The 72,089-nt window shown below is 46.4% G+C and overlaps 2 protein-coding genes across 4 annotated transcripts in view; both read left to right on the forward strand.

Annotated features, from left to right (window-relative positions):
- Positions 1-2,708: 2,708 nt before the first annotated feature.
- Positions 2,709-37,267, forward strand: GOLPH3 (golgi phosphoprotein 3). Its single transcript, XM_068251258.1, has 4 exons — positions 2,709-3,059; positions 30,632-30,763; positions 32,234-32,348; positions 34,617-37,267. The coding sequence occupies exons 1-4, from the start codon at positions 2,859-2,861 to the stop codon at positions 35,039-35,041; spliced, it is 873 nt and encodes a 290-aa protein (XP_068107359.1). The 5' UTR covers positions 2,709-2,858; the 3' UTR covers positions 35,042-37,267.
- A 31,411-nt stretch (positions 37,268-68,678) lies between these two features.
- The window catches only part of PDZD2 (PDZ domain containing 2), a 467,120-nt gene continuing 463,709 nt past the window's right edge, over positions 68,679-72,089 (forward strand). For all 3 annotated transcript variants that reach the window (XM_068251259.1, XM_068251260.1, XM_068251261.1), the window contains exon 1: positions 68,679-68,801. The gene's annotated coding sequence lies outside the window, so the exon portion shown is untranslated. The remainder of the gene's footprint in view (positions 68,802-72,089) is intronic.

A 72,089-nucleotide genomic window follows, 5' to 3' on the forward strand; every position in this document is an offset into this window, starting at 1 on the left:
CTGATACTGACAGCACTATATAGGTACAGTGTATACAGACACTGGCAGCACTATATTGGTATAGTATACACAGACACTGGCAGCACTATATTGGTATAGTATACGCAGACACTGGCAGCATAATATACGTATACTATGCATAGACACTGGCAGCACAATATTGGTATAGTATACGCAGACACTGGCAGCATTATATAGGTATACTATGCATAGACACTGGCAGCACTATATTGGTATAGTATACGCAGACACTGACAGCACTATATTGGTATAGTATACGCAGACACTGGCAGCATTATATACGTATACTATGCATAGACACTGGCAGCACTATATTGGTATAGTATACACAGACACTGGCAGCATTATATAGGTATAGTATACACAGACACTGGCAGCACTATATTGGTATAGTATACAGAGACACTGGCAGCACTATATTGGTATAGTATACTAAGATACTGGCAACACAATATTGGTATAGTATACACACTGGCAGCACTATATTTGTATAGTATACAGAGACTGGCAGCACTATATTGGTATAGTATACACAGATACTGGCAGCACTATATTGGTATAGTATACTCAGATACTGACAGCATTATATAGGTATAGTATACACAGACACTGGCAGCACTATATTGGTATAGTATACACAGATACTGGCAGCACTATATTGGTATAGTATACACAGATACTGGCAGCACTATATTGGTATAGTATACACAGATACTGGCAGCACTATATTGGTATAGTATACACAGATACTGGTAACACTATATTAGTATAGTATACAGACACTGGCAGCACTATATTGGTATAGTATACACAGATACTGGCAACACTATATTGGTATAGTATACACAGATACTGGCAACACTATATTGGTATAGTATACAGACACTGGCAACACTATATTGGTATAGTATACAGACACTGGCAGCACTATATTGGTATAGTATACACAGACACTGGCAGCACTATATAGGTATCGTATACACAGACACTAGCAGCACTATATCGGTATAGTATATACAGACACTGGCAGCACTATATTGGTATAGTATACACAGATACTGGCAGCACTATATTGGTATAGTATACGCAGATACTGGCAACACTATATTGGTAAAGTATACAGACACTGGCAGCACTATATTGGTATAGTATACACAGATACTGGCAGCACTATATTGGTATAGTATACACAGATACTGGACGCTCTATATTGGTATAGTATACACAGACACTGGCAGCACTATATTGGTATAGTATACAGACACTGGCAGCACTATATTGGTATAGTATACACAGATAATGGCAACACTATATTGGTATAGTATACACAGATACCGGCAACACTATGATATAGTATACACAGACACTGGCAGCACTATATTGGTATAGTATACACAGATACTGGCAGCACTATATTGGTATAGTATACACAGATACTGGCAGCACTATATTGGTATAGTATACACAGATACTGGCAGCACTATATTGGTATAGTATACACAGACACTGGCAGCATTATATTGGTATACTATACACAGATACTGGCAGCACTATATTGGTATAGTATACACAGACACTGCCAGCATTATATTGGTATACTATACACAGATACTGGCAACACTATATTGGTATAGTATACACTGGCAGCATTATATTGGTATAGTATATACACACACTGGCAGCACTATATTGGTATAGTATACACAGATACTGACAACACTATATTGGTATAGTATACGCAGACACTGGCAGCACTATATAGGTATAGTATACACAGACACTGGCAGCATTATATTGGTATACTATACACAGATACTGGCAGCACTATATTGGTATAGTATACAGAAACACTGACAGCATTATATTGGTATACTATACACAGATACTGGCAACACTATATTGGTATAGTATACACTGGCAGCATTATATTGGTATAGTATATACACACACTGGCAGCACTATATTGGTATAGTATACACAGACACAGCAGCACTATATTGGTATAGTATACACAGACACTGGCAGCATTATATTGGTATAGTACATACCTCCCAACTTTTTGAGATGAGAAAGAGGGACATGTAAGCCACACCCCTGTCACACCCCTAACCACGCCTCTGGCACACCCCTAGTCACGCATACCATAAAGATTTCATAAGAAAAATATGTTGTTTTATAATTTAAACCACACTGGTCCTTTCTATCCTGGTTCACTTTCCTTCATATTAACATTTTAAAATTAGTAATATGTCAATTTAAAGGATGGGAATAAAGTTTAGAGTCAATCAAACACATTTTTTAGTAGAGAAATATATATATATATATATATTTACATAGAAAGAGGGACAAAGTCCTGAAAAGGGACAAATGAGGAGGAAAGAGGGACAGAGGGATTGGGCTCCCAAAGAGGGACTGTCCCTCCAAAAGAGGGACAGTTGGGAGCTATGATAGTATACAGACACTGGCAGCACTATATTGGTATAGGATACACAGACACTGGCATCACTATGTAGTGGAGGAGATACATATGAAATAGTCCATGTACTTGTAAGCTGAACTGCAAATAAAAAGGAACAGAAGTAACTGGTGGTCTCTGACACAAGACAAGCTGTGGAGGAGGGCGGGTGACTGATCAGTGTGCACCTCTGGCGTGACGTCACTTCCCCTCCCCGCGCGGTGTCGGTGCCACATCCTCCGGTGACGTCACCGGGAGTCGCCATCTTGGCGGAGCAGCAGCTGGAGTGATAGCGGAGTCTCCCGGGTACACGGAGCCGGCGGAGGGGCCTGATGTGCGGAGCCCGGGCCTGCAGATAGCGCTCCTCGCCCGCCCAGCAACCATGAGCAGCACCGCCGTCACCACCAACCTGACCCAGCGCAACTCCAGCCTGGTGCAGCGCCGCACTGAGGCCTCCCGCAGCGACCGGCAGCCGGAGGAGCAGCTGCGGGACGAGCAGGAGGATGAGGAGCGGCCCGGAGACAAGGAGGCCCGGCTCACCCTCATGGAGGAGGTGCTGCTGCTCGGCCTCAAGGACAGGGAGGTGAGGGGCTGCCTCTGTGTGTATCTATAGGACAGGGAGGTGAGGGGCTGCCTCTGTGTGTCTCTATAGGACAGGGAGGTGAGGGGCCGCCTCTGTGTATCTATAGGACAGGGAGGTGAGGGGCTGCCTCTGTGTGTCTCTATAGGACAGGGAGGTGAGGGGCTGCCTCTGTGTGTCTCTATAGGACAGGGAGGTGAGGGGCTGCCTCTGTGTATCTATAGGACAGGGAGGTGAGGGGCTGCCTCTGTGTGTCTCTATAGGACAGGGAGGTGAGGGGCTGCCTCTGTGTGTCTCTATAGGACAGGGAGGTGAGGGGCTGCCTCTGTGTGTCTCTATAGGACAGGGAGGTGAGGGGCTGCCTCTGTGTGTATCTATAGGACAGGGAGGTGAGGGGCTGCCTCTGTGTGTCTCTATAGGACAGGGAGGTGAGGGGCTGCCTCTGTGTATCTATAGGACAGGGAGGTGAGGGGCTGCCTCTGTGTGTCTCTATAGGACAGGGAGGTGAGGGGCTGCCTCTGTGTGTCTCTATAGGTGAGGGGCCGCCTCTGTGTGTCTCTATAGGACAGGGAGGTGAGGGGCTGCCTCTGTGTGTATCTATAGGACAGGGAGGTGAGGGGCTGCCTCTGTGTGTCTCTATAGGACAGGGAGGTGAGGGGCTGCCTCTGTGTATCTATAGGACAGGGAGGTGAGGGGCTGCCTCTGTGTGTCTCTATAGGACAGGGAGGTGAGGGGCTGCCTCTGTGTGTCTCTATAGGTGAGGGGCCGCCTCTGTGTGTCTCTATAGGACAGGGAGGTGAGGGGCTGCCTCTGTGTGTATCTATAGGACAGGGAGGTGAGGGGCTGCCTCTGTGTGTATCTATAGGACAGGGAGTCGAGGGGCCGCCTCTGTGTGTATCTATAGGACAGGGAGGTGAGGGGCTGCCTCTGTGTCTCTATAGGACAGGGAGGTGAGGGGCTGCCTCTGTGTGTCTCTATAGGACAGGGAGGTGAGGGGCTGCCTCTGTGTATCTATAGGACAGGGAGGTGAGGGGCTGCCTCTGTGTGTCTCTATAGGACAGGGAGGTGAGGGGCTGCCTCTGTGTGTCTCTATAGGTGAGGGGCCGCCTCTGTGTGTCTCTATAGGACAGGGAGGTGAGGGGCTGCCTCTGTGTGTATCTATAGGACAGGGAGGTGAGGGGCTGCCTCTGTGTGTATCTATAGGACAGGGAGTCGAGGGGCCGCCTCTGTGTGTATCTATAGGACAGGGAGGTGAGGGGCTGCCTCTGTGTATCTATAGGACAGGGAGGTGAGGGGCTGCCTCTGTGTATCTATAGGACAGGGAGGTGAGGGGCTGCCTCTGTGTGTATCTATAGGACAGGGAGGTGAGGGGCTGCCTCTGTGTATCTATAGGACAGGGAGGTGAGGGGCCGCCTCTGTGTGTCTCTATAGGACAGGGAGGTGAGGGGCCGCCTCTGTGTGTCTCTATAGGACAGGGAGGTGAGGGGCCGCCTCTGTGTGTCTCTATAGGACAGGGAGGTGAGGGGCCGCCTCTGTGTGTCTCTATAGGACAGGGAGGTGAGGGGCCGCCTCTGTGTGTATCTATAGGACAGGGAGGTGAGGGGCAGCCTATGTGTATCTATAGGACAGGGAGGTGAGGGGCAGCCTATGTGTATCTATAGGACAGGGAGGTGAGGGGCAGCCTATGTGTATCTATAGGACAGGGAGGTGAGGGGCAGCCTATGTGTATCTATAGGACAGGGAGGTGAGGGGCTGCCTCTGTGTGTATCTATAGGACAGGGAGGTGAGGGGCTGCCTCTGTGTACCTATAGGACAGGGAGGTGAGGGGCTGCCTCTGTGTGTATCTATAGGACAGGGAGGTGAGGGGCTGCCTCTGTGTGTATCTATAGGACAGGGAGGTGAGGGGCTGCCTCTGTGTGTATCTATAGGACAGGGAGGTGAGGGGCTGCCTCTGTGTGTATCTATAGGACAGGGAGGTGAGGGGCTGCCTCTGTGTGTATCTATAGGACAGGGAGGTGAGGGGCTGCCTCTGTGTGTATCTATAGGACAGGGAGGTGAGGGGCTGCCTCTGTGTGTATCTAAAGGACAGGGAGGTGAGGGGCTGCCTCTGTGTGTATCTAAAGGACAGGGAGGTGAGGGGCTGCCTCTATGTATCTATAGGACAGGGAGGTGAGGGGCTGCCTCTGTGTATCTATAGGACAGGGAGGTGAGGGGCTGCCTCTGTGTATCTATAGGACAGGGAGGTGAGGGGCTGCCTCTGTATCTATAGGACAGGGAGGTGAGGGGCTGCCTCTGTATCTATAGGACAGGGAGGTGAGGGGCTGCCTCTGTATCTATAGGACAGGGAGGTGAGGGGCTGCCTCTGTATCTATAGGACAGGGAGGTGAGGGGCTGCCTCTGTGTGTATCTATAGGACAGGGAGGTGAGGGGCTGCCTCTGTGTGTATCTATAGGACAGAGAGGTGAGGGGCTGCCTCTGTGTATCTATAGGACAGGGAGGTGAGGGGCTGCCTCTGTATCTATAGGACAGGGAGGTGAGGGGCTGCCTCTGTGTGTATCTATTGGACAGGGAGGTGAGGGGCTGTCTCTGTGTGTATCTATAGGACAGGGAGGTGAGGGGCTACCTCTGTGTGTATCTATAGGACAGGGAGGTGAGGGGCTACCTCTGTGTGTATCTATTGGACAGGGAGGTGAGGGGCTGTCTCTGTGTGTATCTATAGGACAGGGAGGTGAGGGGCTGCCTCTGTGTGTATCTATAGGACAGGGAGGTGAGGGGCTGCCTCTGTGTGTATCTATAGGACAGGGAGGTGAGGGGCTGCCTCTGTGTATCTATAGGACAGGGAGGTGAGGGGCTGCCTCTGTGTGTATCTATAGGACAGGGAGGTGAGGGGCTGCCTCTGTGTGTATCTATAGGACAGGGAGGTGAGGGGCTGCCTCTGTGTATCTATAGGACAGGGAGGTGAGGGGCTGCCTCTGTGTATCTATAGGACAGGGAGTTGAGGGGCTGCCTCTGTGTGTATCTATAGGACAGGGAGGCGAGGGGCTGCCTCTGTGTGTATCTATAGGACAGGGAGGTGAAGGGCTGCCTCTGTGTGTATCTATAGGACAGGGAGGTGAGGGGCTGCCTCTGTGTATCTATAGGACAGGGAGGTGAGGGGCTGCCTCTGTGTGTATCTATAGGACAGGGAGGTGAGGGGCTGCCTCTGTGTGTATCTATAGGACAGGGAGGTGAGGGGCTGCCTCTGTGTATCTATAGGACAGGGAGGTGAGGGGCTGCCTCTGTATCTATAGGACAGGGAGGTGAGGGGCTGCCTCTGTGTATCTATAGGACAGGGAGGTGAGGGGCTGCCTCTGTGTATCTATAGGACAGGGAGGTGAGGGGCTGCCTCTGTGTATCTATAGGACAGGGAGGTGAGGGGCTGCCTCTGTGTATCTATAGGACAGGGAGGTGAGGGGCTGCCTCTGTGTATCTATAGGACAGGGAGGTGAGGGGCTGCCTCTGTATCTATAGGACAGGGAGGTGAGGGGCTGCCTCTGTGTATCTATAGGACAGGGAGGTGAGGGGCTGCCTCTGTGTATCTATAGGACAGGGAGGTGAGGGGCTGCCTCTGTGTGTATCTATAGGACAGGGAGGTGAGGGGCTGCCTCTGTGTGTATCTATAGGACAGGGAGGTGAGGGGCTGCCTCTGTGTGTATCTATAGGACAGGGAGGTGAGGGGCTGCCTCTGTGTATCTATAGGACAGGGAGGTGAGGGGCTGCCTCTGTGTATCTATAGGACAGGGAGTTGAGGGGCTGCCTCTGTGTGTATCTATAGGACAGGGAGGCGAGGGGCTGCCTCTGTGTGTATCTATAGGACAGGGAGGTGAAGGGCTGCCTCTGTGTGTATCTATAGGACAGGGAGGTGAGGGGCTGCCTCTGTGTATCTATAGGACAGGGAGGTGAGGGGCTGCCTCTGTGTGTATCTATAGGACAGGGAGGTGAGGGGCTGCCTCTGTGTGTATCTATAGGACAGGGAGGTGAGGGGCTGCCTCTGTGTATCTATAGGACAGGGAGGTGAGGGGCTGCCTCTGTATCTATAGGACAGGGAGGTGAGGGGCTGCCTCTGTGTATCTATAGGACAGGGAGGTGAGGGGCTGCCTCTGTGTGTATCTATAGGACAGGGAGGTGAGGGGCTGCCTCTGTGTATCTATAGGACAGGGAGGTGAGGGGCTGCCTCTGTATCTATAGGACAGGGAGGTGAGGGGCTGCCTCTGTGTGTATCTATAGGACAGGGAGGTGAGGGGCTGCCTCTGTGTGTATCTATAGGACAGGGAGGTGAGGGGCTGCCTCTGTGTGTATCTATAGGACAGGGAGGTGAGGGGCTGCCTCTGTGTGTATCTATAGGACAGGGAGGTGAGGGGCTGCCTCTGTGTGTATCTATAGGACAGGGAGGTGAGGGGCTGCCTCTGTGTGTATCTATAGGACAGGGAGGCGAGGGGCTGCCTCTGTGTGTATCTATAGGACAGGGAGGTGAAGGGCTGCCTCTGTGTGTATCTATAGGACAGGGAGGTGAGGGGCTGCCTCTGTGTATCTATAGGACAGGGAGGTGAGGGGCTGCCTCTGTGTGTATCTATAGGACAGGGAGGTGAGGGGCTGCCTCTGTGTGTATCTATAGGACAGGGAGGTGAGGGGCTGCCTCTGTGTGTATCTATAGGACAGGGAGGTGAGGGGCTGCCTCTGTGTGTATCTATAGGACAGGGAGGTGAGGGGCTGCCTCTGTGTGTATCTATAGGACAGGGAGGTGAGGGGCTGCCTCTGTGTGTATCTATAGGACAGGGAGGTGAGGGGCTGCCTCTGTGTGTATCTATAGGACAGGGAGGTGAGGGGCTGCCTCTGTGTGTATCTATAGGACAGGGAGGTGAGGGGCTGCCTCTGTGTGTATCTATAGGACAGGGAGGTGAGGGGCTGCCTCTGTGTGTATCTATAGGACAGGGAGGTGAGGGGCTGCCTCTGTGTGTATCTATAGGACAGGGAGGTGAGGGGCTGCCTCTGTGTATCTATAGGACAGGGAGGTGAGGGGCTGCCTCTGTGTGTATCTATAGGACAGGGAGGTGAGGGGCTGCCTCTGTGTGTATCTATAGGACAGAGAGGTGAGGGGCTGCCTCTGTGTATCTATAGGACAGGGAGGTGAGGGGCTGCCTCTGTGTATCTATAGGACAGAGAGGTGAGGGGCTGCCTCTGTGTATCTATAGGACAGGGAGGTGAGGGGCTGACTGTACTATATGTATATCTATAGGATGGGGGTGAGGGGCTGACTGTGTACTATATGTATACCTATAGGACAGGGAGGCGAGGGGCTGACTGTACTATATGTATATCTATAGGACAAGAGGGTGAGGGGCTGACTGTGTGTACTATATGTATATCTATAGGACATGGAAATGAGGGACTTGCTATGTGTACTATATGTATATCTATAGGACAGGGAGGTGAGGAGCTGCCATGCTACATGTATATCTATAGGATTGTGCGATGAGGCAGCTGTCATATACCTTAATGTACTAAGATAGGGAGGTGAGGTCTATATTATATATCATACTGTACCAATTTGAGGTGTTAACAGTGCAGGTGGCGCATATTATTTAATGCATTGAATGTGAAGCAATGCACGGTTAACATGTGGCGCCTCTGTCCAGATCTATTGTGCTGCGTCCCGGCTGTTACAGGCAGGGCTGTGGAGTTGGAACAGGAATCATCCAACTCCTCAGTTTATGTAACTTCTGACTCCAGGTACCCAAAATGACTCCGACTCCTTAGGCCCTGCACACTGCAAATCCAGTTTGTGATCCCTATTCTCCCTGGATGCTATCAGAACTCAAAGAAAGATGAAGAGAAAACACACCATGCAGTACCGATAAAAAATTGGAATCGCATAAAAAATAGCGTCAATCGCAAATCGGAATCGCATGTAGTGTGCAAGAGGCCGCAGGGTTTTTTTCCACTATAAAATGCGATTGCGATCACAATTGCGATCAATTTCCACCATGCGATTGAGCTACTATACTCAATATAGTGGAGCTCAAGGGCATCCAAAATGCAGCAGGACTATTGCGCTTGGGCCAAAATCGCATTGCACTAATGGAATTTGCTGCTGCCGTTTCCGTTAGTTTAATGTACCTTGCGTTTTGCGATTGGAATCAAATTGCAGGGTAGTAGAAAAGGCCCTCAGTCTGAGTTCTACCAAGGCTATGGATTTGGTACAGAAATCATCTGACGCCTCAGTTTACTGAAACCTCCGACTCTGACTCCAAGTACCCAAAATTGCTCCGACATTGACTCCACAGCCCTGGTTGCAGGGAACGCAATGCAACGGCCACTGTGAATGCAGCCTAAACCAAGCATACTGTTCCTCTATTTGTCTATGACCCAGACAGCTGAGTTATACACACAAGACTTGTATGTCTCTAAACAATAGTTTGATGGCTTCGGGTTAAAGTCTGTTGTCCTCTGATGACAGTGCCCCCCTCTCCCCTCCTCCAAGTGATCATCCGAGTTGGGTACGTTTTGGCCTGTTGCTACATAGGTCCAGTTGTGAACGGGCGCCTCCTGCTGCTCCTCCTCTTCATGGTACAGATTGTGCTTCTCAGCAGAGAGATATATACAGGTAGGACATCTGTACACTGGCCAGGGTTAAAGTGGACCTGAACTCTTGCACAGGAAAGAAGAGGGAAATGCCCCCTGTATGTATTTAGAGAGTTTAGCCTTTCTAATGCCCCCTCATTTGTGACTAATCACAAATGTAATTAGGTCTGTCAGCTGGCTGTGTCAGCAGAACAGCTAATTTGTAAACGCAGGATGTTAACCCTATGTCTGCGTTCGTGAAAGCGGGAAATACTGTAGACACACTGCGGATTTATTGCAGGTTTTATATCAGCTGTAATAAAGAAATGATTTTCATTATTATGCTATTGCTTATCTTTTAGATCAGAGAGGTAATTCTGAGTTCAGGAGGTTCTGAGTTGAGGTTCAGGCCATCCAAAGTGATCACAAAAGATAATTTCTGATGGTATGTAATTCAGGTGTGTAGGTAGGTTAGGGGATATGTTGCAGCTGATTGGTCAGAGGGATGTGGAGGAATGGTTTGCAATGGCACAACTCTATCTGATTAAAGTGTATGTCCCGTTGCAGAAATAAGCAGGGCTGTGGAGTTGGTACAAAACGACTCCTCAATTTTATGAAACCGCCGACTCCAGCTACCCAAAATTACTCCGACTTCCCAGCCCTGGAAATGAGGCCGTGTTTATGCAGGTGGGCTGAAATCCAGTTGCTTGTTTTAGAATATATAGTTTGTCCTGAAATGTTGATGCATACATGCCCTCTCTTCTGTTACCTGCCAATAGTTTCTCCTTTTTAGTAAAGGATTAGAGCAATGCATATGCATTCTATGTAAATCCTTTTTTTTATATCTCATCACCTGTGACTAATAAAGCCTTGGATTAGTTTTGCGTATGATTGGCATGTGATTGTGAATTGAACTTTGTCAGCAGCCAAATGAGTAAGAATCCTAGGGTGCCAACAAGACTGTACCCATTGACATTATAATTGGGTTGCCACCATCTTGTGACAAATGAGTAAACCGGTCACTGATCGTTTTTGTAGTCAGGATCAGGCAGACATCACTGTAATCATGGCAACCAGATGTCTTGCCCATTCTGCTGCTTCTGCATTCTGCTGGCTGAAATTTGTCATCTTCCTCACCTGAGGAAGGGCTCGGCCCAAACGTTGTGTGTGTGTCCTTTACTCCAATACACCTTGTTGCTGTTCACAGCCCTCTGAGTGCTGTGTCTTTTGCTCATACTGTGGCCATTGATTGAACAGGATTGGTGTACCTGTTGGACACAGAGCGCCGGCTGGCCAGTTTCTTTACCGGTGAACCTGAGTTTGGGAAACTGTTCTACTTTTAACGACTCTGTTTATGTTCCCTCCGACTCCAGGTACCCCAAAATTGCTCTCGCTCCCCAGCCCTGGATATACCCACGTCCTCTATATCCATTATGGCAATATTTTACTGATTATCAGATGCAGTCTCTCATGTAATTCTGTTTACATTTACTAATATTGTAAGTAATGGGGCAACAGTGTACTTTTTTCTACAGTTTGGTTTGATTGCATGTATACAAGCTTTTCTGTAAAAACGTTAAATATAAAGAAAATCCTGGAAGCTTACATGTTGTAGTGTAAAGTATAAGTATTACTTACATATTTGGCTGTACATGTCACTGACCAGTGTTTTTTGCAGGCTCTTTTAGCTAGGTTTTCCACCCAGCTGTCATCGGCTCACCTCTTCCTATGACCCCCCCCGCAATATTCTGGCTTCCTGTCAGAAAGTGAGGGCTTGCAATTTCACTTCCTGTACATTTTAAGTCTACAAACTACTGCACTACCAAATCTAGATGAGATTGGTGCTAAACTATGCGGCTAAAGACACCAGAGGGGAAACCACTTCCATGCCACAACCTTGTCAGCGCTCTTTGCTGCCACCTTCAATCACATGTTCTACCATATGGGTGTGAAATGTATTTGGCCCTCCGTTCTTTCTACTTTGGGAGTCACATCGTCGCTCCTGACCTGTCTAGCAGTCAAATCTACTGAGTGCAGGAAGCTAGCTGTAGTGCATTGGCAAGTACGTTTTACTCATGGAAAATGTATTCTGTCTTGTACTTTGTAGTCTATAAACTTTATATCATTATAATTACATTAGTTTCCCATGTATTGGGTGTAGTTCGGTCCTGAACTCAGAACTTCCTCTCTGCTCTGAAAAATAAGCAACAGCATAACCACCTTTAAAGAGAAACATTTTTGTTACAGATGATACAAATCCTGCAATAAATCTGCAGTGTGTATACTTCCTGCTTTCATGAAAGCAGACTTGGGGTTAACATCCTGTGCTTACAAATTAGCTGCTCTGCCAGGGCGGACAGCTGACAGTTGTGATTAGTCACAGATGAAGGGGAATTAGACAGGCTAAACTCTCTAAATACATACAGGGTGCATTTCTCTGTTTTCCTTCTGTCCTTTGCAAGAGTTTCAGGTCCACTTTAAGCTTTTCTAATGACTAAATACAGTACTGTAATAGTGTAATTCAAGGACTCTGGGACTCCCACCCAGATCACACATTAGAATGTGGATGTTGTACAGGAATGATTTTCCAGCTATTTGACTTGTTTGTAGTCCTTTTCCTCTGTAGCTCCTCTGGAATTCAGGCTGTTGGAGATGCAGCCAGGCTCTGGTTTATGCTGCAGTGTTTGCTTAGTGTACAGCTTGGCAGATGCATCAGGTGGGATTATAGCTGGCATGTATCAGTGCTAGCAGCAAGCAGGCGTGCATAGATGCTGCATTATGTATAAAGCGTGTAGCCCTGACAGGCTCCTCTTTGTAAGTGGAAGCTGTAGAGGTGTCAGATACACACTTGAACCTGATCGCTGAATGTAACCTGTCTCTGCTGAATACTGAAAGCTGTGCCTTGTGGCACAGTGAGTTCAGCCATCAGCCTCGCTACAGCCTGCATTGCACATCGCTTGCTGGTCATAATAGTACACCGACTTCAATATTTGTGAGGAATTCTAATAGGCACGGGGCTAGTCTACACCAGTGTTTCTCAACATTAAAAAAGGAAGATGGAGGCGCGCTCCATAATGTATTAAAACCTTTAATTATAAAACACGCCGTGATGAAGAACACTTAAGGTGGCCATACACTTATAGATTTGCAGCAGATTTGACCATCAGATTTCTGTCAGATGCCTGTCAGGCAGGGCTGTGGAGTCGGAGTCGAGGAGCCGGAGCAATTTTGGGTACCTGGACTTGGAGTCGGAATCGTGATTTCATAAACTAAGGAGTCGGATGATTTTGGACAAAATCCACAGCCCTGGTAAGTAATAGACTAAGGAGTCGGAGTCGAGGAGTCAGTCGGAGGCATTTTGGGTACCTGGAGTCGGAAATTTATTAAATTGAGGAGTTGGAGTCGAAGATTTTTGTACCAACTCCACAGCCCTGCAGGTCCAATCTGACAGGAATCTATCTGATGTGCGCCACACACTAGGAACAGATTTCCTATTGGAAATCTATCTAAATGCATTATTGGACAATTAGATCCTATGCAACTCTATGGGCCATCGATCTGCTGCCAGCAGCAGATCGACCTAGATTTTCCATCTTGTCAGATCAAATCGAAATCGACCGCAAATCGATCGGCTGATTTGTTAGAATCGATTTCTAATCGTTTCTATAGAATTGATCGATCAATGGCTGAAATCGACCAGTGTATGGGCCTCTTTACTCTCGACAATGCTGTAAAACAGGCTTATCTTGGTTAAAACCCACCTAAACAACCTTAGGTGACAACCTGTTCCTCCTCTGTGGCCGGCAGTGATAGATGTCCTGGATAGTGATGGACAAGTAGTCACCTAAGGTCATTTGGTTGGGTTTTACCAAAGATAAGCCTGTTTTAGAGCATTGGCGAGTAGAGTTGGGCCGAACCTCCGATTTTAGGTTCGCGAACCGGGTTCGCGAACTTCCACGGAAGGTTCGGTTCGCGTTAAAGTTCGCGAACCGAAATAGACTTCAATGGGGATGCGAACTTTGAAAAAAAAAATTATGCTGGCCACAAAAGTGATGGAAAAGATGTTTCAAGGGGTCTAACACCTGGAGGGGGGCATGGCGGAGTGGGATACACGCCAAAAGTCCCCGGGAAAAATCTGGATTTGACGCAAAGCTGCGTTTTAAGGGCAGAAATCACATTGAATGCTAAATGACAGGCCTAAAGTGCTTTAAAACATCTTGCATGTGTATACATCAGGTAGTGTAATTAAGGTACTGCTTCACACTGACACACCAAACTCACCGTGTAACGCACCGCAAACAGCTGTTTGTGTAGTGACGGCCGTGCTGGACTGGTGCGCACCATGGCGAGAGTGCAGGTTTTGGTAGCTTTACAGCCCATATGGTCGCCTGGCTGATGTAGCTGAATGACAGAACAGTGACTGTCCAGCTGATCAAATTTGGTCTGACCACAATGAGCCAACGACCTTATTATCGTGGGTGTGCCCCCCGAGACACTTATCTAGGCGCCGGTCATTGCTTCATTGTGATACGCAACCCCCTTCACCACGGCAAGGTAATGATCACGAAGGGGAATGGGCGCATGTACATGCCTTTTCTTTTGTTGTTGCAGCTGCCCGCAGTGCAGCCAGAAAAATTAGGCAGTCATGTACACGCACCAGAAAAATTATTACAGCGGCCGCTGGTAGCAGCGGCCTAAAAAATTCAGCAATCCGCCTGGAGTCCCGGACCCTGTTGGTGGTGGCGGAGAAGGTAGTCAAGCAGCCTGCAGGCAGACATGCTGTGTGGAGGGACTGGGAGCGACTTAGTCTTCTTGGGGCAGGCCAGGCAGCCAGTCACACGGCGTGCAGGCAGAGATGCTGTGTGTGCAGGGACTGACTTAGTCTTGGGGCGGGCAGCAGCCCTCCGGGATCCATGCCTCATTCATTTTGATAAAGGTGAGGTACTTAACACTTTTGTGACTTAGCCGACTTCTCTTCTCCGAGGGTCTAGTAGTGTGGCCACCCAGTACAGCTCATTCCCCTTGAGGTTTTTTTATACGGGGGTCCCTCAACAGGCAGGAGAGCATAAAAGACATCTGCACAAAGTCGGATCCAGTACCCTCCATCTCCTCTTGCTCTTCCTCAGTGACGTCACGTAAGTCAACCTCCTCCCCCCAGCCGCGAACAATACCACGGGAAGGTTGAGCAGCACAAGCCCCCTGCGACGCCTGCTGCGGGTGTTCTCCTGCCGCCGTTCCCTCCTTCTCCCCCAAAGAAACACCTTGCTCATCATCCTCTGAGTCTGACTCGTCTTCTGCACACGACTTCTCTTCTTCCTCCTCCTCCCCCCTCTGTGCTGCCGCAGGTGTTGAGGAAACAGCTGGGTCTGATGAAAATTGGTCCCATGCCTGTTCCTGCCGTAACGGTTCCTGGTCACGCTCATTCGCAGCTTCATCCGCCACTCTACGCACAGCACGCTCCAAGAAGTAAGCGTAGGGAATTAAGTCGCTGATGGTGCCCTCACTGCGGCTCACCAGGTTGGTCACCTCCTGAAACGGCCGCATGAGCCTGCATGCATTTTTCATCAGTGTCCAGTTGTCGGGCCAGATCATCCCCATCTTCCCAGACTGTTTCATTCTACTGTAGTTGTAGAGGTACTGGGTGACGGCTTTCTTCTGTTCTAGCAGGCGGGAGAGCATGAGCAGGGTCGAATTCCAGCGAGTCGGGCTATCGCAAATGAGGCGTCTCACCGGCATGTTGCGTGCCATGGCTGTGTAAGACCGCCTCAAATGCCCACAGAACTTCCTGGCCTGCTTCAGGACATCCGCTAAGCCAGGGTACTTTGCCACAAATCTTTGAACAACTAGATTCATGACATGTGCCATGCAGGGTATGTGTGTCAGCTTCCCCATATGCAAAGCGGCAAGCAGATTGCTGCCGTTGTCGCACACCACGTTGCCTATCTCCAGGTGGTGCGGGGTCAGCCACTCATCCACCTGTTTCTTAAGAGCAGCCAGGAGAGCTGCTCCAGTGTGACTCTCCGCTTTGAGACAAGACATGTCTAAGATGGCGTGACACTGCCGTACCTGGCATGCAGCATAGGCCCTGCGGAGCTGGGGCTGTGTAGCTGGAGAGGAGAACTGCCACTCAGCCAAGGAGGAGGAGGACAGCGAAAAGCATGTAGCAGGAGGAGAGGAGGTGGCAGGAGGCCTGCCTGCAAGCCGTGGAGGTGTCACAATTTGGTCCGCTGCGCCCTGCTTGCCATCGTTCACCACCAGGTTGACCCAATGGGCTGTGTACGTAATGTAGCGGCCCTGCCCGTGCTTGGCAGACCAGGCATCCGTGGTCAGGTGTACCCTTGACCCAACGCTCTTTGCAAGAGATGACACCACTTGCCTCTCAACTTCACGGTGCAGTTGGGGTATGGCCTTTCTCGAAAAAATAAGTGCGGCCTGGCATCTTCCACTGCAGTGTTCCGATGGCCACAAATTTACGGAAGGCCTCAGAGTCCACCAGTCGGTATGGTAACAGCTGGCGAGCTAACAGTTCAGCCACGCCAGCTGTCAGACGCCGGGCAAGGGGGTGACTGGCCGAAATTGGCTTCTTCCGCTCAAACATTTCCTTCACGGACACCTGACTGCTGCTGTGGGCAGAGGAGCAGGAAGTGCTCAAGGGCAGAGGTGGAGTGGAGGAGGGTGCCTGTGAAGGTGGAAGGGAGAAAGCGGCAGAAGCAGATGATGCACCTGAAGGAGGAAGAGGAGAAGGAGGGTGACTTTTCTTTTGTGTGCTGCTGCTGCTTTTGCTCAGGTGGCCATCCCATTGCTGTTTGTGCCTTTTCTCCAGGTGCTTTCGTAAGGCACTTGTCCCTACGTGAGTGTTGGCCTTTCCACGGCTCAATTTTTGTTGGCAGAGCGAACAGATGGCTTTGGTCCGATCTGAGGCACACACATTAAAACATTTCCACACCGCTGAGCCACCCTGGGATGTGGGCACTATGGGGACCTCAGCAGCTGATGCTGAAGGGCAAGTTGGCTGGCTGTACATAGGTGGCGATACATGGTGCCGGACACTGCCACCAGCTGTTTCTGACGAAGAGCTGCCCCAGCTTCTTTCAGCAACTTCTCTCCTCCTACTACTCTCTGACTCCCCCTCTGAACTGTCCCCCTCTTCATCTCCTCTATTGGGAACATACAGAGGATCCCTATCATCGTCATCATCGTAATCATCCTGCCCAGCTTCGCTTGCCTCAGACAAATCCAAACATGCACCATCATCAGTAGGTCCTTTATCCTCCTTACACGTTACATCCATAGTGTTGCCGCGTAACTCAGACATATGAGCTGGTGAAAATTCATCTGGCTGTAACAACAATGGCTGTGCATTAGTGATTTTACCACTAAATAATTCTTGCGAAGTGTCAAATGCAGCGGAAGTGATGCTAGTAGTAGCGCTGGTGGCTGAGCAAGATGAGATGTTCTGTGTCGCTAAATACTCAACCACGTCCTGACAATCTTGGGAGGTGATGGGACGTGCCTTCTTCCGAGCACTGTACTGTGAGCCAGGTCCACACGAAATTACATTTACACGACCTCGCGCAGACCTGCCGGGTGGCCTTCCTCTGGCTCTGGCACTACCTCTTCCTCTACCTGTTTTGTCCATATCGGGTATGCACGGAGTGGTATATCACACTGCGTGCACTCACGTGGGTAGGTGGGTTCACTTAACTGCACAGGTATGCGCACTGATGCGGTGGGTTCACTGAACAGAACAGGTATACAGTGGCGGGTTCACTGAACAGGTATGCAGTGGCAGGTTCACTGAACACAACAGGTATACAGTGGCGGGTTCACTGAACACAACAGGTATACAGTGGCGGGTTCACTGAACACAACAGGTATGCAGTGGCGGGTTCACTGAACAGGTATACAGTGACGGGTTCACTGAACAGAACAGGTATACAGTGACGGGTTCACTGAACACAACAGGTATACAGTGGCGGGTTCACTGAACAGAACAGGTATACAGTGGCGGGTTCACTGAACACAACAGGTATACAGTGGCGGGTTCACTGAACACAACAGGTATGCAGTGGCGGGTTCACTGAACACAACAGGTATACAGTGGCGGGTTCACTGAACACAACAGGTATGCAGTGGCGGGTTCACTGAACAGGTATACAGTGACGGGTGCACTGAACACAACAGGTATACAGTGGCGGGTTCACTGAACAGAACAGGTATACAGTGGCGGGTTCACTGAACAGAACAGGTATGCAGTGGCGGGTTCACTGAACAGAACAGGTATGCAGTGGCGGGTTCACTGAACAGAACAGGTATGCAGTGGCGGGTTCACTGAACAGAACAGGTATACAGTGGCGGGTTCACTGAACACAACAGGTATGCAGTGGCGGGTTCACTGAACAGGTATACAGTGGCGGGTTCACTGAACAGAACAGGTATACAGTGGCGGGTCCACTGAACAGAACAGGTATGCAGTGGCAGGTTCACTGAACAGGTATGCAGTGGCAGGTTCACTGAACAGGTATGCAGTGGCGGGTTCACTGAACAGGTATGCAGTGGTGGGTTCACTGAACAGGTATGCAGTGGCGGGTTCACTGAACAGGTATACAGTGGCGGGTTCACTGAACACAACAGGTATGCAGTGGCGGGTTCACTGAACAGGTATACAGTGACGGGTTCACTGAACAGAACAGGTATACAGTGACGGGTTCACTGAACAGAACAGGTATACAGTGGCGGGTTCACTGAACACAACAGGTATACAGTGGCGGGTTCACTGAACACAACAGGTATGCAGTGGCGGGTTCACTGAACAGAACAGGTATGCAGTGGCGGGTTCACTGAACAGAACAGGTATGCAGTGGCGGGTTCACTGAACAGAACAGGTATACAGTGGCGGGTTCACTGAACAGAACAGGTATACAGTGGCGGGTTCACTGAACACAACAGGTATGCAGTGGCGGGTTCACTGAACAGGTATACAGTGGCGGGTTCACTGAACAGAACAGGTATACAGTGGCGGGTCCACTGAACAGAACAGGTATGCAGTGGCAGGTTCACTGAACAGGTATGCAGTGGCGGGTTCACTGAACAGGTATGCAGTGGCGGGTTCACTGAACAGGTATGCAGTGGCGGGTTCACTGAACAGGTATGCAGTGGCGGGTTCACTGAACAGGTATGCAGTGGTGGGTTCACTGAACAGGTATGCAGTGGTGGGTTCACTGAACAGGTATGCAGTGGTGGGTTCACTGAACAGGTATGCAGTGGCGGGTTCACTGAACAGGTATGCAGTGGCGGGTTCACTGAACAGGTATGCAGTGGCGGGTTCACTGAACAGGTATGCAGTGGCGGGTTCACTGAACAGGTATGCAGTGGCGGGTTCACTGAACAGGTATGCAGTGGCGGGTTCACTGAACAGGTATGCAGTGGCGGGTTCACTGAACAGGTATGCAGTGGCGGGTTCACTGAACAGGTATGCAGTGGCGGGTTCACTGAACAGGTATGCAGTGGCGGGTTCACTGAACAGGTATGCAGTGGTATCACTGAACAGAACAGGTATGCAGCCAGGAACAAGCTAAGCCTAACTAATCTTTGCCTATGAGAGACAGTCTGCAGCAGCTCGCCCTACTCTCACTAATGCAGGCACACGAGTGACCGTAATGGCCGCCGCTGCCTGCCTTATATAAAGGGGGTGGGGCTCCAGGGGCTAGTGTAGCCTAATTGGCTACACTGGGCCTGCTGACTGTGATGTAGAGGGTCAAAGTTGACCCTCCATGGTGCATTATGGGGCGAACCGAACTTCCGGAAAGGTTCGCCTGTGGAACGCGAACCATGGAAGTTCGCATGGAACCGTTCGCAGGCGAACCGTTCGGCCCAACTCTATTGGCGAGTAAGTGTTCTTAAAGAGGAACTCTCACGAAAATCGTAAAATTTAAAACGCATACAAATAAGTACATTTCTCCAGGGCTGTGGAGTCGGGGCAATTTTGGGTGCCTGGAGTCGGAGTCGGGAAAAAAATGCTCCGACTCCTAATGAATTTAAACTGTAATTAAAATAGAAAATATGATAAAATGTTCTATTTCTCAGATAATAGTCATCATAATTTATACATACAGTAATAGCTGTGCTTAGTCCACAAAAATGAAATGAACCAATCAAAATTAGTTACTTGTGCTGCTTCAATAAAGCAGTCCCCGTATTTTTAAAGTCAGATATACAAATCTGATTGTGACTGTACAGCAGTGTTCTCCCCAGGCTCTTTTAGCTGGGTGCTCTACCCGGCTAGTTTTGGTGAGCACCCGGCTGTCATCGGCTCACCTCCTTCTATGCTGTAAGCAGAGTTGCTCACAGAAGCACCGGCCCTGCATTCTCTTATCTTGCCCCACCCGGCTACTTTTTCATGCTACCCGGCCACTATTTCATGCCACCCGGCTGAAAAAAATTTCTGGGGAGAACACTGGTACAGTATACATGATGTGTACACAGGAATCTCTTATATATACTAAATAACATCTATGCTGTAAGTATAAAGCCTGATGTGTAGCCGTGTCACTAATAGAGATGGATCAATGAGATGGAAATAATTCTGCGTTGATTCTGATTTATGCAAATGCTCTTAGCTCATGAAATCAAATAATTTCATATGTTAAAATTTGGTTTGGTGACTACGAATTAAATGGTACCTGAGAAGGATGAAAAGAAAAGTTTTATACATACATGGGGCTTCTTCCAACCCCTTTCAGGCTAATCAGTCCCTCGCTGTCCACCTCCACCACCTGGATCTTCTGCTAGGAGTCCTGGGAATTCAGCCAGTCAGCACAGTCTGGCTACGTGCCACTTCCACAGCCAGGAGCAGTCTGCACCTGCGCAATAGTGCTGCGCAGGTGTAGTACGCTCCCGGCGGCGGAGTGTGTGCATGCGCACTACACCAGACTGGCTCAAGTACCTGGACTCATAGCAGAAGATTCAGGTGGCGGAGGAGGACAGCGAGGGACTGATTAGCCTGAAGGGGGCTGGAGGAAGCCCCAGGTATGTATAAAACTTTAATTTCATCTGTCTCAGGTTTACTTTGTTACACAGTAGTACTATACTCTACATATGCACTCCCCACAGAGCTGCAGGGAATCCACTGAGAATGTTGTGCGCATTGAACACAGAGGTGTTGTCTGTCACCCATAAACCTTGTTCAGATTGTGCATAAAGAATGTGTAATAGAGGAAGAATCTCCTTATTCCCCTGCAGAGTACCTGCACATCATTCTTACATGTACCCACAGTTACATTGCCTAGGGCCTGATCCATGTTCAGATGTGTAATAGAGGAAGAATCTCCTCATTCCCCTGCAGAGTACCTGCACATCACTCTTACATGTACCCACAGTTACATTGCCTAGGGCCTGATCCATGTTCAGATGTGTAATAGAGGAAGAATCTCCTCATTCCCCTGCAGAGTACCTGGATATCACTCTTACATGTACCCACAGTCACATTGCCTAGGGCCTGATAGATGTTCTTTGTTCCGGTCTGTACCATTTACAAGTACTCTTACCAAGGACTAGTTTTAGTCTATGACTAAAGGGAATAAATATGGCAGTCTCCATATCCTTCTCACTTCAGTTGTCTTTTCAAATTCCTAAGCGTTGGCAGTTAAGAGACAAATTTCATGTTACATACTTTCAATTTAACAAGATTGTAATATGCAAATTAGAGGAGTCGGAGTCGGTGGAATCCTAAACTGAGGAGTCGGAGTCGGTGGATTTTTGTACCGACTCCACAGCCCTGCATTTCTCCTAGAGTAAAATGAGCCATAAATTACTTTTCTCCTATGTTGCTGTCACTTACGGTAGGTAGCAGAAATCTGTTATTACCGACAGATTTTGGTCTAGCCCATCTTCTCATAGGGGGGTTCTCAGGTTGTTTTTTATTTTTAAAAGCACTTAGTGAATGGCGATTTCTCCGTCCAACTGCCAAAATAGTGTGCAGCGAGCAGGGAGGCTTGCCAGCATCTTTATGTTAATGTTTCTCAGGGAGGGTCTTTATAAAGCATAAATTCCTTGCTGAGAATCCCCTATGGAGAGATGGACTAGCCCAAAACCTGTCGCTAATATCAGATTTCTACTACCTACAGTAAGTGACAGCAACATAGGAGAAAAGTAATGTATGGCTCATTTTACTCAGGAAGAAATGTACTTCTTTGTATGTGTTTTACATTTTAAGATTTACGCCAGAGTTCCTCTTAAATCATTGCGTGTTTTATAATTAAAAGTTTTAATACACTACGGAGCGCTCCCCCATCTTTCTTTTTTTGTTGCCACAGTTACACCCTTCAGCCAACGCTGTGGTTGAGTAGCGCAAGATTGCACATCACTTTTTTCTTGTTTCTCAGCATCACAGCATGTACTCATTTAGTGCTTTTAGTGTGAATGAGCCCTAATTGTCAGCAGAGCCAGCATGTGCCAGGCTTGTAGTTATAACTGTCAACATTGAGAACAATGGAGTTTGCTTGGTTGTAGCATTTTGCTCCTAAATATTTCCTGTTGGCTTGCATTTGTACAGATGTTGCCAGAATTCCATCTAGTATGTGTACACCTTTTATTTGCTGTTGAGGAGCTGCCAGTGTAATGTGATTTATAAACAGCAGCAGTGTGAGCTAGAGACTGGTTGATTCATCTCCCAGGAGAGAGATTTAAAGTGGACCTAAACTCTTGCACAGCCAGAAGAGGAACCTAGAGAAATGCACCCTGTATGTATTTAGAGAGTTTAGCCTGTCTAATTACTCCTTATCAGTGACTAATCACTCCTTATCAGTGACTAATCACAACTGTAATTTGATCTCTTCAGCTGTCTCAGCTCAGGCATCTCTTCTGCCATGTCAGAGCTGCTAATTTGTAAGCACAGAATGTAAGCCTTATATCTGCTTCCATGAAAGCAGGAAGTAGACACACTGCAGATTTATTGCAGGATTTGTCAGCTGTAACAAATGTGTTTTTTTTTTTTTTTTTTTTGCTATGTACTGTATATACTCGCATATAAGCCTATCGTTTCAGCACAAATAAATTGCTGGAAAGTAACGCTCTCGGCTTACCGGTATATGTGAGTCAGTGGAGCATAACGGATGGTGGAGCAGGTCTTGTTACTGGCATTTGAGCGTAAGGATCATGCACTAGTAATCCTGCTCTTGCCATCTGGCTCCCTGCTGTTCCTGTGCCCCCTGGCATGTGATGCTGAGCCTGCCAGCAACCTTTCAGCAGTGCAATGATCGGGAAATCCTCCTGTGTGGCAATCGCTGTGTCTCATATCTATGACACCATCTAGTGGTGTCTTGAGACACAGCTGTATCATCATTGGGGGCACATCTGGCTATGGGGAGGGGGCTTTACTGGGTAGGGGGCTTATACGCGAGTCGATCACTTTTTTTTCCTGTTTTCTTAGGGAAAAGTGGGTAGCTCAGCTTGTATGCAGGTTGGCTTATATGTGAGTATATACGGTATATATTTTAGAGCAGAGAGGAACTTCTGAGTTCAGGTCTGCTCTAATCACCATTTGAAGTTCTCAGTTCTAGGTCCTTATCAAGAGATTTTGTGTAGACAGATGAGTGATTTGACTTTTGCTTATTTTTCAGAATAGGCGGGGCTATATTTGATTGGCTCATTTGCATACATTTTTTTTTACTATTGCAATGTAAAGTGAAAATGGGCAAGCACTAAAAAGCTACATACACGCTAGATTAAGCTCAGCTGGAGCAGCCGATAACAACCGCCTTTGCCAAAAATATCCCATGGCATGTTGGGGATCAATCCGGCTAGTGGATTGTCTTGTCCAAACGTTAGACAAGGCCATTGTTTCCCCACCACTCACCCTGCCCACTCTCTGATGTGCTGTTTGCCCCACCCCCTGCATAGCAACAGATGTACCGCCTTGGCCCAGCACTGTCTCCTGAGGAATTGAGTCCCGATCCCTGCCGGTTGACGTACCCATGAATATCTCTTCATGTAATTTCCGGTGTGCTTAAAGGGGCACTACAGCGAAAAACTGTAAAATTTAAAATATGTGCAAACATATACAAATAAGTACATTTTTTTTCCCAGATTAAAATGAGCCATAAATTACTTTTCTCCTATAATGCTGTCACTTACAGTAGGCAGTAGAAATCTGACAGAAGTGACAGGTTTTGGACTAGTCCATCTCTTCATAGGGGATTCTCAGCAAGGTTTTTATTCTTTATAACGATATTCCCTAAAAGGATTTAAACAATGATGCTGGCCAGCTTCCCTGCTCGCTACAGTTTTTTAGCAGTTGGACAGAGCAACTGCCATTCACTAAGTGCTTTTGAAAATAAATATATCCCTGAGAATCCCCTATAAAGAGATGGACTAGTCCAAAACCTGTCACTTCTGTCAGATTTCTACTACCTACTGTAAGTGACAGCAGCACCGGAGAAAAGTAATTTATGGCTCATTTTACTCCCCTTTAAAGGGTACCTAAACTGAGAAGGATATGGATTTTTCCTTTTAAAATAAAACCAGTTGCCTGACTCTCCTGCTGATCCTGTGACTCTAATACTTGTAGCTACAGCCCCTGAACAAGCATGCAGATCAGGTGCTCTGACTGAAATCAGACTGCATTAGCTCAGTTTAGGTTCCCTTTAAACATACACCTGACGCTTCGATTGATGTTCAAACGTCTCCAGTGAATAGTTGGCTATATAGTGGAATTCAGACGATTGCTTTGTCCTTCGATGCTTCCCATCTCCTTCTCCTCTCCATAGGACAGTACATACAGCTGAACTATCTATTTTGTCCAGCAAAACTTTGGGGCTGTGGCTCTGCTGCTTCCGTTCTTAACGTGGGGCTGTGGCTCTGCTTCTGCCGTCGCCGTGGCTCTGCTTCTGCCGTCGCCGTGGCTCTGCTTCTGCCGTCGCCGTGGCTCTGCTTCTGCCGTCGCCGTGGGACTATTGCTCTGCTGCTGTCTTCATCATGGGGCTGTTTTTGTTTTCAGGGGCATGCCACTACACACCTCTACAAGACGCATCTGTAATGCATTCCCATGTCTGTAAACCCCAGCCTGTGAATATGCTGCCATGCATTCCTTCTCCCTTACCTTCCCTGCCTGTAAACCTAAAAAAGCTGAATAGAACATAACAAGCATGCGTTTCTGTAAGGCGAGAGCCTTTCCAGCAGTAATAGGATCCAGACTTCCCTTCGATTATGGAAGGATAAACATCCGTGCCACTGAGCACACGTCTGTCATCTGCTGCTTCATCATGTGTGCAGGACGGCCTCCCTATACTGATGGAAAATCCTAGGCGGTGTGCACGGGGTAACTGACAGGGGTCATTAGTGATAAATGGAGGCTGACATTACTGACCTCCTCAACTAGTGCTTTAGCACCTGCTAAGAGGATGAATTGGGACAATTATTACGTTACGCTTTATTTTTATGTTCCTTATTTTCATTCTTGTTTTCAAAAAATTGGTTTGGAGAGTATTCCCTACCTGCCTCCCTCCAAACCCAACCCCTCCCCCCCACGTTTTTTTTTAAAGTGGACCTTACCTCTTGTACAGGACAAAAAGGATACCAGAGAAATACATCCTGTATGTATTTACAAAGTTTAGCCTTTCTAATTCCCCCTCATCTGTGACTTAACACCAGTGTAATTTTACTTCTCAGCTGGCTGCCTCGGCAGAGCAGCTTATTTGCAAAAACAGGATGTTAACCCTATGTCTGCTTCCATGAAAGCGGGAAGTAGAGACACTGCGGATGTATTGCAGAATTTGTATCAGCTGTAACAGAGAGGGTTTTCTTTAAAGGTTATTATGCTGTTGCTTATCCTTTAGAGCAGAGAGGAAGTTCTGAGTTCAGGGCTGCTTTAGGCAGATGGAATTGCAGCATTAAGTATAACTGAGCAGTAATGCAGAAAACTACAGAGACACATTACCCTCCATATGGCTGGTACATAAAATAACATGCCTGGGTAAGTTTTCCAAACAAACAATAAAGTTTTAACAGTAAGCATGCCTTTGTGTATTCTTTATTACACTAAATGATGCCGGTTGTGAACAATAGAAATTCTACTCCCATATTCCTAATTAGTCTAGGATTCTCCATTTTTTCATTGAGTAGCAGGGTTATCCTACTATTGTTTGTAAACTTTGTAGACTAGATAAGTTTTTTTTCTTTATTTCAGTATTTCTATAGCACAGAGATATTCTACTGAGATGCAGTACTTTGTATCAATGCAGAAATCTACTAAAAGTCAATGTGCTGTGTGTGGCAGGGATATATCCCTCTCTGATGAGATGTCAACCAAAGAGGGATCTACCTTTCGTGCATGTTGGGAGACAGTATTGCAGGCTTTAGCGCTGGTTTCTCCCCATTCTTTTAGTGGAGCTAGTTTGCTTTATTCCAGGCCTGTGGAGTCAGTACAAAAATCATCCAACTCCTCAATTTATGAAACTACCGACTCCAACTCTGACTCCAGGTACCCGAAATGGCTCCGGCTCTGACTCCTCGACTCCGACTCCTTAGTCTAATACTTACCAGGGCTGTGGATTTTGTACAAAAATCATCCAACTTTAACTTCATAGTTTATGAAACCACCGACTCTAATTCCGACTCCAGGTACCCAAAACTTCTCCGACTCCACAGCCCTGCTTTAATCTACCCACACATCGCTAGATGTATGGGCAGATTCCACCAAGAGACAGATCTCTCTCTGAATAAATCTGATCCAAGAGATCAGTCGGTTACATGTATACCGCAGGCTAATTCCCAAACGATTGCCGCATGAAATCTCTCGTGAAACAGCCTCATGTTACCGTCTCCCTCGATACCTCTGTGATTATAAACATACCCCCCCCCCCCCTCCCCCTGCAGTTATACTTTACCTGATCGCTGTCGCCCATCCTCTGCATTGCCGCCCCATGTGACAACCAGCATATATTATAGTGGCTCTCCACCCAATCAAGTTGATAGAATTTCCCCATGGACTTTCTCATTGGGTCACCTAAACCATACTAGCTCCCCTTTAGTTTGGGGGTGTGGTTCTGCTTCCTCCCCATTCGTTGCCATGCGGCCCCCGTTTCCCCCTTATTTGCACAGCGTCCTGCTACACCAGTGAGGACTTGAGGGATAAAGGTGGGGGGTGCACATGCCCAGTTAAAATAGTTTTGCCTATTCAAGCTCACTGGGTATAAAGAAGTGATGATGGCTTCTGTCAGCTTTACCTGTATGCCTTTACTCTGGATGTTAAAGATTTTCTGCTGGCTGTGTAGCCAGTGGGTGTTGTATAATCACACATGTCAAGCGTCAGACTTTTCACAGAAGGCAACCAACAGGTTTGATTGTCTTAGCCTTTCCTGTGGCCACTTACTCATCTGAGGGAAGAGGTTTTTGCTTGATAAATTCAGGGTGAGTACAGTCCTCACTCTGACTGCTGGGGCTGGATAAAGATGTCACTAGGCTACTGTTACATAGTTATTTGGGTTGAAAAAAGACATATGTCCCTCGAGTTCAACCAGAGAACGAAGTCAACCAGAGAACAAAGAAACTTGTGAAACATGTAATGTAATAAGAGATGGATACCTTATTTATTTGAGTATTTATATAGCGCCGACATATTGCGCAGCACTGTACATAGTATATTGTCGTGTCACTAACTGTCCCTCAGAGGGGCTCACAATCTAGTCCCTACCATAGTCAGTTATATGTCTATATCATGTAGTGCATGTATCATAGTCTAGGGACAATTAACTTATCTGTATGTTGTTGTTTTTTTTTTTTTGTTTTTTTTTGGGGGATGTGGGAGGAAACCGGAGTGCCCGGGGGAAACTCACGCAGACACTTTGAGAACATACAAACTCCTTGCAGATAGTGTCCTGGCTGGGATTAGAACTGGGAACCCAGCGCTGCAAGGCGAGAGCGCTAACCACTATTCCACCGTGCTGCCCCCTGCAATGGCTGCAATGTGGACATAGTTTGATCCACAAAGTATGTCTGTCTTTCACTGCATGCAAGCGCTATAAATACTTATAAGAGCTGTAGTTAGATCCTGATCTGAGGCTGGATGTCTGGGCTGATGATAATTACAGTGTGAAAGTGAATAAATCGGCAGTTTGCAACATTCTATGCTGGTCACGTCTGCTTAAAGGGGTTATTTCGCGAAAAAAGTAGGCAGTTAAAAAATGTGACAGATAACAGGTTTTGGGCCAGTCCATCTTTTTAAGGGGGATTCTCAGGGCTTTCTTTGTTTTCAACAGCATTTCCTGAACAGTTTAACTGCCAAAATAGCAAGATACCAGCCGGCCTCCCTAATCACTTGCACACTATTATGTCAGTTAGATTTTGCAACTGTTGTTCAGGAAATGCTGTTGAAAACAAAGAAAGCCCTGAGAATCCCCCTTAAAAAGATGGACTGGCCCAAAACCTGTCATCTGTCACATTTTTTAACTGCCTACTTTTTTCGCGAAAGAACCCCTTTAACCTTCCTGGCGGTAAGCCCGAGCTGAGTTTGGGCTATGCCGCCGGAAGGCACCGCTCAGGCCCCGCTGGGCCGATTTGCATAATTTTTTTTTTTTGCTGCACGCAGCTAGCACTTTGCTAGCTGCGTGCAGTGCCCGATCGCCGCCGATCCGCCGCTATCCGTCGCGCCGCAGCCGCCCCCTCCCCCCCCCAGACCCGTGCGCTGCCTGGCCAATCAGTGCCAGGCAGCTCTATGGGGTGGATAGGAATCCCCTTTGACGTCACGACGTCGGTGACGTCATCCCGCCCCGTCGCCATGGCGACGGGGGAAGCCCTCCAGGAGATCCCGTTCTTTGAACGGGATCTCCTGATCGCCGGCGGCGATCGGAGGGGCTGGGGGGATGCCGCTGAGCAGCGGCTATCATGTAGCGAGACTTTGTCTCGCTACATGAAAATTTAAAAAAAAAAAAAAAAAAAAAAAAAAGATTTGCTGCCCCCTGGCGATTTTTTTTTTTTTTTTTTTTTTTTTTTTTTTTTTTAGCAAACCGCCAGGAGGGTTAAGGATTCTCCAAGTCTGTGGCAGCCACACAGACTAGACCGAGAACTACCAATTGAAGCAAGTTAGTTGTGCTGTCTGAGAACACTATCCGATAGAGATCTATCTTTTGGTCGATCTGCCCATGCATCGCTAGATCTATGGGCACCTTAAAGGACACCCAAAGTGTAAATAAACTAATAAACAATTGTATCTATCTTCCTTCTCTTATAAATGACTTTTTAAGATATTCCGCAGTTTTATTTTATATTTAAATCTACTTTTCTGCTAGGAAAATGTTTGTTAGTTGGCATTTATTATCAGTGAGGGTCACACTGTAGTCACTTCCTGTCTGAGTCAGGACTGAGTCAGCCACTTACATGCCTGATGTTTAACTCTTTCAGGCAGAGAGAGAAAAAAGGAACACATCGTAGCTATTTGTGTGCTTGGCACTGTACATACACACGTCTATCTCATCATGTCACCTCGGGTATCCTTTAAGTTTGAGCTTCCTTCTCTGGAGACGTCACTCCCACATGTGGAATACACAATGTTTTTGGCTTTGTTTTTCTTTGTCTCAGTATTTACTTCTGCCTTGATTATTCCACACTCACATCTGGATCTAAACAAAAACCTAGTGACACCCTAACCATTGTTTGTGGGTTTGTTTTTTGTTGTTGTTGTTTTTTAGCGTCTAATAAAGATTATTTTTATGCATAGCAAATTGTTACCAGCTTAAGTTATGCAAACTTTATTAGCATCCATAATCTTCTATACATACATTCCACATCAGTCATATTAATCCATTGAAACTCCTCTTCCATTTTTATTTTGGATTATAATGGGGACATTACAAACCATAAAATAAACATCCATACAGGAAGTGTGCCAAATTCCAATTCATTATTACAGTTAAGGGTTAAACTGATGATAGATACAGATAGAGATATAGATTAGACACAGGATGTATAATGTGTGTTGGCAGAGATGTCTGCTGTCACAGTAGACAGTTTATATTATTGTCTAGATCAGGCTTTCCCAACCAGGGTTCCTTGAACACTCTGCAGGGGTTCCTTGGCATTTTCCCCTATCGTGGGGGGGAAGTATAATAGAGCACACTATAATGGGTGGTACTGTAACAAGAAGCACTAAATTGGGGGCTCAGGAGACAGTATAATGAGTGGCAGTGTAATAGGGGGTAGTGAAATAAACAGCCACACATACTTTTAAAGACCATGCCTCCTGCACAATAAATGCAGGGGTTCCTCGAGACCAAAAAATTGTTTGCAGGGGTTCCTCGAGATCCAAAAGTTATTTTGCAGGGTTCCTCCAGGGTAAAAAGGTTGAGAAAGGCTGGTCTAGATAATATGCTGCTCTGTATAGCCTCTCAACAGTGAGAATTCACAAGTGTAACACAGGAGCTGTTCTTTGGCACCCTGATCACTATCCTATATTGTTACTGTAAAAGCAAAGAATATATGCTTTGATAGTGTATTAGTTTTCTGCTGCCTTGAGTTTTCTTTAAATATCTGGAGCGCCTGCTATCTTAAAAAGATAGCAACCGCCAAGTGTTCTCCTTACTCCTTCGCTGGAAGCTGTTCCATTGTGCCTGGATAGCACCTTTTCAGTGAGGAGGCCATGGGCAAGACTTCCTAACATTGCTACTTTCTGTAGAGCGCACCCTAATGGCTGCAGCTCTGGCGTTTTGAGTACGCCAGGAGAAAAGTGTAGTATAAAAGTTTGTCTTGTCATTGTGTGTCGGCCCAACCTCCCCATCCATACCAGCAGATTCAACACTCTCCTATTGCAAATCTGTACAGCCGTACTGGGTAGGTTATCTGGTTGTTTTGATTGGAGCAGTCCCTGCAGAATAATGAAGTAACTCCTCCTCCACGGTTTTTTCTTTCCATTTTGCACAGTATTGCAGTGTACCATTCATGGCAACAGACAGGCAAGCCTAACCTTCCCTGTGTCTTCTCCCCAGGGCTACACATCCTTCTGGAATGACTGCATCTCCGCTGGGCTGCGCGGCTGCATGCTGATAGAGCTGGCCTTCCGAGGCAGGATTACCCTGGAAGCTGGCGGCATGAGACGCAAAAGTCTTCTTTCTAGAAAGGTACAAAAACGGATACTTAAAAGTGCTGGTTTAAGAGCAAGATGGAAAAACTGTAAAATTGAAAATACATATGTACACATTATCTATATAGTGCTGACATCTTACACAGCGCTGTACAAAGTACCATGTTTTTCAGCATTTAAACCGGTCCGGACTATAAGACGTGCCTTGGTTTAGAGGGCAAAAACCTGGGGAACAAAGTATATACTAAACCTGGTGCAACCATAGCCCAGGAGCATCTTGTACATGTTCTCCCTTAATTATTGTGTCCTTCTTGTGCTTTGTGTCTCCCTTGTGTCCCCTTCTGTCTCCCATGTGTCCTCCTCTGGCCCCTGTATGTCCTTTGCTCCCCCCTTCTGTCATCCTACGCTCCCTATGTATCGTTAGCAGCAGCGGCAGCATGGCTCACCTCATCCAGCGGCGACCGGAGACCTCACCTCTTTCACGGCTCCCCTTGTGTCATCAGCAGAAGCCGGCACTAGGGGAGCCGTGCAGGAGAGGAGAGGTCCATGATCGAGGTGGGCCATGCTGCCATTGCTGATGAAGAAGCGCAGGGAGTCCCTGGTTCGTATCAGCGGGCGTCCGTAAATTGGCGACTTCCTGTATTTGGCCTAAGACACGGGGACTTTTTTTCTCCCTATTTTTTGGGGGGAGAAAAAGCGCCTCTTTTATGCTGCAATATATGATATATCATTTTGTCAGTAACTATCCCTTACAGGTGAAGTAGGCCATCTAGGTGCATGCACGGTGGGGGGGGGGGGGGTGTCCTACCGGATGACTGCATGGCTATAGGTGCAATGCTTTAGTTTGCGCCCCGCGTAAGGGTAACTGAATTACTTCTCCCTCCATTACTACAACTCAGAGGATGAACAGTATTTAGCGCCACCTGGTGATTCAGCGACAGCAGGGTGAGCCGCCACTCTGCTCTTCCTGCGCCCAACTGACTGGGTGGCGTACTAATGCGTATGCCTAACGGGCTCACAATCTAATCCCTTTCAAGTGTCCATCATAGTCTAGAGTGAATGTAGGGGAAGCCAATAAACTTATCTGTATGTTTTTGGGATGTGGGAGGAAACTAGAGTGCTACTTCTCCACCACTGGTAGTAAATGCTAGCAAGAGCCCAGCCAGTGCAAGGAAGCAGTTAGCAGGAGGCCACCTGCCTCCCATGTGAAAAATAAAAAGCCTTAGAGATGGCCAGGGAGCAACGGGTGCATTTGATTGGTCCATTGCCAAGCTGTATAAAATTGCCATAAATTTTGCATCAGTTTGAAATTATTAGCATACATATATGACCATCCCTAACTGGATATAACGATAACCTTTTTAGTGGTGTTCTGTTTGGGTTTCATCTTGGCCACACTGAAAGCAACACAATGCTATTCCTAGGACTAGTTACACGCTCTGCCAGGTTATATTGCATGAAGCGTGTGCAGTTAGTTTTGGATCTAACAGGTCCTTTCTGCCGGCAGGTCATTTGCAAGTCCGATGCTCAGACAGGTGACGTCATGCTGGACGAAGCCTTAAAACACATAAAGGAAACCCCAACACCAGAGACTGTACAGAGCTGGATTGAGCTGCTTAGTGGTAAGTGTGGAAATACTGTAAAATTATAATCTTGTTTTCCTGAAACGTAGACCTTAAAGCAGATCCGAGCTGAAAAACTAACTATAACAAGTAACTTGTCTATATATCTTATCTAAAGTTTAGATAGTTTACACAGCAAATCTAGCTGCAAACAGCTTCAGTAGTATATGATTATTTCTTCCTGTGATACAATGACAGCAGCCATGTTGTTTGTAAACATTACACAGAGGCAGGCTTATCTGTATCTTGAACACTCAGCTTGTGGAAAAAACCTAACCCCTTCCTCCCCTCTGCCTCTGAAATCTCTGGCTAGTAACACCTCCTCCTGCCCAGACTGAGCTCCCATGAGCCCTTGCTACAGCCAAGGCTCTCTGAAAACCTGTGGGCGTGGTTTATTTAGTTTATAGGGAATTAGAGTATTAAAACAAAGTATTTGGCTTGAGGAATGCCCTATAAACAATAGGAAAAGAACACAATTATGCAATGAGTAAAAGTTCACCTCGGATCCAATTTAACCACTTCCGGACGACACAAGTTGAAATCTATGCCATGTTTAGCACCAGTTATCCCTGTGAGGGCTTAAACTTCCCCCGCCGCACGCTACCACCATTTGTGCCGCTCTCCCGTTGCTAAAGCCCAGTTACCCTGCTGTCGGTATGACCGCAGGGCTCATTGAACCGGTCAAGTGACTATATCATTGGCTCCTTTCCCAGTGATCACTGTGAGCCAATCACATGGCAATTCCATGTGACGAGAGGTTGGTAAGCCACATTGTTTGGCACCAGCAGTCTCTGGTCCTTAAAGAGGAACTATCCAATAAACTGTCCTTCTGTAAACCCCACATACCTTTTGAGCTTTTAGCCAGCAATAATAGAAAGCTTTTCAGAAGTCTCTGATCACAGCCTGAGTCAAAATAATGTTCTGTTTATAAACTTTTGTAACAGCTTGTGTTGGTGTCGAACCTAGAGCTGTACGATGTAGATAGGCTCCACTTCTCTGTCACTATTCAGAGGAATGAGTTACGGTTCGCTTCTGCCCTGCCCACACCCTGCATTTTCACAGATCATAACAGATCATATGAAAACAGGTGAGAGATTTTTCAACTACAGAGAAAGGATCTGAAGAGGAGTCTTATTTTATTTCTGTCTTTGCATGCTTACAACCCCCCCCCCCATATTCAGAATGAGCTCTTCCTGGCTGTAATCTCTGTTCACACTGTGTAAAACAGAGGGAGAGAGAGACTGGAACAGCTGATAAGTCAGTTACACACTTGTTTGAAGCTATATTTCTGCTTTCTATCATTCTGACGATTCCAGTCACAGGATTACTGCTAATGAGGACTGTTTCTGTATGCTGGATGTGCTGGATACAATTCTCCATAGTAAGGCCTCGTTCAGACTATACGTGCTGCCGTCCGCATTTTGGCAGCGCGTATAGTGTGCGATGCGCAAGAACAGTAGAAGGGCATAGACAGCCCTTCTACCGTTCCCATCATATGCGCTGCGTGGCAGCGTGATTGCGCTATCGCGTACTGCACGCATTTTTGGGAATCGCAGCGCAGATCCCATTCATTGTAATGAATGGGATCTGCAGCGCAGCGCATAGGAGCGCAGATGGCGTGCGATCGGACGCGTTGCGTTCCAATCGCACAGCCATCTGCGCTAAATGATGTGAACGAGGCCTTAAGCCCACAGTAAAAACTGTTCTCTGTAAATGTTGTTTGTTTTTTATTTATTTTTTTACATAAAAAATGAATGGATGAAAATAAGCCTTTATATTAATAGTAATTACTGGAAACCTATGTGGCATTTAGAATTTTAGTTTACTTTGGTAGAAAGGCAAGCACTGTAATAACAGCACAGGAGACTTGGGCGCAGCCGGCGCCACCATAGACCGTAACAGGAATTACGGCTATAGCGGTGCACAGTGCGTAACTTTGGCTCCGTCAAGATGGAGCTTAAGTTACTTTTAATACACTGTAATTACTGTATTGTTTGCAGCCGAATTACATCATTCCCCACCATCCACGTGGACCTGGAGGGGGAATAGTAATTAACGCAGCTGGGACTTGTGCAGGAACAGGGTAAGCCGCATATCGGCTGTATCCTGCGTCCAAGTCTCCCCGCAGCTATTTCATAGGTATGCCTGTAAGAGGCCAGAGAATGCTGGTATGCGAGTGGTTAAATCCTACTATAATGTTACTAGCGAGTCACTTTTTTTGAGGGTATTTACCGTACCGCGTTTGAATTTTTTGTTTTGATTTTTCAGGTGAGACCTGGAACCCATTGAAACTCCACTTCCAGTTACGGAATGTACGGGAACGTCTGGCTAAAAATCTTGTAGAAAAGGGAGTCTTGACAACGGAGAAGCAAAACTTCCTCCTGTTTGACATGACCACGCACCCACTCACCAACAACAACATCAAGCAGCGTCTCATCAAGAGGGTGCAGGAGGCCGTCCTAGACAAGTGGGTGAAGGATCCTCATCGCATGGATAAACGTTTGCTGGCTCTCATCTATCTAGCTCATTCTTCTGACGTCATTGAGAATGCCTTCGCCCCGCTCTTGGATGACCAGTATGACCTGGCCATGAAGAGAGTCCGACAGCTGCTTGATCTAGACCCCGAAGCAGAGGCCATGAAGCCCAATGCTCATGAAGTTCTATGGGCGGTGGTGGCCACCTTTACGAAATAAACCCCATCCGTGGACTGGAATATTTGTTCTACGTCAAACAAAGTTGTCTCTGCTTGACATTTATTTTTCCGGAAATTTTACCTTCACTTATTTTGACTGGTCGAGGAAGGATGTTTGACTGTGTGCAATGTCCGTTCTGGTACAAGACAGCTTCCTGTTGAGAGAGTTCCAAGTCCTTCTTGCCATATTGGCACCACACTACACCTTAATCTTGTGCATCTTAGAAACGTAAGCCTGCAATCGCCCAAAAGGCCGAGATCAATTCAGATGACCGATTGACTCATGGATGTACAATGCTTTTTTTTTTAATTTGCATCGCGTTTCTTTGAAGATGCTCACAAGACGGTTTACAGTTTAGTAGGATATTTCCAAATGGGCCTTTCAGTCACCAAAGTTTAAATAGCTCAGTCAACTTCTCCACTTTTTACACAGTTTAACATTGCTCATTTTAATGTTTTTATTTTTCGTTTTTCTTTTGTTAATAAAGCTGCTGTGCTGATTTTCATTCCCCCCCCCCCCCCCCTTTCTTGTAAATGAGTCGTAAGCAGAAATTTACTCTTCTGATGCGTGTGGATACTAGTCCCGTGGTCTTTGGAAGCCATTTTTGGGATGGGAAAAAAACATTCCATTCAATTATGATGTGTATATAGTACCAATTGTAAAGTTTAAGAGAATACTAAGTATTTTGGTTGTGGATCCAACGTCCGATCAAGTCTGCGAAACATTTCAGACTCTGAGCAGTGAGCTGTTACCTGCATTTGATATGGTGGTACAGGTTCCATTTATTTAAAAGAAAAAGGCATGTACCAGTGGCTCAGTTGTCCCTCCTTGTCCTGTCTTATTGCCCAGTCCCTCTTTTGTTTTTGGCCATTTTTATATGAATTTTTTTTGTGACTCTTGCAATTCTAGGATGCATTGTTTTTTTTCTTAAAGCGGACCTGAACTTGGAAATTCCTCTCTGCTCTGAAAGATAAGCAACAGCATGATACAAAACCTGCAGTAAATCTGCAATGTGTCTACTTCCTGCTTTCATAGAAGCAGACATAGGGTTAACATCGTGTTTACAAATTAGCTGCTCTGCTGAGGCTAACGAGTTTCCAGAGCAGACACAGCTGAGAAATCAAATTTACAGTCGTGATTAGTCACAGATGAAGGGGGGATTAGACAGGCAAGACTCTCTAAATACGTACAGGGCGCATTTGTTTTCCCTCTGTCCTGTGCAAGAGTTCAGGTCCACTTTAAAGGGTTAATCCACCCCGATGGGAGGATAAGTGAGCATTGATGTGCTGCATTAACTTCAAAGAAAGGGCCCGCTGTAAAAATGGCTACCTTTAAAAATGTATCCACTTTGTTGCCAGGGAGGACAACAATGTTGACACTCTAGATTTTTGGCCAAGGTCAGCACAGTCGTTTTGGCAAACCAAAAATCAAAGGTGTGTATATTGCTTAAATGGTGGTGCGGGAGATGTAGGTTTGAAAACTCTGCACAAGTTTTCCCAGCTCCATTTGTCTGCTACTGCAAACAGCAAGACTCCTCCTACTCCAGTAGAGAGACCATTGCACAGGTATAAATTCAAACAGTCTTTCAGAGAAGGAGAACAAAGAAAATCTTGCTACCGTAGTCCCGGAGCGAATCCATGTTTAGCAATCTGCTTCGGCCCATTAATCTCTATCCACATACAGAATATCACTTTGGGGTGGAATGACCCTTTAATCACTTCTTTGTCTACAAATAGGTCAATGCATTACTCTGCTGCTGTCTTTTGTACAGGCTTAAACACAATCAAGACCTTCAGTCTGAAGCGATGGTTGCATGCACACATTTGCAGCTACAGATGTTTCCTAATGGAGATAAGACCCCGAATTCCTTTTATTCTTGTTCCTTTTCTTTTTTTTAATTATTATAAATGTACGTAAAATTATGCAGCTTAGCACATTAATGTTTGAGCGCGGTGTTGCCCATTACATTTCCTACATAGCTGTACATAGGAACGGGCTGATGCTTCGCGAGCCTATCTGCTCCCTGCTACAAGCGGATTGGACATGGTGCTGTGACGCCGGCAGCGCAGGAAGTGGAGGGGGCGTGGCATGGGACTTTTATAGATTGGACAGTGATCGAGAGCATCAAAAAGGAGGTGGTAACGATTGTTGCAGTTATCAGATTCCCTCTGTATACTATCTTTTTATTATACAGTAAATAAACTATGATCTTTAAAGTGCCTGAAATTACAAGTGTTCCGCTGTTTTGTTTGTGTGAATACCGATTGCTACTGTAACTTGATCCTGTGTATTTTAACTAGTGATGGGCTTATGAATAGTCCCGCCATTTGTTAGTGTAGTTTTAATTATGACTTGCTGGCAGATGGGAGGTTAACTTAGGCCCAGTGCACACCAAAACCGATAGCAGATCAGCTCCAAAAACCGCTAGCGTTTTGCGGATTTCAGAGGGATTCTAGGTATGTTTAGAGGTTTTCTAAACCTACCTAGCGGTTTTGGGTGCATTTTTGTGTAGCAGATTACACATATTATTACAGTAAAAGTTGTTACTGAGCAGCTTCTGTAACAAAAACGCCTGGAAACCCGCTCTGATCTAGCGTTTTCAGAGCGGAATGCGTTTTTCCTATACTTTACATGAGGACGAAAGGCTTCAGAAAAGCAGGAGGCACGTTTGTGGTTTGTAAAAAAAACCTCAAACCGCTGGTGTGCACCATCCCATTGAGATACATTAGCCAAGCGGATTTACAGGCGGATGCGGCCGGCGGATCGCAAAATAGGCAAGTTAATCCCCTCTCTGCCATGGCCAGCAAGCCGTAATCAAAATTACAATTATGAACGGCGGCGGGGCTATTTATAATATCACTTATTTTAACATGGGCCTCGTGGGTAAGGAGTCATTGCCTCAATATAGCTCATTATAGAACAATTATACAATATATCTGAAGAAAATGTAACATGAGAATAGCAATTATAAATCATTCATAGGTCATTCAATAACGGTGTCAGAACTTCAGGAAAACCCTGAACATTAAAGTGAATCCTAGGTTGATGAAGAAAAATAAATAAATAAACATACCGTATATACTTGAATATAAGCTGAGGTACCCACTTTTCCCTCAACCAGGAAAAATTGATTGACTTGCGTATAAGCCCCCTCCCCAGTATAGCAACCTCCACACTAGTCAGATGTGCCCCCAGTGCATAAAACGAAAAAATATAACTGTGTAATATAAATATATGTAATATAATACATTACAGGGCTGTGGAGTCGTACAAAAATCGTCCGACTCCGGGTACCCAAAATGGCTCCTGCTCCTCGACTCCGCCTCCTTAGTCTAATACTTACCAGGGCTGTGCATTTTGTAAAAAAATCATCCGACTCTTCACTTTATGAAATCACCAACTCTGACTCCGGGTACCCAAAATTGCTCCAACTCCACAGCCCTGATATATTATAAAGCTTTCTGTCTTTTCTTCAACACCCCCACCGATCTGAGCATCCTGCTGTCTGTACAGGTGTCCTTTTAGTTGCTGAGTGTAGATACTTGCATCAGCCAGGGCACAATCTGCATTGAGGTTGTATGTTCTCCCCATGTCTTTAAGGCCCCGTTCACACTTGCGTTTTGGCATGCAAACGGACCGGATCGGATCAGGACCTGATCCGGATCTGAACCGTACGGTTCCGGTCCGGATCCGGTCCGTTTGCATCGGGAATGTATCAGGCTGCCATCCAGATCCATGTGGTAAAAACAGCGAAATCACTAATAAAATTGTTGGGGTCAGCAGAAGGTGCACCATTAGAATCAAGTCCTCCGCTGTTTAGGCCTCACCTCCACCTCCGACATACTGCCAAACAGCTCCAGCATGTTAGTCACTGCTGCCCATGTGTCCCCATCCGAAATGACCGCTAGAATACGCATAGGAAGTGGGGTAGAACGTCAGGTGTTTGTATCCTGTGTGTTCTGTGCTTTCCGTTCCCCATAGGTTTCTATTTCTGGATGGTGCAGTCAGGCTCCGGTCCGGGTGTGTGGGCCGGATGATCCGGACCCGAAAAATAGCGCATTTTGGAAAAGTGTCCGGATCCGATCCAGTTCTGTACGGAACGTACGCATGTGAACGTCGCATAGACTTTGCAATGCTATGCCGAACGTACGTTCCGTTAGTACAGTATACAGTCCGGATCCGATCAGGCGGATCCGGACAGGGAACGCTAATGTGAACCAGGCCTAAGGGTTTCCTCCAGGCCATCTGCTTTCCACCAGGCCCTCTGGTTTCCACCCACATCCCAAAAACCTACAGGTAAGTCAATTGGCTTCCCCCTAGATTGGCCCTAGTCTACAATGGACACATGATACATGGTAGGGACTAGATTGTGAGCCCCTCAGTTAAGTGACCAGACCATATACTCTGTTCAGCACTGCAGAAGATGTCGCCACTATATAAATAACCCCTATGTGGAGACTGTGCCCTGGGCATTCCCTTAATTTTCTGTATTGCCATAGTAGAATGTCTGTTACAAGAAAGCATTTGCCAACTACTCTGGATTCGTTATTGGCAATTTTATATGCCGCAGATTGCACCCCTGATCCAACATGCAGTTAAGTCCATAAATATTTGGAAAGAGGCTACTTTTTCTAATTTAAATAAAAAAAACAAGTTAAGACTTTCAGTTTTAATTCAGTGAACAAAATGGTTGCATAAAAATGGCAACTAAAACATTGTTAACCCAATACCTATCGTATATTTCAGGGGCTCAAAAGTAATTTGACAAATTTTAAATAACTGTAAATAAAATGTTCATTTGTAATACTTGTTTGAAAACCCTTTGCTGGCAATGACAGCCTGAAGTCTTGAACTCATGGACATCACTAGATGCTGGGTTTCCTACTTTTTAATGCTCTACCACAGGCCTTTACTGCAGCAGCTTTTAGTTGATGTTTGTGGGCATTTCTGTCTGAAGTTTAGTCTTCAAGGGAATTGCATGCTCGCTAGGGGTGACTGACTTGACCATTCAAGAATTTTCAGCTTCTTTGCTTTAATAATACCTTTGTTTGCTTTGGCTGTATGTTTTGGGTTATTATCCATTTGTATTATGAAACACCACCCAATCTATTTGACTGCATTTTGCTGGATTTGAGCAGACTGTATGTCTCGGAATACCCAGAATTCATTCATGCTCCAGTCCTGTGTCACATCGATAAACACTAGTATCCCAGTGCCACCCAAGCCATCACACCGCCTCCACTGTGTCTTACAGATTATGTGCTATGCTTTGGATAATTAGCCGTTCCGTGCCTTCTCCATACTTTTTTTTTTTTTTAATGCCATCATTCTAGTGGAGGTTGATCTTGGTTTCTTGTGTCCAAGGAATGTTTTTTGCAGAACTGTGCTGGCTTATTTTCCAGTCTAGCCTTTCTATTCTTGAGGCTCTATTTCTTAGCTGTACAACACATACAATTCATTATATCATAAGTTTATTTTTGCTTCCAGTTGGCTGTAAAACAAAAAAAAGTTTAATTGCCTCATTATTTATGCGATTGTTTTCTTCACCCCACTAAATGAAAGCTGAAAGTCTGCACTAGCCTTCTGGATGTAGAGGCTATGTCCAGAAGGCCATGTGCACTCCTGCGCGTGTGCATTCCTGCGCGTGTGCACCTGGCCGCGGATCGTTAGCCCAGGAATCGATGAATCGGGACATCGATCGGGTGCCCGATCATGCCTTTCCCCGGCAGAAAAAGCTGCTTCTCTCAGAAGCCCTGCTTCTTCTGCCTCTTACGTCCCTCTAAGGGTAGATGTTACGCTTAGGGCTGTTTCACACGGACGACAGGCGGTGTTGAGGCGGCTGGTAAGCCGCATCGTCCTGTGACCTCTCCTTCGGGGACGGCGATTGTCGACTTCCCGTCGCGATCGGCGTTTCTCGTCCCCGCAAGGGGACATGAAGCCGCAGCGGCTAACCGGCCCTGGACGCCGCATGCTGCTTCTAGGGCCAGTTGAAGCGTTAAATTGGGATCGGAACGCCGCGTTTGTGCAATCGCTGGTAACCGCACGATGCTAAACGCTCCCATTCACTTGAATGGGAGCGTATCCTGACGAGTCCCAGACGCTTGGCGGTAAGCACTTCCAAGTGTCCATGTGAACCAGCCCTTAGAGTGACGTGTAAACAAACTCAAGGTTGCCATCTTTAGGCCAAAAGGTAAAACTACATCTACATGTAAGTAAACACATATTTACATTAAAAAAATCACTATTTACATCCCACCCTCCCAAAAATACTCAAATAAAATGTTTAAAAAAAAATTACAATAGAAAAAACATGGAAATATTTACCTAAGGGTCTAAACTGTTGAAATATCCATGTAAAGATGAAATATATATCTTTTTATTTATTTATTTTTAATTATAAGTTTGTAAATAGTGATGGATGTAAAACGGAAAAAATGCACTTTTATTTCCAAATAAAATATTGTCACCATAAATTGTGATAGGGACATCATTTAAATGGTGTAATACCTGGGACTATTAGGCATATACAATGCGTGGATTTTAATTATGGAGGCATGTATTATTTTAAAACTATAATGGCTGAAAACTGAGAAATAATGAATTTTTTCAGTTTTTTATTTCCTTATTCCTGTTAAAATGCATTTACAGTAAAGTAGCTCTTGGCAAATCGTACCACCCAAAGAAAGTCTAATTGGTGGCGGGAAAAACAAGATATAGATCAGTTCATTGTGATAAGTAGTGATAGTTATAGGCTAATGAATGGGAGGTGAACATTGCTCGGATGCATAAAGTGAAAATGACTGAAGGTTAAAGTGGTTAAAATTCACTGTGGTAATGTACAGAACCAAAATTAGGAAAAAAAGGTGTGTCTGTCCAAAAATGTATGGACCTCACTAAACTTGAGGCACACAGTTGTTCAATGCACAGCCTTTCCAATAACTACTGCATTTCTGGTTCCTTACAGGAAAACCCTCTGGTGCACTGTGCAACCTTCTGCACTGACCAGCCTCATAGAAGCTCTGCCCACCTACTCGTTTCATGCCCCTTGGGCGTTTCCTCCTAGTGGCTTGTAGCTCTGGCGCGTTGCATCCTCCAGGAGAAAAGCGCGATATAAATGTTATTTGTTGTCTTGTCAAAATTGTTAAATTAACAAGCAACGTCTTGATAAACAAGCACAGAATATGCATGTGTGATGTCATACCAACTGATAGTTCTTTTCCCTTGGGTGCTACAGGATTGTACTTAATCTGAGTGTAAGGGACTGAACAATGTCACATATCTAGGAAAGCCTCAAAAGTAGGCCAAAGCAACTGTTGTTGGATAAGTTCCTTGTGAACGCCATACACCCAAAAAAGGTTGGTGTGAGCTAACAGATAATCTAAGGGTAATGTGTAAACACTGAAGGGGGAAGTGGGTTGAACCTTTAAAATTGCACTGTGCTTCCAGGAGGAGCAGTCTCCTGGTGGCTTCATGAAAACCATGAAACCATTCCAGCTGTTAACACTTTATTGGAGAAGACTCCAGCAAGATGTACAATCGATCACATCACCACTAGATTTGTTCCGTTAGATGCAGCAGTGCTTCTCATGACCATTTCCTGGTTTGAAAAGCACACTCCTGGAGCGCATACATATGAATTGGTCACCGGGAGACTTGGGCGCAGGATACAGACGGTATGGCTTATCCTGCTGCTGCACAAGTTCCTGGCGGAGTTAAATATTATTCCCCCTCCAGGTCCATGTGGAAAGTGGAGATACAGTGTTTTAAATGTAACTTCTGCTCCGTCTTCTGTCGGCACCGAAGTTACTCAGTGTGCGCTGCTATAGCCGTAAATTCTTATTATGGCCTATGGTGGCGCCTGCTGTGCCCAAATCTCCTGTGATGTAATTACAGAGCTTGCCTGGAGCTGCTGTTAGGCCTCTTTCAGACAGGCAGCTGACAGGTGCTGAATTTGCTGTCTGTCAGCTGCTCTCCTGAACGGGTCGGGCACTTGCTAGTGCTCAGTATCGGCACTGGACAGGTAGTCTGTGTGGCCGCCAGTGATGAGCAAAAATGCCAATATTCTTTTTGAATACATTTTTCATGAAAATGTTCAATTTGATGTTTGAGTGAAAATGCCATTAAAAATGAGTTTTGTTTTTTTGCAGTTTATGAGGTTAAAATTTAGATTTTAGTGGTAAAGTTGCCATGGTAAAAATATTGCTTCTCTGTGTTTTAACCGGTTTTTCCGTGAAAAATATCGGGTTTTTGTGAAAAACGCAAAAATACAAGCTATTTTTGTGAAAATTTTCTCAATTGCATTTTCAAAGCGAAAATGTTTGGCGAAAAACACTGGTGGTCACAGCCATGCTTAGACATGACACGACATGTCACGGTCCTCAGGTACGCCATCATTTGTCAGCTCTTGACTTGTGTGGCATTACAACTGCTGCAATTTGGCTGCATTTAAATTTCAACCAAACGGCTCTTGTCAGCGGCAGACAGAACCCTAAACTGCCCATCAAGGGTGCAGTTCAGCCTCCCTTCTAAAAGAGGCCTTAGTGAACTCTGGCAAGGCATAAACTTCAAGACCTGCCTCTGATGAGCATTGGTTGAGAGTGATGTCATCTGTACCGTAAGCTATGCATGCAGAGTCTTATGGCCTGCCTCCGAGAAGCATTGTGGGAGCGTGGTGTCATCTGTTACACAGGAGCTATGTTTGTAGAATTTCATGATCTGCCTCCAAAGAGCACTGTGGGAGATTGATATCACATGTAACATGCATGCAGAGTTCAAGGGCCTGCTTTCTAGGACCACAGTTGGAGAGGATTGTCATCTGTAACGTGAGCTGTGAATGCAGGGTCTCAAAGCCTGCCTTCAAGGTGCATTGTGGAAGAGCAACATGATCCGTAATATTTAACCACTATCTGACCGTTCCACGCCGATTGGCGCGATGCGGTGGAAACCCCAGCACCGCTTATCGGGTTGGGTTGGGTTTTGCTGGGTATCGCAGTCGCTGAGGACTGTGAATATACGAACTAGCCAATAGTATTGGTATGATACATGTTTAGTAAACAATGTATATTATACTAGCTGCCTCCTCCTCTGCTGGTCTCCTTTTATCACCCCCTGATCGCTCCTTGTCAGCCCACTGGCACTGTCAGCCACTGATCAGGTCCTAATCAGCCCTCTGTGGGCTTCTGATCACTGCACCGCACTCCGATCCCCCTCTGCCATTGTTTACCACTGATCTTCTGTCTGTAAGGCCTGTCACAGCCTTTTATCAACCCCTGATCGACTCCTGTCAGCTTGCTGTCACTGCCACTCACCGATCAGGCCCTAATTTGCCCCCGGCGGGCTCCTGATCACCCCTAATCCCCCTTCCCTGATCACCGCCCAGTCTGGAGTCCAGGTTGAGACATCATCTAGGATCGGCCCTAGACATTTTTTTCATCTGTTCTTCACGGAGGATCTCTACGACTTAGTCGTGGCAGAGACCAACCGTTATGTCACACAGTTCTTAACCGCCAATCCGGAATGCTACTATGCCCAGCCTTTCTGATGGAAACCTGTCACAATTTCTGAATTTTAACATTTTCGGGCCTTCTCCTCAAAATGGATCTAACTAAAAAAAAATGTATTGCGGTCTAATAGGTCTACGCACCCAATATATCACATGCCCATGTACTCTGCTGCCATGTCCAGGGCACGTTTTGAGGTTATCCTGCGCTTGCTGCACTTCAGTGACAACACAATATGTTGTCTAAGAGGCCACCCTGCTTATGACCGGCTCCACAAAATTCGCCCCTTCATAGACCACCTGTCATCAAAGTTTGCAGATGCTTATACCACTGAACAGAACATCTGCATAGATGAGTCGCTGATACATTTTACCAAGTGCCTTGGCATCAAACAATAGATCCCAAGCAAGTGCACCCGGTATGGGATCAAGTTGTATAAAGCTCTGTGAAAGAGCCACAGGCTATACTTACTGTTTTTAGGGTCTATGAGGGAAAAGACTCAAAACTGGAGCTGGTCAGATGCCCTGACTACCTGGGGTGCAGTGGCAAGATTGTGTGGGACTTGGTGTCACCCTTATTCCAGAAGGGGTACCATCTTTACGTGGACAACTACTACACAAGTGTGGCCCTCTATCAGCATTTAAAGATAGTCGGATTTCCCTGCTGTGGCACCGTGTGACCTAGTCGCCGGGGTGTCCCCCACCTGCTCAGTAGTACCCGACTTGCACGGGGGCGTTGTGTAACGACGACCTTCTTGCAGTGAAATGGAAGGACAAGAGGGACGTCCTGCCTCCATGAATGGTGGAAAGAGGGTAACTCTTTCCACCATTCATGGAGGCAGGACAGTCCAAATTGAATGAGCAACTGGAGTCGTTAAAAAATCCCCTTGCTGTCCATGACTATAATTTTAAACGTGGGATGGGTGGATTTCAACAACCAAATGTTGGCTCCCTATTAAGTTTCTCGAAGGACCAGACGCTGGTATAAAAAGGTGTCTGTATATTTAATTCAATTGGCAAGGTACAATAGTTTTATACTCTACAGTAAGGCTGGGAGAACGGGATCCTTCCTTCAATTTCAGGAAGAGATTGTTCCGAAACTCCTGTATCTAGGAGTGGCCGTGCCCCAACCTCCTGATGCAGTTAGCCGGCTACATGAAAGACACTATGCTGATGTCTTTCCGAGTACCCCATCTCAACGCACACCAAGAAAAGCTTGTCATGTCTGCTAGAAAGCTGGAATGAACACGGTTTACTGTCCCACCTGTCATGAACAGCCTGCCCTATGCATAGGGGAGTGTTTCGAGAAGTACCACTCGCAGATACGCTATTAGAGTAGGGAACTCGAGACATAGCAGTAGGCACACAAGGGTCTCTCAGGGCTCTTTCACACTGGCGCGATGCGTTGCGGCAAATTGCCTAGTGAAAGTCCCACTTTGCGGTATGGTACGCCAGAAGTGCCTGATTTAATGCTAGTGCATACCTACGTTACTGTGCCACTCCTGTGGTGGCCTGGAAGTCATGTTAGTCTTTTTCATCTATTACTAGGCCAAATGCTAGACAGGGAATACCATGTACTAATGCGGTATTCCCTGAAGGTCTGTTTTTGGCGTTGCGGCGGCCGCCCACTGGATGCACCAATATGCAGTGTAAAACCAGACATCAGGTTTTGAGAGACCCTAATACACAGGGCTGCCAGAAACCTCGCCTTTCACATGGGACAAAGTGCATAGTGTACTTTGCCACATCTTGATGTGCGATTTTCGCTTTGCACACTGTCCCATGGGGAAGGAGAGGTTTGTCCTCCCTCGGAAGGTAAGAAAAAAAAAAAACAAGAAAAAAACAAGTAAGCAAAATAGTTAGTTTGGTTCCAAATGTTAATCTTTGGTTTAAAAATGTTCAATAAAGTTTATAAAAGTTAATGTTAATGAATTTATTGCATTGTTGCTTGCTTGTTTTTTGTTTTTTTTCTTTTTTTTCCTTCCATTACCCTTCCAGGTGAACCAACCAACCAACCAGCTGCAGCACTTGATGGTGCAACCTGACACTTGCGCGTCTCCGCAGTAAGATACGTTTGCCGAAGCATGTAGGCTAAGGGGTGGTGTTGGAGTTCCTGTGCTTTGGCAAGCACTTTGTATCAAAACTGGCAATGGTTTCTTCATCCATATTGATCGATGTGAATGGAGAAATCTGGTTTGCCAGGGCATACAAGCTGAGTGGCATTGGGCGGAGCTCCTATGTCCTGGCAGACGCCTTTCCCCTCTTTTTTTTTTTTTTTTCAAATTTTTGGGTAGATATATTTTCATCCACATTGATCGATGCGAATGAAGGAATCTTTGCCATTTATTTTATCTTTTCATCCCAGAGGCTGAATGGAAAACTAGTGCATTCACCATATGCCCAATATAAGGAGTATAGCAGAAACTCCTAATACTGGCCATACACTTAATGATTGCGGAGACCCTAAAAGGTCAGGACAGACCACACAAATGACCCCATTTTGAAAAAAAGGCACCCCAAGGTACTCGCTGAGGGGCATTTTGAGTTCATAGAAGATTTTATTTTTTGTCACAAGTTAGCAGTATTTTTTTTCTCAAAAAGTGTCTTCCGCTAACTTGTGACAAAAAATAAAATTTCCGATGAACTCGCCATACCCCTCATGGAATACCTTGGGGTGTCTTCTTTCTAAGATGGGGTCATTTGTGGGGTGTGTTTACTGCCCTGGCTTTTTGGGGGGAGGGGGACTAAATTGTGAGCACCCCTGTAAAGCCTAAAGGTGCTCATTGGACTTTGGTCCCTTTAAAGATTGTCACATATGTGGTATGGCCGTATTTAGAAGAAGTAGTATAATGTGTTTTGGTGTGTCTTTTTACACATACCCATGCTGGGTGGGAAAAATATCTCCGTAAATGGACAATTTTGTGTAAAAAAACAAAATGTGTCATTTACAGAGATATTTCTCCCACCCAGCACGGATATATGTGAAAATACACCCCAAAACACATTATACTACTTCTCCCGAGTACGGTGATACCACATCTGTGACATTTTTTTGCAGCCTAGCTGTGCAAAGGGGCCTAATGTCCTATAAGTACCTTTTAGGATTTCACGGGTCATTTTGAAACATTTGGTTTCCAGACTTCTCACAGTTTAGGGCCCCTAAAATGCCAGGGCAGTATAGGAACCCACAAGTGACCCTATTTTGGAAAGACACCCCAAGGTATTCTGTAATGGGTATGGTGAGTTCCTAGAAGATTTTATTTTTTTGTCACAAGTTATTGGAAAATGATACTTTGTGAGAAAAAAACAAACAAAAAATCAATTTCCACTAACTTGTGACAAAAAAAAAATAAAATCAGAGCACAGTACTTTTATTTAGTGGAATAAATGTTGTATGCTCAGCGCCATGCAGTGGCTTTACTGTGTATTACATCTTGTAGATTCCTAACTCAGCTGGTGAAAAAGCTGGTTGAGTTATGCCTGGTAAGCACCATGCAATTTCCTGTCAGATTGATGGGTCAAATCGATAATTTTTAACAGGTCTGATCTGATTTCCGATCACTTCTATAAAAAAAATTGATCTGAAACCTGATTGGACTTGTTGGAAATTATCGCTATGACCCGTCGATCTGACCGGTAATTGCGTGGTGTGTACTAGGCATTAGAGATTTTTTTTTTTACATGATTTTGCTGATTTACCATGTTTATACATTTGGTCTCCAGAATCTGCTGATACTGAGTGGAATCCATGCGTCCCTCAACTTTGACAAGATTCCCAGTCCCTGCACTGGCCACACAGCCCCACAACATGATGGAACCACCACCATATTTTACTGTAGGTAGCAGGTGTTTTTCTTGGAATGCTGTGTTGTTTTCCCTCTATGCAGAAAGCCCCTTGTTATGCCCAAATAACTCAATTTTAGTTTCATCAGTCCACAGCACCTTATTCCAAAATGAAGCTGGCTTTAGCATACCTCAAGCGGCTCTGTTTGTGCTGTGGGCGGAGAAAAGGCTTCTGCATCCCACTGTAAGTCATACTTACTTCCCATGTAGTCTACTCATCAATCTCTTTATCTTCTCCTGCGTCCTGTTTGTCCACTGTGATCAATGGAATTCTCTGTCCTCTATTTTTAAAATGACCCATTACGCCATAACAGCTTCCTGGTCAGCAAACTGTTATACTGTAATATTGCCCACTTGAGCCATAGGGGAACATGGATATCACCTTGCTCATCAGTTTTCCTTTCAGTTATAACTGACAGCAACGGATATATTTCAGTTGTGACATATTGGCCTCGATTCATGAAAGTGTGTGCGGGTAATGAAATCCGTGCAGGAAAACTCCGCGCACGGTATTTCACCCTTCTGGGTGGTCAGTCATAAAATTTTGTCAGTTGCGATAACAGAGCGGAGATCTCCTCCCGCTCTAGGCTGGCGGTAGGCATGCGGAAACGTAGGAAGCTGCCGGAGTCCCTCCGTGCACTCCTCTCAGTGCTGCTGCTTGGGAGGTCTGTCCCATTCACTTGCACGTGTTCCGCATGGTTATCGCTACATCCCGAGGTAGCGGTAATCCCCGGCCGCATCCCGCTTGCGGTAATTTTTATGAATGGGCATTTTGATACTTTTATTAACATAATCACAGCACAAGGCGGTGATTTCTCGCTCTGCTCATGAATGTCGGCTTTTCATGCGGAAAAAGCCTTTATGAATACACATTTTGCTAAGTTGTCGGTAAAGTCATCTGCTTTCAGCATTCCCGCATGCGGAAATGCTTTATGAATCGAGGCCAATATTGTCAGAACTGGAAAGGATCACTGTAAGAAGAAAATGGTGAGCTTCTGAGAGGAACTGACGGGGAGGTAAGTATATAATGTTCATTTGCAGGTACATCATGGGTTTATCTAAAATAATCTTACTCGGTTTAGGTTCACTTTAAACTATTTGATGATTACACTCACACGCATGTGCTGGAGCTTTGATCCCACGCTATTCTGCCAAGCCACTCTGAGGCAGGATAAGCTGGTTCCCTAGTAATGCCATTTCACATATAATGGTTGATTCATTTAAATTCTATTTGAGTTTTCTCATTATTATCGATTTGGAAAATCCTATATGGTAATTGAAATTCCTAAACGGAAGGGTAATTTTTGCTATCACATTGACTCATAGGGATACCAGCCTAAGCTATTAAGCTGGGAACTTACTCCTGAGGAAGTGAACTTTATTTTATCTTATGTTCACGAAATGTGTCGATCTAGGTTCATCTCGGCTGAATGATATTCAGTTCTGTATGACACATACAGTATGGTAACACATGGGCACAAACATACTCCTCTGCAGGCAAGCTTGAATGAGGGGAGCTGCTCTTGCTGTATTGGAGAACTATTCCGCTGCGGTGTCGATATTGTGTAAACGACCAGCCATTGATCAAGCAGGGGAGGGGTACTGCGGTACCTGCATATCATATATGGAAGAGGGGGCTGCACATGGAATAGGAGGGGTACTGGCTGCTGTACATGCATATATATGGAAGAGGGGGCTGCACATGGAATAGGAGGGGTACTGGCTGCTGTACATGCATGCCATATATGGAAGAGGGGGCTGCACATGGAATAGGAGGGGTACTGGCTGCTGTACATGCATATCATATATGGAAGAGGGGGCTGCACATGGAATGGGAGGGGTACTGGCTGCTGTACATGCATATCATATATGGAAGAGGGGGCTGCACATGGAATGGGAGGGGTACTGGCTGCTGTACATGCATGCCATATATGGAAGAGGGGGCTGCACATGGAATGGGAGGGGTACTGGCTGCTGTACATGCATGCCATATATGGAAGAGGGGGCTGCATAGGGAGTTGGTGAGTGACTGCTGTACCTGGAGGTGGAACCACAAGAAAGTTATCCTTTGGGCAAAATTTTTTTGTTAATCTGAACTGCACGTGCTCAGCTTGTAGCAAGTCCTTTTAGGACATGAACTGCACAGGATACACCCATTTAAAGTACCCCTGAAGTGATGAAAAAAAACCAAAACTCTGACTTAAAGTGTACCAGAGACAAGAAGCGTCTGGTACATTACTTACCTGGGGCTTCCTTAAGCCCCCTTAGGGCTGCTTGTCCCTCACCGTCTCCCTGGGTGACTCCTGTTGCCAGGGCCGAATTTGTACTCTTTACTGCCCTAGGTTACTGTCGCCAGCCGCCCCCCTTCAGTATAGGTAGCGAGATGACCCCTCCCCCCTTCCCTCTAGTATAGGTAGCCAGATGACTCCCTTAATCCCTTCTTTTCCCATCCCTGCACCTTTCAGTATAGGTAGCCAGCTCGCCTTCACACCGCAGCAGCCATCAGTGTCACTCATTTCTCTGCTCTTCTCCAGTGCAGAAGCTTCCTTTCCGTCTCCAATGTTGCCCAAGTCCATAGCCACCAGCCACAATGCAAACGTGCACAGAGAGCAAGATGGCTGCTGCAGAGGCAGCTGGCAGCAGAGTACTGCAGTCAGGCACTATCCTGATGTAACTGCATTGCAGCATTTGCAAGCTTGCTGCACCAGTTTAGCCTGTTGCTTTGGTGCCACTGCTCCTGTGGTACCCTAGGCCATGGCCTAAATCCGGCCCTGCTTGTCACCCGCAATTGTTCCTGACAAGTGCAAATCACTCCCAGGAATGGCAGCGCTGCAGGGGAGCGCACCTGACCAGGCCACGCATGCACGACTTGGACAGGCTTTCGGGGACAATTGCGGGTGACAGGAGTCACCCAGGCGAGGGACGAGCAGCCCTAACGGGGCTTAAGGAAACCCCAGGCAAGTATGGAACCAGAGACGCTTCTCGTCTCAGGTTCACTTTCAGCCCATGGCAGGCTAGATTATCTGCTGCTCAGTGTCTTCAGGATCCCTCCCGGTCCCTGTTTCCCCTCCAATAACTGCCTCCTTGCCAATAGGCAAGAGCTCGGCTGTCACATGGCAGGCAAATCAGTGGCCATGCGGGCAACCAATCAGCTCAGGACCGTGAAACCCCTCCCCCCGTGTAGAATCTACGCTGCATCAGAGTTGGAGATCCGCAAGCGCAGCATAGATTTTTACACGTGTGATCCTGAGCCAGTTCAAGCACAACTGAAGTGAAAAAAAAGATATTTACCTTAGTTGAAAGGTTCTGGATGGTCCAGAGCTTTCCTGATCCTTGTACATCCCACCATTCCTGCACAGGGTCCCTCTTCATCTTCTGACTGTGCTACCAGCTGCTGGCGAGTGCATTTACACTGGGCATGTGCGAGAAAGGACTGTGCATGCCCAGAAGAACCAAGCCACATAGCTTTTTTTCTTCTATGCACAAGCGCTTCACTCTACTGGGAGTGGGTAGACCTGACTTGTGCATGTCCAGTCTGGATGCGCTTGTCCACAGCCATACTCACAACCAGAAGAAACCTATTTGAGTGACGCGAGACGAATAGGTATAGAGGGACCTGGCGCTGACTGCACATACAATTGAATGGGCACGTCCACATCTCTGCGCAGTAATCGATTGTTTTCCTAACTTGCTGTATGCTTCGGTTTATGGGTAATGCCTATGAATGTGCACAATGTATGTGCCAAGAATCCGTTCTCTGGAGTTGAAGAAAATTAGAATAGCTCTTCATTAAGGATCATTATTGAAGAGTACTACAGTAAAACACACTATCAGCATTCAGCAGAGATGGATTAAGGTAGAGTGACCAGACGTCCCGGATTGCCCGGGACGCGTCCCGGATTCGGGGTCCGCTGTCCCACGCAGCATGAGGTCCCGGGAAACGTCCCGCTTTCAGCAGCGGGACGTCCCGCCCTCGGGACTCTAGCCACTCTCTCTTCATGAACTGGCAGCGGCGTCTATAGACGCCGTGCCAGTTCATTGCCCGCAGCCCCGCTCCAGCCTCCTCTTCCGGTGTCTGTTCCGACACCGGCAGGCGAGCAGGGCTACGGCAAGATGGCTGCCGAAGCCCTGTACTGGAGACCTATTTGTGTCTCCAGTACTGGGCTTTGGGCGCCATCTTGCCGTAGCCCTGTCAGCGCGGGAGACCAGAGAGAGCAGGAGGAACAAGACAGTCCCGGGACGGAGCAGCGCGCCAGAGGAAGACTTCTGACAGGTGAGTAAATGGTTTTTTTCCAGGTGTACTTTGCCCACATTATGTTTCATTCCTGGTGAAATGTTTGCCCGCATTGCGTTTCATTCCTGGTGAAATGTTTGCCCGCAGTGCGTTTCTTGTCTGGTGAAATGTTTGCCGCAGTGCGTTTCTTGTCTGGTGAAATGTTTGCCTGCAGTGCGTTTCTTTTCTGACGAAATGTTTGCCCGCATTGCGTTTTTCTGGTGAAATGTTTGCCTGTATTGCGTTTATCTTCTGGTGAAATGTTTGCCCGCAGTGCGTTTCTTTTCTGGTGAAATGTTTGCCCGCAGTGCGTTTCTTTTCTGGTGAAATGTTTGCCCGCATTGCGTTTATTTTGTACTGACATGTTGCCCGCATTGCGTTTATTTTGTACTGACATGTTGCCCGCATTGCATTTATTTTGTACTGAAATGTTTGCCCGCATTGCGTTTATTTTGTACTGACATGTTGCCCGCATTGCGTTTATTTTGTACTGACATGTTGCCCGCATTGCGTTTATTTTGTACTGACATGTTGCCCGCATTGCGTTTATTTTGTACTGACATGTTGCCCGCATTGCGTTTATTTTGTACTGACATGTTGCCCGCATTGCGTTTATTTTGTACTGACATGTTGCCCGCATTGCGCTTATTTTGTACTGAAATGTTTGCCCGCATTGCGTTTATTTTGTACTGACATGTTGCCCGCATTGCGTTTATTTTGTACTGACATGTTGCCCACATTGCGTTTATTTTGTACTGACATGTTGCCCGCATTGCGTTTATTTTGTACTGAAATGTTGCCCGCATTGCGGTTATTTTGTACTGACATGTTGCCCGCATTGCAGTTATTTTGTACTGACATGTTTGCCCGCATTGCGTTTATTTTGTACTGACATGTTGCCCGCATTGCGGTTATTTTGTGCTGACATGTTGCCTATTGCGTTTATTTTCTGGTGTCCGGGGTAACTTTTACTGCATTTATTATTTAATGGTCATAGATGGCTATGTTTGGTGTTTTGTGGTTACGGTATACTATTAGCATCACACAGTTTCTGCACACCCATGATGCAAAGTCTCGTTTGTCCACATCATGGTGTAAACACTGCTTTCTTATGCCTCGCTGTTACATCATTACGTTAGCTCCGCCCATACAATGTCATGGCCACGCCCATTTTTCGCCGCGGCGCAGCCCCCCCCCCAGTCTTCGTCACTGCGCGCTCCTCAGTCCTCCCCACTTTTCGCCGCGGCGCGCTACGCGCGCTGCCCCCCCCTCCCCGTCCCAGGTTGGACCCACAAAAATATGGTCACTCTAATTAAGGGTGGGAACAAAGTCTTGCTTCAGGGCCCCATGTTTTGCAAGTACACCCCTGCACGCTATGCAATGCCTGCAGTGTGAACCCAGCCTAAGGTTCCTCCCTCACAACTTAGCATAACCTCCTTCTTGGTATTTTTATAATTTTGCCTTCTTAAAACGGGAACGTATTTTGCAATTATTCACACTTATGTTAGCAAGAAAGATTTCCCATGATGCTTCACTGCTGAATGAGCAAATAATTCCTTTGTGTATTAAAAAATCTAACCGCTTCAATCTTGGCATTACTTTGGTATAGCGCTGTCAGCTAAACCCAAAACAGTTGTGACAAGTATGTTTAGCACATGATTTAATTTCAATGCAGCAATGTACACATTGACCACAAGATGGCAGAGTAGTGCTATGATTGTGTCAGCATTTTGTCTCTGAAAAAAACTTGCATGAAGGGATAAACTATGATAACAGTTATAAGATTTCCTCCAAAATGGCAGGGATGGTTAATGAGATCTACATAATTCCCACTTGATGCAGGATTATGCACATTTTTAAGGCAAATTAATGCAGCTTGAAAAGGGACCATTCAAATCGTAGGGGTTGGTTCACACTGTAATGCAAACGCAGCCAGGGCCGGTTCTAGCTACAATGGGGCACCCGAGGCAAAAGTAACCCGGGGCCCCCTGCCCCCCAATATAGTAGTCAGAGGTGCCCCCCAATGACCATATGTACACACTTTAATAGCCAAATGCGCTCCCCTCCTCCTCCCCCCCCCCCCCCCCCCGAAACTAGCCAGATGCCCCCCTCCCTTCCCCCAGTGTAGTAGTCTGATGTGCCTGTATCTGTAGCGACCCCCAAAATGTCTCCCTCCACCCCACTAAATGATGTGGCTGCCGTTAGTCAGAGGCCCCCCCAGTGTAGCGTATACAGTGGGGACAGGCACACACTCACCTCCTCCAAGTTCCAGGCAATACTGGTCCCATCTGTCTCCCCTGTAGTGTTTTTGACCTTCAGTTCCTACAGATGCGGGGGCCCTGGGGCAATTGCCCCCTCTGCCCATATGGAAGCACCAGCCCTGAATGTAGCCGATGTAGAAATGGTGCGGCAAACACAACCACTCCGGATGCGCTGGTAACGTTCGCATTACCTGCCGTTTCCATCACCACTCATCAGATTGTCGGCTGTCATCCGCGGCAGTCCCTTCTCATCCCAGAACTGATCGGACACCACAAGGGGTATGGGGCTCCCTGTCAGATTGTAAAAAAAAAATCAATCTGAATCCTACCTAACAATAAGGATTCTCATTTGTCCACCATGAACCAATGAGAATTTTCTCTGTTGCAGCAGTATTTCGATTGGCTTTTGCAAACCAGTGGGGTGCCCCATGCTTCTGCTTCGCTCCAATCCCCTGCAATTGACCGAATGGCGGAACCAAATCCACGGACAGGTGAGCACTTTCCATGCAGTGACCAGCCTAGTGGGAATGGATGCGGTCCATTCCCATAAGCTGTTACATTGCGTCCGATTTGCGGCATTTGCAGAGCCTTCATGATATGGTTGCAGCAGGTTGAGACTTTGCATTTGAGGTCCAGTCTGTGCGCTTTCTGTTTGCATTTCTGATTGACAGTGTGAATGCACTTTATTAATAGGACAGCAGAGAAAAGTGGCAGCACTTCCCAAGACAGGCTACATCTGAATTACTAACAGTATAGATGTGTAGAGCCTACTTATAGGCAAAATACACATTTTGCATTCAAAACAGATGCACCAAGTTAACATTATTGTAGGATGTTAGCTTCCACAACAGTTTGCATGCAGAGTGTTCCGTACTGGACCCTTCCACCATGATGAGACCACCTCCCCTGGAAGGGACCCTAACTAACTAATTACCAAGCATGGTGTGGACCTGGAAGCAACTGGCCATAAGATGGTTTACACATTTTTTTTTTTTCGTTTTTATCCAGAGTTTAGGGATTTAGTGCATAGTTTAGCATCTGTTTTGAATACAAGGTGTGTATTTGCCTCTAGGGGGCTCTGCACGCCTCTGTTGGTAGTCATTCAGATGCGGCCTGGTTTAGGATGGGTTGACAGTTCTTCCTGTTGCATTCTGTTAATACCTTTGGATATGTTCACTGTACGATTTTGCGTTCCTGAAAAACACTGCTTTGTTTTTTTCAGTGTGAATGTGAAGTCAGCATACTGAAGCTCTGTGCAAAGAACAATGTGAAAGCCGCGCTCTGCAGATTGTGTGAGTCACTGTACAGTCACAGCCCGACCTCCCAAACCAAACTATCATTACAGGGCTGGACAGCTTGCCAAAGAGCCGGCCTGTAACTATGTTTAACTGCCTCTCCTTATAAAGCAGGCCTCCTGTATGAGGATAAATGGCATGAATCATCAGCTTCATAAATACTGGTCAGATAGTGCTGCATGTTCAAAATCATCATCAAACACCGAGCACCTATCTCTATCCAGTACAGAACATACAGCATCCATATCAGTCTTTTCGCCATATACAGTATACAGTATACAGTATTTCACAAAAGTGAGTACACCTCACCTTTATGTAAATATTTTCTATCTTTTTATAGTAGCAGTAGGGTATTGTACCGTGTTAGCCATCAGTATGGCAACACTGAAGATTTGACACTTTGATACAACGTATCAGTGTGCAGCTTGTATAACAGTGTCAGTTTGCTGTCCCATCAAAATAACTCATCACACTGCAATTAACTCTTGAGCAACCAATTTTTTTTAAGGTTTGCAAGTACTGCAGGCCAATTTATTTTACAACTTTTTTTAAAATTTTATTTGTTACATTTCCCTGCTTCTAATTAGTACTGCTGTAAAGTGTAAGTATGGCCACTTGTCACTAGGGGGCAGTGTGAGACAACAGAGGACTTCTGCTTTCAGTTTCTATATTTTCTGCTGGTAGAGAGAGATCAAAGCATTCCAAGAATTTACAGCACAACGAGTTCTCCTGACTGATGTCAAAAGCAGTGCACTAATCAGAAAAATAGATTGTAAATCTTGAATTGAAAAGAAATTGCATGGTTTATGGCCACCTTTCGGCAAGTAATTCAACCCCTGTTACAGAGGCGGGACAAGGTCCTCCAGCACCCAAGGCTGAGACACCAAAGTGCACCCCTCCATCCCTCCCAAGCCAGCCGTCACACACTGATTGCTATTAGACTAAGAGGTGCCACAGGGCCCACAACCTCCCCAACACCTTAATATCTAGTTATCTGGCTTGCAGTCACTGCCATGTATCCCCTTTTCTTATTTCTTTCTGCTTCAAACACAATTAGGAATGACAGCTGAATGAATTGTGCGCCCCCTCCTACACTGCGCCCTGGGGCTGGAGCCACCCCAGCCTATGCCTCGGCCCGGCCCTGCCCTGTTACCTGCAAAAGCAGACAGGTGGGGCCCAGCACTGAGGGGCACTAGGGGTGTAATAGAGAGGTGGAGGGGGACAATTCCCATAATATATTTTATAAGAATATTTATGCTCTAAAAGTCCAGCTTTATTCAGAACTCTGCGCTGTCACAATTACTTTCTCCAAATCAGCCGTAATTTGTTGCCATTTTAACAGATCACGGAAGATCAGGCGTTTAGAATTCAGCCATGTCCTGAAATGTAACTATGTAATTACATGAATCTTATATTTAATATTTAAATAGGAACTTTAACCAAGGATTGAACTTCATCTCGATCAGTAGCTGATACCGAGAGCTATTAAAACAGTGCAGGAGATTTGGGCGCAGCCGGCGCCACCATAGGCCATAATAGGAATTACGGCTATAGCGGTGCACAGTGAGTAACTTCAGCGCCGTCAGAAGGCGGAGCTCAAATTACTTTTAAAACACTGTAATTTGGGCTGCAAGCAATAGCTGGAAGCTGAATTACATCATTCCCCACCATCTTCGTGGAACTGGAGGGAGAATAGTATTTACCGCCGCCGGGACTTGTGCAGGAGCAAGGTAAGCTGTATATCGGCTCTATCCTGCGCCCAAGTCTCCAGGCGGCTATTTCATAGGTATGTGCTGATACCCCCTTTCCCATGAGAAATCTTTACCTTTTCTTGAATAGATCACCAGAGGGGTCTGTATGCCTGATATTGTGGTGAAACCCCTCCCACAGTGTGATGTCATGACCTAGGTCCTGACAGTTTGCTGTCTGTGAACTTCAATGAATTGTGGGAAATCACGGCCTTTTGCAACTGCCAAGCAAGCAATATCTCCCTCTGTGCATAGAACGCTCAGTAGGGCCTGGTGCACACCAAAAACCGCAAGCAGATCCGCAAAATGCTAGCAGATTTTGAAACGCTTTTTCTTCTTTTTCTGTAGCGTTTCAGCTAGCATTTTGCGGTTTTGTGAAGCGTTTTTGGTGTAGTAGATTCCATGTATTGTTACAGTAAAGCTGTTACTGAACAGCTACTGTAACAAAAACCGCCTGGCAAACCGCTCTGAAGTGCCGTTTTTCAGAGCGGTTTGCGTTTTTCCTATACTTAACATTGAGGCAGAAACGCATCCGCAATCCAAAGTCTGCAGCAGCCCGGGAGTATGCGTTTCTGCAAAATGCCTCCCGCTCTGGTGTGCACCGGCCCATTGAAATACATTACCCTAGCGGATCCGCACCCGCAAGCGGATCGCAAAACGCAGCAGAACCGCTCTGGTGTGCACTAGGCCTTAATGAACATTCCGTACAGATCACCTGGCAGAATTAAAGATTTTGCCACCAGTGGTAAATTTCAGAATGTAAATCAGGGAGAGGAACAATTTTACAATGGCCAAACACTGAGCAAATAACCTATAAATGAATAATGTAAAAATACGCAATTTCATTCATTGTTATTTTCACTACAGTTCCTCTTCAAGTGGAACCTTTGATCAGTATAGGCTTTGCCAGGGAGTTGAAGTTTTAATAGGAAGAATAAAAATAATAAAAAAAATAAACAGTGATGGTATCCGGTGTTTTGTTTTAAATCATTGCAGATCATTGATCCGGCAAGGCCTGTGCTGTAATGTAATTATGAGCAGTGTTTTGCTACAATGGGAAATGCTTTGATTCCAGCTGTAGGACCTGGAGGAGGATCCTGTCTGTCGGATGCACCAAACTCTTTCATCTGCTTCTTCATCCTCTATTTCCAGAGACTGAACCTCCCTCCGTATAGTGGTGCTGGCAATAAGCTGAGCAATCACATGCTGATTCTACCCAGGGCTGGGCCACGTGGGTGACAACTGTGTCCCTGTGATCTGTGTCACAAAGACAAATCACCACTATGTTCTGTGTCACTAATGTATCCCGACTAATGGGCACTTAAAACGGAAACTCCTTAAATCTGAAAATATGGGTGTAAACTATTTTTAGTCACAGGATAAGACGGTGTAATAATAGCGGTTGGCTGCAGACACAATCAGTGTTTATGTGAAGCAGGTGATGAGGACAACCCTGGGGAGGTACTTCATGGGCAAACCGTGACTGCTTAGACAACAGAATGCATTAGGGCTGGTTTACACTTGTTTTACAAACACATCTGTGCAATAAGTTTGAAAAGCTCCGTTTAACCTTTAGAGGACTGCTCCACGCCAATCGGTGTGGGCGTGGTGACAGCCCTGGGACCGCCGGCGTGAAGTCCTGGGGGCGGAGTTTGCAGGGGATCACGCGCACCGATGCACACACATCCCCGCTTGAATCACGGAGCTCCGCTGTTAGACGGCGAAACCGATGTCTAATAGTGTACAGGGCTGTGATCTAAGGCAGTCCTGTACTGGGGACAGCCATGTTTGTAGTGGAACCGCACTCAAATGGCCAAATCCCTAGAACCAGGACCAGATGTGCCGGACCTCCCCCCTGGGTACCGCCAGGGTATATGCAGCCAGACAAACGATTGAGCTCCGCACAATCTTCAAATCGTTTTCAAATCTTTATTATCAAAATTAAAACATAATGCTATTAGCAGCAACAGTCAGCTGTTTCGGGCTCCTGCTCTTCTTCCAGCCGCCCAGCGTGTGACACGGCTGCCCCCCTGGGAGACAATGGAGTGATCGGCTGTCATAGGCTGAAGCCTATGACAGCTGATCACAGTGATTGGCTGGCGGGGGGAGGGAGGGCTGGGGAAAAAAATATCAAAATGTATTAAAATAAACAAATATTTATAAAAAATAAAATAAACATTGGGGTGTGATCAGACCCCACCAAAAGAATGCTCTGTTGGTGGGGAGAGAAGGGGGGTAGGAATCACTTGTGTGCTGAGTTGTGCGGCCCTGCAGCGAAGCCTTAAAGCTGCAGTGGCTTTGTAGGGATAAATGGCCTGCTCTTTAGGGGGGGTTTAAGCCTGCAACGAAAAAAACCTCCCCTGGGGGGTACTCACCTTAGGTGGGGGAAGCCTCCAGGTCCTATAGAGGCTTCCCCCGTCCTCCTCGGTCCCACGGCGACGGCGATAAAGCTCCCCGAACAGCAGGGATGTAAATATTTACCTTCCTGGCTCCAGCGCAGGCACAGTATCGGCTCTCCGCCTCGGAGATAGGCGGAAATAGCCGATAGCTGTTGGGCCGCTGTACTGCGCAGGCGCAAGTCTCCTGCGCCTGCACAGTAGAGCGGACTGACAGAGATCGGCTATTTTCGCCTACATCCGTGCGGAAAGCTGCTACAGCTTTCCGCACAGACTTTATGGGAGAAGCCGCAGTGGACATACTTAGATGTTCGGCAAGAGCGATGCTACATGCAGTGGTAGCTAAGAGGGCCTTATGGCTAAAAAACTGGTCAGCAGGCGCCACCTCTAAGCAGGACTGGTGCAAGATACCGTTTGATGGTAAAAGTCTCTTTGGGGAAGAAATGGACACTGCAATACGCCGAGTGACCAGTGGGAAATCGGGAATCATCGAACCTCAAGGAGACCTCCCTACCAGAGGAATATATTACAAAATAGATATAGAAATAAAACTACTATTCGTCCCTTCAGAAATTATAAGAAAAACTGGCAAAGTTCTCAGTCTTCATTGTCAAAACTAAATAGACAGAAGAAAACGTCTCAGCCCTCTTCACAGACAAAGTCTTTTTGATGTGCAGTCCGTCCAGATGTGCCCAGTAGGAGGCAGATTGCAGGCGTTTGGACACATCTGGACGGAACACATTCAGAACCACTGGGTGATAGATACAGTTAACTAGGGTCATCGGTGGAAATTCGCAAAACGCCACCGGATATTTTCAAAGTGACAAACATTCCGAACAACATGGAGAAAAAGGCAATACTATTAAAGTATGTTCAAGAATTAATTCTGAAGAAAGCAGTATGTGTAGTCCCGAACACAGAGAGGGGTTTGGGTGTTTATTCACCTCTCTTTTTTGGACCTCAGAAGATTGAATTCATTCATTCACCTACAACGTTTCAAGATGGAGACTTTGCAGACTATTCTACAGGTAGTAAGACTAGGAGATTGGGCCATTGCGCTAGATCTGGAAGATGCCTATCTCCATATACCAATACATCGGGAATACCAAAGATATCTCAGGTTCGTGATCGGGGACCTGAACCTAAAGTTCTGTGCTCTACCATTTGAAATCTGCACAGCCCCAAGAACATTTACAAAAATTGTTCTGGCGTTGGTAGAGTTTCTGAGGCTCAAGGGCCTCAGACTCTACTACCACTACTTAGACGATCTGCTACTACTGCATCAAGACAAGAATCAGATCCTGGTTCACAAACATCTGCTGATAGATCAACTACAGGCATTCGGTTGGAGAATAAATCTAAAAAAGAGTGTATTAGAACCTTCAAGAGACATTGTATATCTAGGTGCACGTCTCCAAACCAGCATCAACACTGTCAGCCTACCAGAGGAAAAACTACAAAAGACAGTTCAACTAGCACGGAACATGTTGTGCTCCCCAGTAATTACGGCCAGACAATGTCTCAGTCTCCTGGGGACTCTGACCTCTGCAATTCCCATGGTCAAGTGGGCACAGTGGCACTCAAGACAGTGGCATATAGGTTTACTATCACAGTGGCATGGGAAAGGCATGAAACAACTGATTCTAGTCACTCAACGAATGAGAGACAGTCTAGTCTGGTGGACAAGAGTGAGAAATCTAGCTACCCCCCTGAATATCCAACAGCTGGAAATACCGATATGGAACGATGCCAGCCAACAGATTGGAGATCAGAGCGGCCTTTCAAGCTTTAACTGCTTTTCACGTTCAGCTGATAGGCAAGGATGTTGTACTACAAATGGACAATCGAACAGCGGTAGCCTACATAAAAATGCAGGGCGGCACCCGGTCGAAAACATTGTTGAAGGAGGTAAGCCCAATCTTCCAATTGGCAGAGAAAAGCCTCAACAGCCTGTCAGCAATATATACACCAGGCAAAGACAATGTGACAGCGGACTTCCTAAGCAGAACATCTCTGAACAACAACGAGTGGTCATTAAACAAGGAGATATTTTAGGAAATATGCAAACAAGTAGGGACTCCACAGGTGGATCTGATGGCGACGAGAGTCAACCGCAAATGTCACAATTATATCTCGAGATACCGGTCATCATCGGTAATTGCCACAGACGCCCTGACGACACCTTGGAAGTTCACAGTGGCGTAAGTCTTTCCGCCAATACCACTAATTCACCGACTATTGCTAAGATTGTGTCAGGAGGATGTAATACTCATAGCTGTTATACCATTCTGGCCCAGAAGGCCCCTGGTTTCCCTTGCTGTGGGGCCTGAAGATTCAGGAACCGTTACGCCTCCCTCTAACTCCGAACCTGTTGACACAAGGGCCAATTTGTCATCCCAACTCAGCCAGGCTAAACCTAACAGTTTGGAAATTGAGAGGGGGAAATTGGAGAGATTAGGATGTTCATCTGATGTAATAGATACAATAATGACAGCAAGGAAACCATCAACAAAGGCAGCATACCAGAGGGTGTGGTCAAAATTCCAAGATTTTGCGGCTATGACTGATTTCGATCTGACAAAACCATCAGTTATCCACATCTTTAAGTTTCTACAATCCGATCTAGACAAAGACTTAAGTTACCATACGCTAAAACCTCAAATATCAGCATTGTCAGCTCTCTCAGACCAGAGATGGGCCCTATTTCCTCTTATAATACAATTCTTAAAGGGTGTAATGAAGAATAAAACACCAGTGAAATCATTTTTTCCACAGTGGGACTTACCGCTAGTTTTAAACATGTTATCTGAACCTCCTTACTCCCCAAGTGGTGAATGCACACTCCTTCAACTAACATATAAAACGGTATTCTTAGTTGCCATGTCATCGGCAAGAAGAGTTTCAGAACTTCAAGCGTTAGGTTGTGAGGAACCAAGTCTAACCTTCTATCTGGACAGGGTAGTGGTACAGCCAATAAAACACTTCATTCCAAAAGTATCCTCTACATACCATTTTAATCAACAATGGACTTTACCAACTTTCCATGAGGAAAACAACTTAGTTCCGCATCCGTTAGATGTAGGAATGGCTCTAAAGACTTACCTAAGCAAGACAGCAGAGTTACGTAAAACGGACAGACTGTTTATAATCCCTGCTGGGTACAGGGCAGGCCGACAAGCCACATCAAGGACTATTGCACAATGGCTGGTAAAAACTATTCAGTGTGCATACAAGGGGAAAGGTCTTGATCCCCCTCAACAAATCACCGCACACTCTACGAGAGGACTAGCAGCATCATGGGCTGGTCAACTGGTCAACAATTCATACTTTCATGAGACATTACAAAGTTGACCCAGCAGCCAATTCATCACTAAAGTTTGGTGTTTCTGTCTTAAATGTGAAGTAACATTACATTTTTTGTTCAGCATTGCACCTCGTCCCTCCCTGTGTATTTATTTCTAGTTATCTCCCAACCGTGCTGCCATGGAAACATATGGAAAGCGGAAAATTGTATACTTACCTGACGGTAATTTTCCTTTCCAGATGTGTCCATTGCAGCACGGGGCTGCCTCCCTGAGATTCGGTGATTTTTTTTTTGGGGGGGGAGAGGGGAGGAGTCTAGGGAGCAATGTATAGGTAGGGTCCTATGGGGGTCAAGTGGGTGGGGACTTTACCCAACCATGCTGCCATGGACACATCTGGAAAGGAAAATTACCATCAGGTAGGTATACAATTTTCCGCTATAGATGGGCGAAGTTATGGATAATGGCACCCAGGTATGGGTGGTCAAGTGGTGCATACCAAGTGTCAGTTGAATGGAATTGCCCAAAAATCTGGTTCAGTGATAATCTTGAGTTATGTGTAGGTTATATTTCTTTAATAAAATAAAAGTCTTTAAAGCAAGTTGTTAATTTAAACCCCAATAAAAATTGGCCGCGGCCCTAATCCACTCTCTGTGTCTGTTTGTGTTATTATTAGTTGTTACTTTGGGATATGGGGTAAAGCCTCTTCTACACGGGTAGATGAGGCGGCGATCCGGTGGCCTCTTCTGCGTCCCCGCCGCGTCCCCGCTCGCTGCGTGTGCGCCGGATTCGATTCCCCGCTCGTCCCCGCCGGCACCGCTTATCTTCCGCTCGATTCCCTGCCATTGTCCCCTCGCGGGGGAACGAGCAGGGAATCGGCGGTAGCAAGATCCGACCTGTCGGATCTTATCAATCGAGCCGCATCAGCGATTGTTAAGCCACATCGCCGCCTCATCTACTCGTGTAGATGAGGCTTAATGCATTTCCATGCCAGCAACAGGACCATTTTCACGATTGCACAGCCCCCCCCCCCCCCCCCACTGGAAAAAAGTAAGTGCCGGGGGGGAATGTAGGTGATATGGAAAATGGATTTGTACAGGTTAAAATCCCTCTCGTGGTCTGCTGGATAACGGATGTGTGCGGGATAACTACGGTATGTTTGCTGGAGAACATGTGTGCTGGGTAATGTATGTTTGCTGGATAACGTATGTTTTCCGCCCTCAGGAAACCATCCCTGTCACCGCTGCAGACGTTTGAGGTTTTTCGCACTCACTGACTCCCCAGAGGCGAGTTCTGAAAGACGTATTGGCTATATTTGGCTGATTTGAGTACTTTTTTTACTCCAGATCTGGCAGCATTTCCATGTATATACATAGAATGAGTACAGAGCGTGTCTGGATGAAGAGACTTATATGATTACAGCAACACTACACACAGCAGACTAGGAATAACCAGGAGGAGAGCATGATAATAATAGAGAATGGCTCTATCCATGCATGCACAGAAATAGTGTCTCTCCCCTCCGGACAGCCACACACAAGACATACACATGGTTATTACTATGGCATAGCTATGGGTGAATCTATCTTGAGGAGCAGGAAAAATATTAAAAGAACCTCGCTTGGAGCCCAGAAGGAGGTTTTCATTACAAGGCTTCTCACTGCCCTAGAACTCTGCAACAGAGGGGGAAGCGGAGGGGGGCAAAGGGGAGGGAGGAATGGGGCCCCCCTCCATGGCTGAGACCTAGTGTGCCCGCTGCTCCCCCCTCCATCACTTATACCTGGCTAATTTATACCTTGCTACCTATACTGAGGGCATCTATACCTGGCTACCTATACCTGGTTACCTATACTGGGGGCACCTACACCTGGCTACCTATACTGGGGGCACCTATACCTGGCTACCTATACCTGGTTACCTATACTGGGTCACCTATACCTGGCTACCTATACTGGGTCACCTACACCTGGCTACCTATACTGGGGGGCACCTATACCTGGCTACCTATACCTGGTTACCTATACTGGGTCACCTATACCTGGCTACCTATACTGGGGCACCTATACCTGGCTACCTATACCTGGTTACCTATACTGGGGCACCTATACTGGGACACCTATACCTGGCTAATTTATACCTTGCTACCTATACTGTGGGAATCTATACCTAGCTACCTATACCTGGTTACCTATACTGGGGCACCTATACCTGGCTACCTATACTGGATCACCTACACCTGGCTACCTATACTGGGGGCACCTATACCTGGCTACCTATACCTGGTTACCTATACTGGGTCACCTATACCTGGCTACCTATACTGGGGCACCTATACCTGGCTACCTATACCTGGTTACCTATACTGGGGCACCTATACCTGGCTACCTATACTGGATCACCTACACCTGGCTACCTATACTGGGGGCACCTATACCTGGCTACCTATACCTGGTTACCTATACTGGGTCACCTATACCTGGCTACCTATACTGGGGCACCTATACTGGGACACCTATACCTGGCTACCTATACTGGGGCACCTATACTGGGACACCTATACCTGGCTAATTAATACCTTGCTACCTATACTGGGGGCATCTATACCTGGCTACCTATACCTGGTTACCTATACTGGGGCACCTATACCTGGCTACCTATACTGGATCACCTACACCTTGCTACCTATACTGGGGGCACCTATACCTGGCTACCTATACCTAGCTACCTATAAAGGATAATCTATATGTGGCTAACCTTTACCTGGCTACCTATACTGGGGCACCTATACCTGGCTAACCTATACTGGGACACCTATACCTGGCTACTTATAATAGGGACAACTATACCTGACTAACCTATGCTCGGGGTACGTACCTATAAATGGCTACCTATACTTGAGCACTTATACCTGGCTAACCTTTACTGGGGGCACCTAAACCTGGCTAACCTATACTGAGACACCTATACCTAGCTAATCTATACCTGGCTAACCTATACTGGGGCACTTATTCCAGGTTAACCTATAGTGGGGGTACCTATACCTGGCTACCTATACTGGAGGCACCTATACCTGGCTACCTGTACTTGAGGGCTGAATACCACATCACAAATAACATTCTCGAGTCCATGAGGGGGGTAACATTTTTACACCCTTGCCCTGGGAGCAATTTATCCTAGAAACTGCCCTGGGGCCAACTAATTTTGACTGCTATGAGCAGATTGTGCAGTTAAGCTCTCATACTACATGGAAGTGATACAATCAAAATTGGATGTGTACCAGGCTTTATGCTGGGAATACACAATGAGTTTTTTCTGCATATTTACTGGCCGATCAGATTGTTTTTCTGATCGATTTCCATTCACTTCTATGAGAAAATCGATCAGGAAAACGATCAAAATCAGATTGGACCTGTCGGAAATTATCTACTGAGCCCTCTGTCTGCCAAAAAAACCCTCATTGTGTATTCCCAGCATTGAGCTGTAAAGGAACATACACACATCAGATGAAAATTGGTTGAAATGAAAACTGACCAACAATCGATCAATGAAGGCAAATGATCTTAAACGACCGACCTGTATACATACATGAACGATTGAAGAACGAAGGAATTGAAATAAAAGGCGGGAGTGACGTAGGATATGCTATTAACTCAAATGATAGATAGTATATGGTGTAAATTGTATATGGTGTGTAGTGGAACTCCCTAGTAGTAACTGCAGTAGGCTATGTACAGTCTATAACTGTATAGGGTATGTAGTGAGACTCCCCAGTAGTAACTGCAGTAGGGCTAGGCTATGTATATAACTGTATAGGGTGTGTAGTGAGACTCCCCAGTAGCTACTAGCTAGCAGCAGCTGTAGGCAGGCTACTGTATAGGATGAAGTATAAGGTCAGGTTACGCATGTAATAATGCTATATAACTAGGGTGTAGTGGGATTCCCCAGCAGTAGGCTATGTATATAACTGTATAGGGTATAGTGGGATTCCCCAGCAGTAGCAGCAGTAGGCTATGTATATAATTGTATAGGGTATAGTGGGCATCCCCAGTAGTAGCTGCAGCAGGCTATGTATAATAATAATAATAATCTGAATATTTGTATAGCGCTTTTCTCCTGTCAGACTCAAAGCGCTCAAGAGCTGCAGCCACTGGGGCGCACTCAGGAGGCCACCTTGCAGTGTTAGGGAGTCTTGCCTTGAACTCTTTACTGAATAGGTACTGACCCTAGCCAGGATTCAAACCCTGGTCTCCCATGTCAAAGGCGGTGCCCTAAACCAGTACACTATCCAAACCAGCCACTACATATAACTGTATAGGGTGTAGTGGGACTCCCCAGCAGCAGTAGGCTACGTATAGAACTGTATAGGGTATAGTGGAACTCCCCAGCAGCAGTAGGCTATGTATTTAATTGTATAGGGTGTAGTGGGACTCCCCAGCAGCAGTAGGCTATGTATAGAACTGTATAGGGTGTAGTGGGACTCCCCAGCAGCAGTAGGCTATGTATAGAACTGTAAAGGGTATAGTGGGACTCCCCAGCAGCAGTAGGCTATGTATAGAACTGTATAGGGTATAGTGGGACTCCCCAGTAGTAGCTGCAGCAGGTAATGAATATAACTGTATAGGGTGTAGTGGGACTCCTCAGCAGCAGTGGGCTATGTTTATAATTGTATAGGGTGCAGTGGGACTCCCCAGTAGTAGCAGGCTATGTATATAACTGTATAGGGTATAGTGGGCATCCCCAGCTGCAGTAGGCTACCTATAGAACTGTATAGGGTGTAGTGGAACTCCCCAGCAGCAGTAGGCTATGTATATTATTATATAGGGTAGTGGGACTCCCTAGTTAGTAATAGCATGACTCCCTGGTAGTAGCTGCAGCAGGCTATGTATATACAGTAATTATATCGGATAGAGGTACTCCCTGGTGGTAGTAGTAGTAGTAGTAGCAGCAGCAGCAGGCTGGATTGGAAGGTTGGATGCAGGCAGAGCAGCAGCAGTCTCTGGTCTCCTCCCAGTGAAGCCGGTGGAGGGCTGAGCTCCGTCACTCACTCTCTGCTGTGTGTATAGAGGGATCTGGCTCTACTCCTCGGAGTCTCCGCTCTCCTCTGCTGGATGTGGCCGGGGCTCAGCTGCACATCCCCGGGCAGGTAAGGCGCCGCTCCCCGCCTCGCTCTATGGCTAGACACAGACATGCAGTCACGGGGCAGAAGTGCGGGAATGTATGGCGGCAGCCCCTCCAGCCGGGCACACGGGGGGAAAGTCATGGAGCTTTGTGCCCGGTGTCTGCCAGCCTGCCTGCTCCTCACCCACCGCATGGGTCACCTTCCTGCAAGGCAAGAGCTTCTGCAGCAGCTCCACTCATCAGCCTGCCCTGTGCGGGTCACCGCCGTTTCCGCGACCAGGCACAATGTGACCCCATCAAGGCAGCCCGTCTGCTGGCTGGTTCTGCATAAACTGCATTGCTCTGCTGGGCTCTTCATTCTTGTTTATGGTAGTAGTGGTACTATGCCTGCTTATCAGGGGGGAAGCAAAGGCAATCCAAGGTTTATTCCATGCTTGATTAATTGATTAATTTCCTTTTTTGTCTGAATGGAACCTGTTATTCCTGCATTCTGGCAGCAGATTGACCTCTTTCCCATTAAAATGAATGGGAACGTTCACTGAGGCGTTTGTGAATTGCTGTGGTTGATATGGTGATCTAAGGGTGTATACACACATACAATTTTTGATTGGTCAATTATATTTCCTCCATGCAGTATGAGAACAATCGCATAGTATGCAAAATCTGTGCGCCCTCATACTACATGGAGGTGGTAAAATCGGCCAATCAAAATTGAAGGTGTGTGCCATGCTTTAGAGACAGAAACTGTCAGCTGATTAACTGGCAGCAGATTAGTCAGTCGGTTAATTGGTCATCTGTTCATGAATAGCATTACCTGTCCAATTATTCCGTTTTCTGTATTGCAATTTTCTAAGATGTATATACAGCAGTTGGCCATTATATCGCTGTTTTGTGACTTGGTGCCGAGGGATAGTCAATGAAATGGGAAAAAATTAATTTGTTTTAGAACTATGCAAAATCTGTATGTGGGTAGGAACACACTAGGAAGAATCACATATCCGGTTTCCATAGCAGAAAAGGCATATGCGACTCTGTCTAGTGTGTTCCTACCCTGTGGCCTTGTTCACATTGGGCTCTATTCATAAAACATTTGTGGCGAAAAAACTCCTGGAGGGAAAATACCGCAGCGGTATTTTAGACTTCTGGGTGGTAATTCAAAAAAATCTTGAAAGCTGCGATGCAAGAGCGGAGATCTCCCGCTGAAAGCTGGCGGTAAGCTGTCGGAAGGCATGCGGTAACACTTCAGCCGGCAGAGTCCCTCCGTGCGCTGCTCTCTCTGGGAGGTCTGTCCCATTCACTTGTATGTAATCCGCAAAATCAGAGGAAGCGGTATTTCCCATCCACATACCGCTTCCTCTAATCTTTATGAATGGACATTTTGTTACTTTTTCTAGATAAATCTAGAAAAACTCTGAAGAAGGCGGAAATTTCTCGCTCTGCTGGGGGATTGTAGATTTTCATGTGGGAACAGCTTTTATGAATGCCCACTTTGCTAAATGGACGGGAAAATCCGCTGTTTTGAGCGGAAAACTTGTGGTAACCCTTTATGAATAGAGCCCATTGCGTTCGGCTTGCGTGTCCGTCCGCGGTGGGCTTATTTTGAAGCGTGTTTTCTTTCCGATTCCCGGTGCTTGGGTGGGCGATTCTTTTTTGTAGTTGGCGGTTTCCGACACGTTTTGGTAATTCACTCCCTGACACAAGTCAGGAAGTGAACTCTTTGATCCGGAAAAGCATACAATGTACTGTATTTTTTGGACTATAAGACTCAATTTTTCTCTTCCAAAAGTGGGGTAAAAAGGTCACTGCGTCTTATAGTCTAAATGCAGGGAATTCCTGACTTGTGAACGCTGCCAATACGAACCTCCAACCTGCCACAATGTCAGGGACTCCCTGAATTGTGCCCATGCCGAGGAGGACACAGGGGGACACAAGGGGGGCACAAAGGGGCATAGAGGAGGACACAAGGAGGAGGACACGGAGACTCGAGGTACAAAGGGGGCATGATCCACAAGATGCCCCTTCACCATGGATGTACCAAGTTTAGTATATATTTTTTCCCCCGACTTTTGTCCTCTAAGGCTACTTTCACAGTGGTACGTTGTGTTTTGATGCAATGTTAAAGTTGCAACGCAAACTAACAACGCAACGTCCCAAAAATGTCACAATGCAACTCTATGCCCTGCTACCGTTGCACACAGTAGGCATACAGGCAATGAAAACTATGCTTCCAAGTCATTACGGAGCATGTGCAAACAGTCCAACGCAGCTAATAACGTGTATAACGCACTGCATGCAGCACTTTCTAATAACGCTACATGTTACACACAAATGCAACGTGCGCACTGTGAATGTTGCACAGACTTACCGTAGTATTGCTGTGCGTTAGTGCACGTTAAAACATTTTCTAACGTGCGACTTTAACGTCGCACTGTGAAAGAGGCCTAAGCCTAGGTGCATCTTATGGTCAGGAGCGTCTTATAGAGCGTAAAATACGGTATTTGTTCTTAAAAACGCCAACGCAATTGCTCCACAAAGCGGTTTTGTGAGCGTTTTGCGGTGTTCCTATACCTTCTATTGAGGCAGAATCACCTCAAAAATGGCTCAAGCACCCCTTATCGAAATGGATCGGAAAGGAACCGCTTAGATATGATCTATCTCATAGAGAATCATTGTGTGAGTGCTTTCAGGGTGATTTTGAAAAACCGCCCGCGCTTAAAAAATAACAAAAATGTCTGCAGTGTGAACAAGCCCTGTATGTTTTTGCAGCTTAAAACTGGACCAATTAAATTCCATCTTGGTGGAATTCAATTGGCCCATATCCAAGCTGCATAATTCTGCATTGACTTGGAGTCATTTGCATCACATTGACCATTCTTATCAGCGACTTTCTCCTCTGAGGATGAAAGGTTTTGCATCATGTAACTCAAGGTATTTACAAAGAGCATGTTAACCAGTATCCCAGGTAATATGGGGTAAGATTGTACTGACTGCAAAATATTCAAGGATAACTGTAACCTGCTAATGAATACAAAAAAATATTCACCTAAGACGAGAGAAGGCTTTGAATCCTTTAGTGCCTTCCTGTTCCTCTCTGTGTCTCCTCCTTCCAGCCTCCGAGTTTGTTGAAGAGGCGTTCGGATCTCTTTGGATGGCCACGGAAGTATTAGCGAGCGCAGTATGGAGCCACTCCTCTTCAGAAGTACTCGGAGATCCAAGTACTTCTGAGAATACACGAAGACGCAGCCGATGGGAGATTTAAACGGGGGCCCAGCAATGGAAGAGAAAGGCACTTCTGATGGTTCCAAGGGGTACT

Source organism: Hyperolius riggenbachi, chromosome 1 (genome assembly GCF_040937935.1).
Source record: "Hyperolius riggenbachi isolate aHypRig1 chromosome 1, aHypRig1.pri, whole genome shotgun sequence".
NCBI lineage: Eukaryota > Metazoa > Chordata > Amphibia > Anura > Hyperoliidae > Hyperolius > Hyperolius riggenbachi.

What these genes read in the sequence shown, in the direction of transcription:
- GOLPH3 (XM_068251258.1), top strand. Translation starts at nt 2,859, where the DNA reads ATGAGCAGCACCGCCGTCACCACCAACCTGACCCAGCGCAACTCCAGC. An exon ending in TCGGCCTCAAGGACAGGGAG is followed by an intron (nt 3,060 to 30,631) that starts GTGAGGGGCTGC and finishes TCTTCTCCCCAG; the next exon opens with GGCTACACATCCTTCTGGAA. An exon ending in CTGGATTGAGCTGCTTAGTG is followed by an intron (nt 32,349 to 34,616) that starts GTAAGTGTGGAA and finishes TTGATTTTTCAG; the next exon opens with GTGAGACCTGGAACCCATTG.